Below are 72,089 nucleotides of genomic sequence, written 5' to 3'. Positions count from 1 at the left end.
CAGGCTAATCGTCTCTATTTCAGTGATGCTCCAAATGGGTCTCTATCTGCTAAAAACAGTCATTTTTCACTCTAAAATATAATACTGCTCTGCAATATTTTTCATTAAATTTTCTTTTTATATATAAGTATATATACAGGATGTCCCAAATTTCGCGACACAAAATACAACAAAGAAGCCCTAAAAAAATTAAGTGAAAACATTCTATATCCGCAAATTTCCATTTCAAGCAATACTTTCCGAGATACAAGAGTTTAAATACATATAACCAATTACAGATCACGATTAGATGGCCACCTGTAAGTTGTGATAACACTAAAGTGCGACATCAGCGTTTATTAATAGTATTGCATCCGGTGACTTGGACTTGTAGCCATCTAACCATAGTAACTGACTAAACCCTTATTATCTCAAACACTATTGCTTAAAATAAAAATTTACACACACATAACAAAATTTACTTAATTTTTCGGAAACTTTCTTGCTACAGTATTTTAAATCATGAATGTCGGGACACCTTGCATATACATATGTGTGTTTTTACATTTGTAAATATCTAGCACTTTTGTAAATTAATGATTTAGTTCGAGCAAATCTGAATCAGCGTATTCGGAGTTTGCCTTTTCAAAGTTTCACGCTTGTTAAAGTGCAACCTCTCTCACGGAATTATCGCCGCTTAACGGGTCACGATTGCTGATGCATTTATGTATGTGTACTCACGCGATTCCGTCCATTAGATCAACGAGGCAGCGCAAAGTTTACGAAAGAAATAAATAATTTAAACGCGATTAAAACGAGTACGATCAGTATTGACCTAACGTACGTTTTGTGTCACGCGTAAAAAGTTCTGAGAAGCAAACGCAATTTATCTCATATACGTTTATCGATTTGTTTGAAGCTTTCAAATTCACGTCCGTAGTAGTTTCACCCTCCCTCCTTCCCTCCGCACACTCTCTCGCTTGTCTCCGTTCTATCCATATAGTACACAGAGGTCGATACTTCGACTCCGTTTCCCCGTCTTTCGTCCATCCGCAGCTTTTTGTTTATGGAGAAGTAAGTCCACTAGAGAATTCGCAATGAGGCTCACGAATCCGGTTTAGCATTTAGTTACGCGACTAAATACTTACTTAAGAAAACACTTTCGACTGTTCGATGGAATCCTTAGAATCCAACGGACTACACGATGGCGCGAACTGTATAGCTGGATTAAATTGTGCCAAATGCTTGAAATCGATAAATCGCAACCGGAAAAACTTCGCGCCTCTCGCTCCGGATTTGCATACGTAAACGTAACTCTTACACATTAAATATTAATCTGAAATTACATTCCTATGGCAAATGGCTTGAATTACTGCAAGCAATTAACTCAGACGCAGCAAAATTTGCCAGGATCCATTATTACACAACGCCAAGCGCGAGATTACGTAATCTAATGATATACGATATGGCGCGCTAACTGCTGGTGGAATTTTGCGCAGCCACAATTGTTGTTTTATAATGTAACTCTGCGTGTTTTGTTGTTGTGTTTTATTTTCCTACTACAAACGCTTTCTAATTTTAAAGAATAAAATTAATTGCAAAATTGCGACTTTCATATTGCTAAGAGTAAACATATTTAAAGAAAAACAGAAAAAAATAGGAATTTTTATGAAAAAAAACTCTAAAAATTTAATATCTTTGCAGAAGTACTTTCTGTAATCATATCTTATCCATTAAATTCTACAATATTTCCCAAAAATCTAAATGAAATTAAGTTAATTGTATTATGTTGTATTATGATATACGGAAATTAAATAATCGTTATACACAATGTGTATCTATCTTAATATCGTAGATTTATATTTGTTATATAGTAAGAAAGAAAAATAATGTTCGACACGTTGAAAGAACCCAGAAGCTTTATCAGTATATTCAACATACCAACGCGCGCGTATTCGCGTGTATACTTCAAGAAATCTACGCGTTCAATTTCGCAGAGTGGTTTCGTCGGCAATCGTAAATTATGAAGAACGAAAAACAAATGCCGGTCGATGACGACCTTTGAGATATCCGAGAAATTGATAACCGATCCGACCGAGCCCGAGCGATGAGAAAAAGGTCTAGCACTTGAGAGAAATTAAAAATGCAAATGCAGCGCCAGCCCATTATCCGCTGGATATGAAATCACAATTTGCATCTCTTTGTCCGACCACGGGGCGCAACTTCGTCCGGTATTATTCGCGTGCACTTGATAACTGGGTTTTACGTTTCTGCACTAAAAACGAAGGAATAAAGTAGAACGTAGGGAACGTTAAAAATTATTAATAACTATTCTGTATTTGGTACATGAATTAAATTAATTTTTAATGCACATGGATTGGTACGAGTCGGGAGCCAACTGTATAAAATTAAGAGGCTTTAAAATTAAGAAGAGCTATATAATCTCTCTAAATCTGAATCAGTGGATAATCATTGATATCAGTCTTAAGTATGTCACTGGCAATCAATTAATGAAATATGAAATCCCTAACCTAACTACTAACCTTTATTATGAGATCAAAACTAACCTTGTTTTAGTATACAAATTCAGTAAACAAATTAGTTGAACTTCACTGATTATTCACACGTATATCATTGATGAGTAGTCAATTATTCATTAATTCAGATTTAAAGAGTAGTTTGTGCGAAAGATTTTGTAAGCATTATTTATATTACAATAGATATCAATTTTATATTGATGTAAATATCGCAAAAGAAAACATAATGGATATAAAAGTTGCTCCGAAAAAATTAGATTCGATAACTCAAGACAATTACTTATTTAAAAGAGAGGGAAAGACGGATTATAAAACTTTTGTCTTATTATAATAAGTCAGTAGATATTCATGTGATATAACTATTATACTTTTAGCACAAGTTTATTAGTCTTAGAATGATATCAATTATGATATAGGTGGAAGTACTTCGGTTATACAGAACGTAATTTACAAAAAAAACAGAGAAAAAAGTAATGAAATATAAATGGGGATATAGAATACTAACCAACTGATATAACTTTACACGTAGCATAAATGGACACACGCACATATTTTATTAAATTTAGTTTAATTGTATCATTTGACAATTACATTCAAGGCCTTCAAGCTAGACTGAATTTAGAAAATTCTATATCCTGAGAAAAAAAAATCGTTGTTTTAAAAAAATATTAGTTAATTCAATTCAATGTAGCGGTTACGGTTTGTCAAGCAAAAATTTGTTAATTCAACCAATTATTTGTTAATTTAAATTATTTGTTGTTTTAAATTTTTTACAAGATTTTGTTAAACCAAATATATAAATATTTGAACTAAATAATCACTACGAAAACTAAACGCATTTAGTCAAGTAAACCATTTCTTGTTTAGTGTATCAGCATACTTTTTAAAAATCTTAAAATTACGTAAAGAGTACACACCTATAAAATTATCTGCTACCTGCAAAAACTGAGATGCAGCTTTTATGACAATACAGTAAATACTAATGACCAGTGGTCATATTATAACATTTAAGCAGACTATAAAGAAGTAAATTCAACTTCCTCTAGAATACAGCGCAAACTACACAAAATACTGTGATATTTCACACTCTTGCCCCTATTCCGTAACCTTCTTTCCTCTACTTGCACTTGAATTTACAACTATCAAGATAAAATTAACGTTCACAAAAAGAAATATTATATCATAACTTATTAATGTATGTTATAATAATTAAAATAACACATATTTTACATACGTATATAAAATATATATGTTATTTTAGTTAAAGACGATAGGGGCCTATATTACTTCTTTTATTTAGTTTATTTAATAAAAATATTTAATAAAAATATAAAGGCGATCTTTCTGTAACACACATTAAACTGACAAAGAGATAAAGCAAAACTGCAACTGTTCTTTACGATGGCATAAAGCAGGTGACATGCGTCATACAAATGGCATGATTCTAAACTACACCAAAATTCAAGTATTTTCCGATGACGCGATCGTTTCCTCGTGAAAACACAAAAGAACTAATGTCGTACTTACGTAAGTTATCCCGCCATGGCAGCAGTAAATTAACTATGATTTGATTCCGAAAATTTTCAAATTCAGCTTCCCGTATTCCAAATGTATATAGGAGTTTAATATTCAGACATAGCGTATGATTTGATGCGCTCTTTCAGTATCAAATCCTATATGTCGCATACTGCCGATTTAAGTGGAGTGACACACTGATTTTTTTGATAAGTTCAGACGCAGTCAGGAAAATTAATTCATTTCGCTTCATTTCGCTCAGGTTTCATTTCAGCTCAGCTTGGAAATTTATTGAAAAAACAAGCGTCATGATAAATGAGAAAGAAAAAAGAAAGCATAGGGAGTGGAGACAGAGACAGGAAGCAATAAAACTGACGGTGATGACAGGACAAATCACGCAAACTGCCAATTGCAAATCAATCAACGATCTTTTTTCATTCGTATCATTTCGCAGATATTTATGTATGTATTTCGTTCACATTAATAGACATGCGTGCGGTGCAAAAATTGATGAATTGACGGAATTTTATCAGCTCCATTTCGTTAGAATCCGATATTTTTTGTATACAAGTCGAATCTCTTTAATCATTAAGACTCGTATTTTGTTTGATAGTTCTATTTAAAAGGGGTTATTTTATAAAAATCTATTGTTACACATTTAAGATTTTAGAATTTTTTAAGTGGGTAAATATTTTTCAAAATGAATTTTATCTATTACTATTTGAAGATAGATTTGCTGTAAAAAGTAGTTAATAGATCTTTTGATTTCTGTATGCAGCATTTCATCTGCAATCTAGATTCCGAATCTAGTTAATTATACAAATTTTTTATTAAAAAAATAACAAATCTATCTTCAAACAATAATAAAGGACAAAAAGTAATTTAAAAAAATATTTTCAAAAGAAGTTTCTAAAAATTTTCTTTAAAAAATCTTTCTTAATTGTATCAATATAAGATTTAAAAAGTTTGAATATTTGACTAATTAATCTCAATAAACGCATGAAAAAAATACATTTCTCGTATAATTATATATGACAATGAATGTATTATAAAAATACATTGTACAAATTTTTATATTATATAAATATTATATACACATATGCAACTAATGAACTTTACTACGCGTTGTTCTCACAATTTTTCGCCGGCTCTCTAGACTAATTAATACGTCCTGAAGTACGTAATTCTCGCGGCTTTTTAATAGACGACCCACGTTCAATAGCCGTACACTCGAACTGCCGGCAGAACAATGTCATAAAACCACACGAACGGAGTTTCACATTCTTCAGTTAAATGTCTATGCATCACGATTTACGTACTCCGTGCAAACGATGAAGTGTTTTTTTTACGAATTAACGTTAGAATTGAAAACTTTTGATGAATAAATGAGGTTTTTTTTCCATAAAAAAGGATTCCTAGGATATTTTGAGTATGTTATGCGAAGCGAAAAACAGAAAATATGCACGTTCCAGTGCAAATATAGGAAAACTCGTTTTTCCAAACGTTTACTGCAAACGAAGTATTCGCGGCTGCACCGTGTTACCAGTTAGAAATTTATTATTCGAACAAGATAGCGACATACGCGTGTCAAACCTGTTTGCGGGAGCTCCGCGAGTTGTCGAGAGATAAAAAAAAAAAGCAGCACTTTGTATGGGCAATTTGAAAAATATAAGTGTCCTGTCATCCGCAGCATACGTCACGAAATTGAAACGCTTCTCGAGCGTTACGTTATACGGTTACATAGAATTCTAAAAAATTCAGTTAATGAAAATATTTCTCGTCAACCCGTACGCCCGACGCGTCACGCCGTGTTTTAAGCATTCCATCAGTTCGCGGTGACAGACCGGAACAATAATTCGTATATTTTCGCGCCGCTTTGAAAGTCGCACCGTTCGCACGTTTACACGATTCGGCGCGATATCTCTGTTTTCTTTTTACTCCATGATCAAATTACTTGCGATATCTGGTATCGTCAGATATAAAAGAAAGAAGCGCATGTTGCACGCGATACGGGCGTAACGCGCAGCTTTGTGCTCGGACATTCGGTCCGTCGTCAAGCGCGGGCGAGAAAAGGAAAGAAAGGCGTTGTTACATGTTCCATCGAGTGTTCTGTACAGAAACGGATCAATAATGTAGGTTACAGGGGCGGCGTTTACAGGCTGAAAGTTACGAGCAGGTCGCGCACCTGGCGTGTTATGAATGGTCTTGAGTCTCGCCGCGCCGCCTTCGTAAATCCGACCGATGAAGACTGGACGCAAAGCGAAAAGAATTCAACACTTCCCATTATACCATGGAATGTTCGCCGTGGCGAGGCACCCCCCTCCCCCCCCCGAGATCGCCGGCGCAGCTAATTCGAACGTAAAATTAGACTTTCGAGTCGACTTCTCGGGTACTCACCGTAAAGCGTTACAAGCCTCGCCGCGGCTACAGTCGGGCCGAGATTAAAACTTTCTCGAGTTTCCACGCCGACCACCCTTCGCCCCGCTGCACTCGGGGCGCGCGCGCGCGAAACCCGTGCTGTCCGCGCTCGTTAAAAGTTTTCCCGGGAAAGCTACAGTATATCTTAACGCATATAAATGGATCCGCGTCTCACGAATGAGGCATCTTAATAACGAGTCGGTCATTTGTATCAGTCAGACCTTTTTTCTTCGCCTTCCAAGTTGTTTAGAGCGACATCGCCGGCTCTTAGTATTCCCATCGTGAAATCCCTTGTCGATACACGTCTTGAGATTAAAGCTCGGAAAATTATGCTTCGACAATGCGCCCCTGCGCTGTTTGAAATAGACGAGCTATAAACGTCGGAGATTTCTCATGCAAACTTGAACTAAATAATTATGATGAACTTATTAATTATAACACTTAATAGAGAAGAGAGCATTCAGGATGAATGCTCACGAGCAGTGGACTATGGAATTTCCATTGATAAGTCGAAAATTACTCAACGCGCACTGCACATCGGAGCAACTCACGTGAAGCTCATATTGCAGGCTTGTTCTACGCGATTACAAAGTTTATTTATGCTCTCGTGCGAAGTGAACCGAATGGGTAGCGTGCTCATGATAAAGCAGTCGGTGTGCATTTAATCAACGCTTTGCTCCGGTACCGCGGATTCAGCTTCAACAGCGTGAGCTGTCCGAGATATTGATAATCGACGCAGTCGCGAATCAATATTTGATCAAAATTCCCGTTGCAAAAAAGAAAGATGTAAAAATCGAAACTTTAAATGGGCGTCTGCGCTTTGTCGCGAGAGAACAATTATCGATTTCCAATTTCGGTGAATACGAGTAATTGCAGAAATAATCGCTCTAATAATAAGCAATTTTCGTTTCAACACTTTTTATCCTTCTTTTTTAAACTGTTAATCCTTTTAGCAAAAAGAGAAATGAAATTTATCTGGAGCAGTTCTTCCGCTATATTTTAATGTTTGAGAAAATTACTTGTGTGTCTAATATTAAAACTTATGTAATGGAAAAACTTATATAAAATAGCATAAAGAATTGAATTGTTAAAACGAAGCTAATATCTACACTCAGAAATATTGCACAAAAAGCAGGAAGAATTAAAACACACAGAATGTACCATTAGCGTAACGTATAGAAAATTACGATCTCATTGTTGAAAAAAAAAGTCACATCGTTAAAAGCAAATTTAGATCGAATAAATGAACACCCGTTTCGTAAGAAACATATACCTATATATATACACGGCAGTGTAAGTGTGCATGTATTTGCGGGTGTACGATATACCAGGTAATTACTTAAAGTATTACGCTTCGCCAACAATGCGACAGCGCCGACGAAATCTTGGAAAGAGAAATGGTTATTGGGGAAACGTTAGCTCTGGGGTTGTGTAATACACTCGGTGCTCTGCGAGAAGAGATGTTTACCAAACGGCAGTGAAATATTGCAACCTTGCGGGGAAAGGTGCACGAAGCCGACCCCGATGGGCTGGTGGACCTAAGCCACCGCTTCCTTGGTTTCGACAATATTGGTTTTCGGACTTTCTCGAATCCGGACTTTCCCGAGCAAACAAATCTCTGCTGGCTGCGACCGCACGCTATTTTTTTAAGCGAAGTGTCAATGCTTACTACTAACGAACACAAAATATTTCAAACTTACGGGTAACTTTCGAAACGTAATACAAGAATAAAAATATTTATAATATGTTAAATATATAAATTATAAAATATATATATTATTTTCTTACAAAAAATTGATATTGTATAATGTAGAATTTAGCCGTATTTGAATTATTAATGTAACCTGTTATGTGAACTATAGCGTATTGCATTAATAATTCAAATTTTAAATATGAACTTGTAATAAACACGTTGAAATATTGTGCAATCCTAGTAAATATCGTAATTAAATTTTGAAATTAAATCAATTTAAAATATTTATATATTTGTTTAATTTAAAATATTTTTAATTTAAAAATATCTCATTTTTGAGAACTTTTGGCAGAGTGCTGACGAATCTTTTTCAAAATTGCTTTCTTGAGTATAATTCATTTCGATCGAAGAAGGAAACAGTTATATAACCGAAAAGAGATATTGCGCCATTCGACAGGATTTTAAGGTCCATGTAAGAACTCACTTCGAAATCTATGTCCAATCTTTATCCCGGCCGTTACCATCAAAATGTCGCGGTCAACAATGAAGAGGATGAGTCAATAAAGTGGGAGAACAAAGAAATGGTAACAAAGGACCTTCTTCAAAGACAAATAACTCTAGTAATAAAATAGCGGCTCGTAACGCGAAGGGTCATCTCTACAAAGAATTCGCATGTACTTAAACGAAAAAAGAAAGAGGACAAAAGTGGTATCTGAGATATCAAACATAGTTGAAAGTAGAAATCACATAGAATCAAACATCATCATTTTTATGATGTGCTCTATGTCGATAGCGACATTTTCCATTAATTGAATTTTACACATATATACTACAATATATATAGAAACAGCAAAGTGCATCGCACGCACAATATATGATGTATAATAATTGGCAAAATGATATTAATGTTTTATGATAGAGTTTGTGTTTCGATTATTCAGCTTTTTTATAGAGATCCTGTTTCTTATATATCCGCCAACTGTATAAAATAAATAATATGGAATACACCGCGCGCTATTGAAAATTTTAAACCTGCTTTCGCGCGAGATTGTCAAGAGTCTATACCTCGATTAAAATAAATTGAATCGATTGAATCAACGAGTGGGCGGACAATTTGCGTAGACAATGCAATTGGTAGGACAAAAGCGCGTTCAGAAAGAAACGAAATCGCGATGCAGGCATGTTATTAAAAGTGAAACGATATGGTATACCTGAATTTCCATTGAATCAAACCCGTGTAATTTTTATTCTTTTTACGCAATCCACCAGCCGAGTGTCCACATTGTCGTTCGTTAAAACAAAACGAGGACGGAAATTATTCTATCAATGTGCTCTTCTTTCGCCTCCCTTCGAACTCTTCCTCTTTTACAATACCTCGATTTCCATATTTCCCTCGTCAAGCTCTCGATCCACATTCGATTGTAACAATACGAATAATAAATTTTAAGCTTCTTGCCTAAACTTGATACCCATTAATCAACTAGATTATTAATCTCTCTTCTTCGATAAATCAATGTCGTAAAAACATTTAGATGCAAACTCATACAACAAGATCGTTTACTTTTTATTAATGAAAACAATTATCATAAGAACTTGGTTAAAATAGATCAAATTTGCAACATATACAAGCTATAAATAAGTTTCTCTTATATAAAACTTCATTCTATGTATCGAAAGGGAACGATACTTTAAATAGTCCATACAATTCAGGACCAGTGGAAAAAAATAATAAAGTAGAAAATGTATCTATATAACACAACGTAGTGATACAGAGATGATGGCTCTACAATACATACTGGTGTGTGTGACACGTTTCTAGTCACAACAATTACCACTGTTATCGCAACGTAAACGCACGGGTTTACAGTCGAAGTGCGAGAACAATGCCATATTTGTGATTTAATGGGACGTATATCATCCATGTTGAGGCCCATTAGAGTCATCATGCGCTTCGAATCGCTGATATTTTTAACAATTGTTCAAATTGTCTAGATATTGACAATGTATCGTTACTTTCTGAAAAATTTCAGCCGGTGACTCGATAGGGAAAATGTTCAAGAGAAAAGGATCTTTCCAATGAAATGTAGTGGATGACCACTCTGTATTATTGCGCTTACATTCCGACGCGAGTAGCCTGAGTGCTGCCGACGTCGAAAGCCTCTTAGGCCGCCTTATTCCAAAGTTAAACTACACTCCTTCCGCCATTACGAGTCGAGTAAAGCTGTTTACAGCGTTTAGCAACAGATGCTGCGCTAGTAACAGCTTGTAAATGAAAACGATTTTGTTCCGCCTGCCCAGCTCACGCCGTGAAAATACCCTTTAACGAATCGCGTATAATCGCTTTTATTTACCATAGACGCCCTTCTCGCGATTATCTTGGTTCTCACACGCTTTTTGCCTCTCGTTTTCCTTTTCTATCCATATTCTCACTATCTCATTAGCCTCTTCTGCTTTACCTCCTTCCTCCGTATGTACAAATTTAAACCTTCGCCGATTAACTTCGCGTGTAAGGCTGAGGTCATTATCGTGTCGTGCTCTCCGCCGGGAAATTGTTTCACGATCGTCGCGCTAAAACGATATGGTGCTTCCGCACGACGCGCGACGCTCGATGAGATAAGAACTCAATTAAGTGAAATCACTCGACAGCAGGTGTTCATCAATTACGACTACTTTGAAATATATATTTATTTATTAGAGAGATATCGGCAATTCTTCTGATGTTATAACAAAGGAGCATTATTATTCCTAATTTAGACGCGTTCCAGAAGAAAATTCTCACGACAATCGCGCAATTAACGTCACCGGAAAATAAATCCTTTCTGCTATAAATGCAAAAGTACTGCATTTCATGTGTAAACATAACATATGTTTGATTTTTTAACGTTGAGATAATTTTAATTTTTTTTATTTTTATTAATTTTCAATAATATTAAGCGTATGGTATTCTTCTTAAGATACGCAATTAAGATAAGATAATATAGTAGATGTTAAAAGCATGTTTTAATAAGCTGTAAAAATATACGATATTACAACTAGCTTATCGATCGCAGACCATTGAAATTTATCGTAAGTTTATCTGTTAATTTATCGCGGCCGATTTTATATCATGCACGCACCATACCTAAAAATCGGTACTATTTTAATGCAAGTAGAATATTTCATTGGAATATAATTAGATACGTATCAGAGGTTGTACCAGCCGTGTTTTATGCAAATGCGCAAATAAATCGGCTATTTGTTTTCGTATTTTAGTAAAAGCGCCCACGAAACACGACGTAATTCGCGTTGTAATTGGACGGCGAATGCATTTCGAGAACGGTCCGCTTGCTTTCTCGCAGACAACTAACGAAAAACCGATGTTTTTATGCACAATCGCATTTTTATTTCATTCCACTTGGAAACCGAGAGAATGGGCCGCCGAGGCTGCGAACTAAATAATGAAGAAGTGCAAAACACATTTAAATCTTCTTAAACCGAGTTTAACTAGTTAGACTAACTTCCGTGGAATAAACTCTTAAAGGCGGCTTCTGTTTTTTTTCCGCTTCGCCAAGTAGGTGTATATATCTCATGGAACGCAGCATATTTCCGACGATAATATTTTACGGAGAATTCCTAAAATACACCAAAGTGACTCGCAAAGCAATCGCAAAATGTCGACTGGTACTTCGCGGTGCGGAACAAAAAAGTAATAAAAACTTCGAGGAATGTTTAATGACGCCTAGTACAGTCCGGTATTCGTTTAATTTGTTCGAAACTTCCGTTAAGTGTTTAATTAGTTAACTTTACATACTGTGCAAGCAGGTACGCAAACACTTAGTAGGTAAATTACAGGTCAAGCCCATTCCATAACTTTCCAGCATCTCTGAGAGTAGAGTATATATTGTATCTCCATGTACGCGGTAGTTAATAATATGCCGAGGCCTCGAGACTAGACGAGTCTCCTTTAATTTTTCACTTTTTTCTCTGACTGGCACATCTTCAAAATTTTATCTTTCAGCGAATAAGATTTTCTTAACGATTATTCTGTGAATATAATATAACATTATGGAAAATAATTTGCATCATTAATAACCAAGATTGCGACGACCGCGACATTTATAAATTTAATTTAGGACCAAAAAAGATTTTGTAATTAATCACAATTCAATTAATTAATGATTCAATTCTTCTAATGATATTTCGCGTATGCTCAAAAATTAATTAACTTATTTATTAATCGCATATGTCTTTTTTTATAAATCGGCTATTTAATTTTCTCATTTTATTTCTAAAGAATTTTACACGTTGGTGTAAAATTTGTTTGTTGTCTAATGAAACATTGTTACACTATAGCATTTACGTAAATCGCGTTGTTATCTTGAATAGTTATTTTCCGGATTTATTATAATCAAACACTAAAAAAAAATTAAATTAAAGATTCAGACTGTATCACCGTTTTCACACAAATTGCATTTTTAATTTAACGAGTATATATCTAAATAAATTACACATTTAAATATAATATCAACTATAGTTAAAATACTTAATGGGTATACAGCCTTGGCTAAAAAATATATATATAATATAACATAATAAAAAAATATATATATACATATATTAGACTTTTTTTTTTGAAGTTTTATTACCTGCATTGTTACCGGCATTATATATAGTACATAAATTAAAGTATTCTTAAAACGAAAGACAATTTACAACAAATTTTCTATAATTTAATGTTCTATAAATTAATTTTTGAGCTAAAACTTTAAATCATAGTTAATAAGGTGCCTAACATCTTTGGTCAAGAATGTAATTTAAAACTGTTCGTTTCCGAAATTGCATTACTTACGTGTGTATCTTACGACAATGAACTATATCACCGTAGCTCTAACTTTTCACAATCCCTAGACGCATTTTATTCAGTCACGTTCCGCATTCGTACCGCCAAGTATTGTCAGTCCTAAATGTCAACCCTATTGTCTCAAAACTCATTTATCTTGAAAAGCCATCGCAGATGACAATACCTGCTCGAGAACGAGACGGATAATAGAAAAGTGAGTAGGAGGTCGCAGTATTATGGAGATCCGTTATCTGGCCTCAATAAAACAGATCCGAACGCGTCCGTCAATACGGCATCCTCAACATTGGTTGTAAGCTACGTGCAGACTTTGTCTTACAATCTTGACAATATAAGACGTATGTCTGTTTTTTTTCTAGATTCGCAATTCTTTGTTTATACATATCGAAATATGTCTTAAATTCTTAAGGAAAATTATATTAGCGATTGAAAGAATATTTAAGTACGCACATCTCTCACGTAAAAAATATACATTATTAAAAATAAAAAGTTAATTTTAACATATAACAGGAAAAAACTATTTTATAAAAAATTCTATAAGAAAGAAAGCTGTTCCAAAGAAAATTTATCTTGTTTTATACTTATTGTTAGATGTCAATTTTTGTTGGAGAATTTTGTAACTTTATGATAATATTGACTTTCATATATGTATATCTTGATGTGAACTTTACAAAAATATTTCTTCAGGTTCTGCTTGTAAAGTTACACGACTATAGAGACTTATATTTTAATAATATATTCATGTGCGCAAACTTTAAAAAATTAATGAGATCATATTAAAATTTTCACTAGATGTACATAATTGACTTAACTGTTTAGAATGAAATATGCATGTGCCGATTAATCACGCGTGTGTATGTTTTCAAGATCGTTCTACGTGTGTATATTAGTGACAGTAGTGGATCTCAAGCACGAGCGCGCCTCGAGGGGAGTCGAGGAAGTCAAGAACATCACAAATTGCCAACGTGCAACTCTTGGAAACTGGATTCGCTCTCCCTCGAGGTGCAACGCATCCGCAGCTAAAATAACAAGCAGGGAGTTAATACGTTAAATAACTTCCGCGATTCCCTACTGTGACAGCGGCACGGTGTCGTCCAATTTTGTGATGGAATCGGGTGCTACGCTGTTACCCCGTCTGGATTAGATCGTGTCACATCCGCTCTACGAACTTGCTATAACATCTGCCGTTACTCGTTTGGCTCTTCGATCGAGCAGTATTAGATGATGGAAATATCATTTTTACACGACGAAGCAGGTTTCCAATCTTTTCTTGGCCTCGAAAGTCTTACAATACAAATTTATAAATAATGTTGCAAACTTTTCGAAACCAAATAGTTAACTAAATTTTTCAGCATATATCATTGATTCATTAATCAATTTTAATCGTAAAATTTTCATAGAAGTAAATAATGTTATTAAGTAAATTATATATTTTTACTTATATCTTCAGTTAATAAAAAAAATATTAATTTTATTAGTCGTACGCGTTAAAAAAAGCATTTTATTATATATAAATCGTATAATTATTATTATGCTAGAAATAATTTTAATAACAAGATTATGTTTGTATATTTGTAACTGTGTTTGTGCATGTTTGTCTAAGCGCGCTGTGCTTGTTGAGAACTGATAACCAAGTCTTAATTAAATTCGGATATTCTTACGTAAGAGAAAAAAGAAAGAGGGATAATGTTTTTCCTGATCAGTACGATACTATCCTGGAAACCCTTTGAAATAGAACTGCTACTTCTACTGGAACGGAAGATTCGATTATATGAAGTTTGCGTAACTCGCTTTACCGCTCTTCTTACTTTAATTACAAGTGATAATCAAATTCTTTCTTCAGTTTCATTCCACGACAAAAAAAGGATTATCGAAGAGACAAGAATCGAGTCCACATTAAAGTGAGCATTAAAGTCAACAACAACCAATGTTAGACTAAAATTTCACGGTTTAATCTTCAACGAATCTACTTTGATCAAAAATTCCTTGTAAAACGCGAGCCCGGACAACTAGTGTAAAAGATCATAATCGATTATCTCGGCCGTTTGTGTAAGGGCCGTAGAAGATTCTCGTCCGGTGAGGAAGCTCGCTACCAAATAGGATAGCATTAATCAAGCGGTACTTCCGCGAGGAAGTTACCGTCTCCACATACAATAAACACCTACACCAAATTTGCATATTGCATACCATCTCCTAATTGATAGTACTAACCGTATCGTCTGTAGGTCTGTACAAATTCGTGAACATGATTTGGTTGAGAAATTATCTTGACATTCTAAGTAATTTAATATAGATATATTAATAGATATAACAATGAAAATTAAAATTTATTAAAATGATAAATTTAAACAAGTTAAAATTATTTTTTTTCTACGTTTGTAATAACTTACTGTCGTTTATGCGTTACAAATAATATTAATTAGAATCTTTTTCATACAAAACTATATTCCTTCCATTTAAATCAAGTTGGAGAAATTAGGAAAAGATGACTTATGAAAAATTGCATCGATTTAGATAAATATATTATAAATAAATTTTTCATAATATATACGCTTCTTCCATTATAAAAAAAACCAATTTATTTTAGAGTCTTATAGACTAGCTTAATTTATTTATATACTTTAAAACAAAGTTAGGAATATCGCTTCATAAAGAGTAACACGTTACCATTACATAAATAGTAACAGTTTATTATTACTTTTTTGTAAAGAATTGAAATAATATATTAGATTTAAAAGTTACATTATTTGACAATCAATATTAATTATGTAAATCAATATTAAAACTTAAAATTCTCTATACATTGTAAAAACTTTTATTTATTATTATATTAAGCTTATATTTAATAAATCTTCAATATTATTATTGATATTAATATATCCTTCTCTTTAGGAAATTGGATTGTAATTCACGTAATGCAAATTTCATTAAAATTTCTTATTAAACATTGTCTAAACTAATATCGTTATTAAGAGTTCCAATATTCACTGTCAATACTGAAAATTTATAGTACATATTTACATATATACTGTACAGATATTCAATATTGGTAGTAACTATCAGTAAAATGCAGCCTAAGATATGAGGTACAAAACATTTTTTAATATTTAAATTTTTATTATATAATATTTGTAATCAATTAAAAATAATTCGGTTTTTTGAACAGTTATAAAGATAATAAGGGATTAAAAACAGTATTACTTCTTAACTACGTTTTAAAGATAGTATAATGTAACAAAAGTTATTTTTCTCGTATACATTTTCCGTCGATCAATGTAGTCAATAATATCGAGCATCGACAAATCCAATGATTAATTACCTTAACCGATGTCGATGGCGTATAACCGATGCAAAGATCGGCTCCAGTATCGTTTATATCATTAGATCGGAATATGCATGGCTACATTGCACCTAAGCCGCGCCATCTAAGCCGTTGACAGCGATTAATTACGCAAATGCAATGTTAATTAAAACGGAAATTAGTACCAACCGTGATACGCGTTCCGTTCGGCTTAGCTTCCGCGCGCAAGTGAGCATGCGTGTTAACAGTCGTCCGATAATGATCTGACCCCTATTTTTTGACGCTCAAATGAGAAATGTTTGCTACCGATTTGTACGTGAGCGACAAATGTGATGAAATGAAGCAAAAAGAGCTAAAAAAAATGTAACTGTAAATACAAGAGGATGAAAGCTACAGTTGAAAATCGACACGACCCGGTTTCCAATACAGAATTTTGTGCAAATGCTTTTCAGGTGTCTCTGAAAATTTACTGATACGTTATGCCAAATGCAATCAATAAATAAATAGGATATATGTATATAAATATCCTGCTATCAATGATTTATCCAAAAATACGAAATAACAAAAAATTTTAAAAATTAATTCAATGAAAAAAATGTCAAAATGTTAGAAACAATAAATAAGATATTATGTAGTTATATTACAAATACTATTAATGCTGCTTGTTTCTTTCAATTAATCGCCAACGAAATACATGTTTCATGTTCTCCCTTAGGAAAAATATATTATCAATATTTACATATGCATAATAATCACATGTATTGATTTGTTTTGAATATTCCATGAATTAGGATATTATCAAAGAATAATTAATTATATATACCATAAATTTCATAATTTACATGGCATTTACACATATAGTATATTTCATAAACCCCAATAGACACACCACATTTGCATGTATCAGTTATTTCCAAAGCTGTAAGAGTTACTCTAATTAGTTTACAATTTCACATATAATGAATAATTACACTTAATACCAATATTGACCATAAGAAAATTACAAAAAAAATAATTACATAAGAGAAGCACCAATTACGGTTAAAATTAAAAATTCATAAATTAAATTTGATCATTAATTTAATTCTACTCATCTTAAACTAGTAAAAAACTTATTGGAGATTTTTTTACATAGGTAACATCTAACTTTGACATGTATATTTTATATATATATATATATATATATATATGTGTATATATAATTGACGCTTCTCTTGCTTCGTTGATTCAAGATATATATAATTTGGGAGAAGACTTTCTGCCTTTATTATATCTTATACTATCAAACTGTCTTAAGACGTTATAGTGCCATTTGATATTGTGAAGAATGTTTAACGTATGACGACCATCGGTGTATGCGGTTACTACATCATCAAAAGATATTTCCTGAACCTCTGCATTGAAACTGACTGTTAGAAACGAGTCACAGAATGCGACGTAGTATTAACCGACCGTTAAAAGTTAACGGCATCCTTCCTGCATGGGAATGAAATAAGGCTGAATACGGAAACGCGCGCGCTGTGATGGTCTCTGAGCATCGCGCGAACCCACGCGATCGATCGTCATAAAATGTGGAAACGTCGCGTCGGTTCCAGACACGAAGCGTGATTCACAGTCCTACGAAAATCCATGGCTCTCGCACAGTCTGTTATTTTTTTAACCGGCAAAAATACCCTATGTGCGAGGATTAAATTGCGGAGAATTAAATCACGGAAATGCGGTTTATTTCCGCTTGATCTCATAATTGCGAACGCGCTTTGGATCAAGTTTCACATTGAAACAGAATTCAAAAAATATCAGATAGCTATAAATATCGTTATACAAATTTTATCACTCATTGGATAAAGGAACTAAACTTAAATTAAATGCGCGCAGATTGCATTATTTCGATATTTGTTACCATTTTCTCTATATTTTGACGATACATACATATGCAGTAGTAAAAAAGAGAAATTTACGTATCTTTGCACACTTGCAAAATCATTCTAGACTTGCGATATGACGCCAGAAATACAATCCTTCACATTTCATCGAAATGGAAGTCATCCAGCAGACCGACCTTTCAAGCTATCACGTGACATTATTTGTGATTCGGTGTTTTTTTTTTGTTTTCGATGAGATTTCAAAGCAAAAAGTAAATAGAAAGATAAAGTGAAAAAAAATAAATATATATAAATTATCACGTTACAATCACGTTACAAAAAATTAAATTTAATTGACTGTTTCACTGCATAAAAACTTAAGCTCCTACATAAAATTAAAATATATTGTTTGTTGCATATAAAATATTTTTTATATTTTAATTATGTATATTTAATTCATACATTGTCGCATTAAAAAAATTACTCGACGTGAAGAACTATTTCACGTTTAGTTTGCATATATTACCTACGTGTAAAAACAGGTAATTATATTTGTCAAGTCTGACAACGATGATCAACGGGAGTTATATAGTGTTTAACGGGAAACGACAATCTCTTTCCTGCGATTACTCCGCTTTACGATTTTTGAAATAACCTCGTGGTAATAAAGACTATAAGTACTGCAAAAATAAAAGGATTTCGCCAGCTTTTATTGGCGCGGACCAGCCGATTGATGGCTTTCCAGCCGTCTCGTATATGTTCCACCGTTACAAGCACAACAGCATCCAACGAGAGCGCAACAAATCGCAACGCGCTCGACATTGAATCTCGATATGCAGTCCTTAAGGTGCAAAAAATGACGTAATTCGATATAAAGGCGATGTCAGCAAAGCGAAAGACTCGCGAATCGTGAGAACATAAATCATGTATCGACATGACCTAATAAACTAAGACAAATGTCCATCTGAAGTTAGTTTTTACACAAAAAGACTAATTTACTGAAGTATCTAAAAATTTAGCTAGATACAGATCCAAAAATAATTTTGTCTGGCCATCAAAATAATTATATAGAACGCTTAAACTGGCTACTAGAATATTAAAACTTTTTGCAGCATTGTCATAAACATTTAAGCGTTCTACGTAATTATTTTGATGGTTCAATAAAATTATTTTCAGATTTGTATTTAAATTTTTAAATATTTTTTAGTAAAATTGTTCTTTCCGTGTACCTGCCTTGTATCATCAAAATGAAGAAAATTAAAAAAGAAAGAGCTATGACATCCGATAATTTTTATGTGAGTGCAAATGCTGTAACAACATTTGTAAAATAATTTAAAAGTGTAATATTGATTTTGTAAATACAGAATAATAATATATTATTTTTAATAATCACCATAAAATAATAAATGATACTAAGTAAAAATTAATGCTATTCATATTTCATCATTAATTTAATGATTGATGTGTAATTCTTACCATGTTGTTATCATAATCCGTTTTTATATTACATAAACGACAAAATAATAATAACAACTTTTATTAAAATGCAAAGCAATAAAAGAAATATGAGTAAATATACGATACAAAATAAAATAAAAAACATGCATTTGAGAAATTGAGGCATTAGCATAATGTTGTCTTCAAGTCTAAACCTATAAATAATTATACAATTGAAAAACTCAAAAAATTAAAGTAGTAACATTTAAAAATAATTTACGTGTAAAGAAAATCGAGTTAACAAAATAATATAATACGTAACAAGGCTGATCATTTTGACGCTCAAAGAATATTGTACGTTATAACTTAAATTGCAATATAGACACATTAATGCTCAAATTAAGTGTAAAAAAGACAATCTAAGATTCTTGTGAAACGTTATCTATTATCGATTTTGAAACGGTTAAACGCCAAACCAAAGAAGAGATCCAAAGGAATGCGTTATATCGCAGCACCACTCTATAGTCGCAAAATGAAATCCGAAGTTTGCCCATGATATTCACGATCAAGCCTCTCTGCCGTTTAAAGAGTCGCTTTGACTTTTATAGAATGTTTATGCTAATCGCTCTGGTTTAATCTCGCGAGAAGTATACAGACTAGATCTGGGGCAATAGCGCCGAGAAGTCGTGAGCGAATCGCTCGAGCAATGAATAAAAGACCGTATGCAATTGAGGTGCAAATTTCTCTCGAATATGGCTGAGGGGATGAAGTGGCCGCTGGTCGCGCTTGACCCACGTTAAAATGACTAAACGGAGTGGATATCCGAACTGCGCTATACCAACTTTTTAAGTATTGAAAGCAATTTACGTACTTTACACGGCTGTTAATCGCATTTTCCGAGTCGGATTGAGTTTCGTGAAACTCATTACACGTATAATCGTTTACTTGCCGATCTTTCTTATGCACGGAACTGTGCTTAACAGCGCGATGATAAGTCTTCTGCCAAGATCGACAAACTGTTTAAATATTTTTACGGAAGAAACAAAGAAAGATATAGTTTTAAGTATTATATTTGTAATAAGTTACAAGTATTAATTAAAAAACTTAAAAGAGTATGTAAAGCATTGTTAAAGAAAAGGCGTTATTCCGTTTTTATTCGTTATATGCAGTAATAATACTACACGAGCGGTACAAATGTAAATGGCCACATAAATCTTTTAATCTTATAACTCATATGTATAAAATGAGATAAGCTGCAGTTGAAACAGACTTTGATAAAACCGTCATGAATGAAGTGAAAAGAAAATTATTCTTAGAACTTAATGATGAAAAGTGTTTGTAACGAGAATTATTATAAGAAAGTTATCCAAGTAGGTAAAGTAAGGTAAGACGTTAATGGCAAAAGTTAGATGCATATAATAAGACGTTCAGGAAAACAAATGGTAATAGTAAAAGGGAAGAATCTAAATAATTGCTATATATACCTAACAAGAGATATATATTTTAATATAAATTTTGAGGAAACAAGATTCGCGGCAGCTTATTTAAATATTAATCTATCATAAGCTGAATAAGTTTCGCCAAATCGTGAAACCGATAATTAAATATTTTCATTTTTTACTGATACGATTGATTATGCTACGCTATTAAATTTATAATGTCGAATTATATTCAATTTGAGTTATTTTTAATCATTTCCATAAGTCGACAGTGCTCGTACTCAATATATATCGTTAATTTGATAAACAATGGAGTCAAACAATTTAACTCAAGAAAATGTATTAAATTCAGTTTAAGTGTATATGTAATATGAATGTTTACTTTCAAACTAACCACAAAAGTGGACTGATTGACACGCATGTAAATTAAAAATAACAAAATATTATAACGGTCTTGTTTCTAATCTTATTATTGTAATAAAATGTGATTTAATTCAAATTGGATTGTGTGCTATTGCTCCTTTGATATCTAATAGTGTAAATCGTCCTTTAGATATACTCAATTGCAATTATATCTTCACAATGATTCTCGTCCTCCAGAGGAAAAATCAACTTTATTATTATCTGGCGTAAGCGTGCGCGCGTTCTCATTTAGCGATAAATTCCTGTCCGTGAGTTTAGTTCGCGTCAGCTTTGAAAACTGGAATTAACCGGTGAACAAAAAAGGCAAGCATAATTGCAGTACGAGTTGCTCTCTGTTTCGCGCTTTTTCACAGCATCTCGAAGTTCTGCATGGCTTGCAGTTTTCTCCGTTTTCCCGATATATCTACACCTCGTAAGCATTTACGCTGGACGTTTGGAATGTCGCGCAATCGCATTTTGTGCTGACAATTATCACTAAATGTGAAATAAATTCTATGTTACGGAAAATAGTGGTAATTTGCGTAATCTCTGCACGTAATGGAATATTCTAATGAAAGAATATTCATATCTTTTTCACACTTTTTTTAAACTTATAGCTGCAGAGAATGCGTTATATGAAATACGAGGTCTTTTGAAATTATAAACAGAAAGATAGAAATATTTAAAGTAATTTATCTAATTTTGAAAAATAATACAAGATAAATGCATCCAATATAGCCTAGTATCCAATATAACCTATTATTATCCAGTAAGGCCTAATTCGTGTTTGTAGATAGTTACAAAGTTAAATTTTCTGTACTCATTTAAATATTCAAAATGTTTCGTATTTTCAATTAATGTTTAAAAATATTTTTTATTTTGAATTTGAATAATTTTTGATATTAAATTCAGAAAAAAACGTAACACTTAGACAAGCCATTTTGGGTGAAATCTTACAATTGAAACTATCTTTTGTCGCATATTTTTTACTACATTTTGAAATCAAATAAAATTCTTCAAATCAATCAATGATAAAAAAAAGCGTATAAGGAGAGAATAAAGAAGATCCAAATATGAATAATAGTCTAAATATGGGCAAGCAAAGTTGAAGTGAAAATACATTGTGTTTCTTAATTATTATAATTTAATTTCATGCATGATACAATGTTGCAAATATAGGTTACAATAAATGGTCAAAAACTTGTACATTTGATCGTAAACTTGTATGGTCACAACTTGTATATTTTATGTTCTCAAGTGAAAGGAGAATTGTGCAATGTGCATTTTTGGACCACCTTTTCAAAAATAACGATTTTCTCTCTTTTTAGAAAACTTTTAATAAACTCAAATTCTAATCAAGGTTATCCTCTTTATAAAAACTAAAATAGATCACTCCAATTTCATTATACATATTTTTGTCTACAATAATTTTGAACAATTTAATATTTAATGATATAAAAACATAAAAGTGATAGTCTATATTTAAATCTTCTTTTCTAAACTACTAAACGTAAAGAACAATTTGCGTGACGACCTGGATCATTCGTTTCAGAAAGATAAAACTGAGCGGAAGCTTTCATGAATACCAAAAATGATGTGGCAATTACCATGCAACTTGTATATATCGAGGTCGAAAAGATCACCAACAGAATGCGAAAGAGCGGACAATCAAGACGCGCTGTTTACTTGAAGAACTGCCAATGCTTTCTTTTCTCTTTTCCTTTCTCTCTCTTTCTCTTCCTTTCGCATCATTTGGATGAAATCTGCGGCATACATCGAGCATTGCACTGTCGACGGGTCACGTAAATCCGAGAGACGATTCTCCCAGGCGGAAAGACTACTATTTGCTCCGGAAAAATAGAGGCGCATTAAAGGCCAATTTGACCGCAGTTTACTTATTACGATCGAAATGAAACTTAAGGGATCAACAACCGTACCGAGTGGTTGAGAAAGATTATACGAGAACATTTATTCGTCTAACGTCATCATTCCGAATCTGACTATTGTGTGAAAATGTATAAAGCTAAAGTTAAAGTTGCAGGATGAAAAGCACACGAAAATGAAGAGAGAGAGAGAGAGAGAGAGAGATAGAGAGAGAGAGAGAGAGAGAGAGAGAGAGAGAGAGAGAGAGAGAGGGCTGGAGAAGAGCGCAAGGCCGAGAGCATGAGAGATGCAGGGGGTGAATTGTCAAGCCGACGAGGCGGTGCTTTGGAAGGTATAGAACAAGAGAGCTGGGTGGTATGCCGACGAGAAGCCGAGGGACTCCGTCGTGGCTGAAGTAGCATTAAGTTGACACACAAAGAGGAACGGACTTTAACATCTGATAAGCTGACGAGCAAACACGTTTTTTGTCCTCGTGATACAAAGCCCAATATAATATGTTAATGTGCCGTGAAATATGTCGCGCAAAATAAGTGTATGTATGTGCGTGCTACTTACGTATCAACACGCACGTGCAAGCTGAAAACCGAGTAGGAAAACCGGTGTGCCCGTAGGGGTGAAAGTTAAAAAGGAAATCCGTCGGCCGTGAACGGTTTCACTCGACGGCTTGGGACACCCGTTAGATCAAACGGGCGCAATCTCGTAATAGAATTCCATCGCGGCTTTGGTTCTGGAAAGCCCTAACGCTTTCGAGTTTCAAGCGAGCTCAGCGGATGAAGCGCGGATATTTCTTGCTCGAAAATGATTTTATGGTTTAGATTATTCCTGTCTTTAGAGCTAGAAATATGACTGTGAGAGTAAAGACGGCTTTGAATTAATATAAAATATGTTAAACGCGAAGATCCTGCGAAATTTATTAACGGTCGGCATTAAAAGGTGAAAGGAGGGTACAACTTTTTTCGCGGCCGTTTGGGAGTCGTTTTATTTCTACCTTTTCTTGTGTATTTTTCTTCATGGAAACCGAAAATTATCACAATAATGATGTTACATTCAAAGAAAAATTATTTTATGTTGAAATAAAGTTAACTGAATTCTTATTCACAGTTGTTGATCAAACTCTCTGAATTAGTTTAAATGATTGAAGTATAACTGACAGCGATTTTGCATCAATTTTTTCTTAATTGTAGCATTATTATTATTATTATTATTATTTTCGGTTTCCACGAAGAAAAATACATAAGAAAATGTAGAAATAAAACGATCCCTGAACAGTTGTGAAAAAATTGAAGTTGTACCGAACTTTCAAAACTGTTTGTAGTTACATTTAAGAAATGAGTCAGCAGGGAGGTGCTTTGAATTCGGCTGTGAATGTAATCACTTTGAAATTATGGCAATGATTATGAACGCTCAACCACGCGAGTTTAACAAGAAACGAGCATCAGGAGACATCGCTAATCCGTTTAGAAAAGCTAGAGCGTGTGCCAGCAATTCCCGCGACGACGCACGCTAATGCGTTCAAGCGTGCCACTCGCAATTTCAGATTTCTCCACGTACTACACGCTAATTGGCATGATAGTCTCGCGTCTTACGCCAAGACTGGCTAAGACTGGCTAAGAGGATCTTATGGTGTGATAAACTGCGCTCGAATTCAACTTCAGACTGATTGGAATTCCGGAAATACGATTTAATTATTTCTATTAAATATAGAGAAAATGCAAATCAAGAAATGATAGCTATTTATGTGTGAATGATAATAGAGATTTAAGATAAATAAGTAACAGAAAACTATTAAAAATTTACAATTATAAAATTATATTAATAAATATTAAGGTAATCTTTTAAATATATTTTAATTTATAAATATTAAAAAAAAATTATAGAAGTTCTTTTAATTAAATATTAAAAAATTAATGTAATTTTACAAAGTATTAGAATATAATTTACTAATAAAGTGTCATAATATAATTTATTTTCTACAATAATCACAACGATTTGATTAATTTATAACTGTAAATATACTCCTTTACTTTTCAAAAATGACAAGTAAAAAAATTAAGTTTCTTAGAAAAGGGGAAAAATTATTTTTCAACTTAATAAAATTATTATTGGCTAATCAAATAATATCAGCAAACAGAATATTCTTAACACGTTCAAATGTCATTTTTGTCATTTTCGTTTCACAATCCTTAATAATGATTTGATAATATTTTTTAAACACCTATCATCCTTCTTGTGACGTTGATGATGTTAAGTTAATTCATTTTTGACGACTTACAGAGTAATGTTTGTCCAAATCAATAAAACTTATGTTAAAATGAAAATCATGTTCTTTTTTTTAGTTAAAAGGCAATATGAATTTTAGATATTTAATTTATACGTTACTAAAACATACATTTATCGATATATTTATTATTTCCATGACAACGGATTTCAATACGATTCGCTATTCTCATTTCGCGCGTATTATAAAAAAAAATATAGAATTTTTTCTCTCTCTCTCTCTCTCTCTCTCTCTCTCTCTCTCTCTCTCTCTCTTTCTCTTTCCAAATTATTGAAAACATTAAATTCCTTTCGTATCGAAAACAGACCAGGGAAATTGTAATTTGCGTCTCCGCCTTCACATCCGCGATGTTATAACATCAGGATCGATACATCGATGCCTGATCGTTGTAGAAAAAACTTAACCGCGATTCCTCCATTGTCCACGAATGTTGTACTCGATCAAACAGTCGTCGTCAACAATTTTATTACTTGGGTTTTACGTTCTAAACGAATCACCGTAGCGTGCATTCATCTCTGTACCCGATGAGAATATACGTGCATCGCATGGGCCGCCCCGCGGCATATTACTTGGACAGGATGATAAATACGCGACGCAAGGAAGGAGGAATGTTTATGGGTTATTGTAGCAAAAGACACCTAATTCACTGTCATCCGCACAAATTCCGGGCAAGGGCGCATTTCTCAAGAGTCATAACCTTCTATCTTTTTTGCTTAGTTAAACAAATAAGAAAAAAATAATTGCAATGTACATTGTACAATTTAAGTTTATCTGTCTTTCTTGCAATACTATCAGTGATGAAATAGATGTATTGCAAATTATGTTAATAACAGGTTTGCAATATTTGCACAAAAATTTAGATACACAGATAATAGGATTTAATACTTTTAAGATTAATTAGTGTTACAATGTTCTATACATAATAAGATTTGTAATAACATTTAGAATAGAAAAAACTTGAAAACTTTCAAATATATATTAATAATTTTGATATTATTTTGATATTATTTACGTTGACTTTTATTGAAAAAATTTATATAAACTGTTAGGTATGAGTTATTACAAATAAGTTTAATTGACATAAAGAGAAAGTATCTCATTTATCTCCAACGTTTTTCTCCAGACATTATCTCAGATTACTACGTTATAGTTTATATAATTTATGCACGATTTAGACCTTCAATTTTTATATAAATACAAACATCGCGATATTGTAATAACGATATCATAAACAAAAAACCGATTTTTTCAAAAGGAAAGTGTTGCACCTTCTAAAAGTACGATTAGGATCTTATAAAAAAAATATGTATTCCTATTTTTGTCTACAAAACAACATATTCAAAACGATCATCAAAATCGAAGTAAGACTACGGATTTCCTTGTAAAAAGGGATTGCTATTTCTCCAGGAATAGCTAATTCGAAAGTAGAACTGACCATCTCAGATTGCCGCGCCTTAAAGGTCATAAATTCACGGTGTGGCCGCAGGAAAGAGTCCGCCATTTGATACGGAAATCGGGAACTCGGCCCGGAAGCCTCACGCCAAGCGGCTTCCAGGTTGCGTTACCATAACGATAAATTCCATGAGGAAGATAGCGCACGCGACCTCGGATTTGCGATGCTGATATTTTCGATTTCACGAATTGCATCGCACTGCCGTGGGATATCGCAGATGGCGAACAACCGGTTTGAATCCTGCAAAAGCAAATGCTAATAACTTACCTCCCGGCACAAATGAAAATATAACTTTCAAGGCACGGGATAAACTTACCGGTGACTTTGATATATCTAGAAAAGATTGCATTGCGCAAGTTTATTAACTGAAGATTTCCTTATCTTGTTATATATGCTTGATTTTATCAGATTAATAAAATTTATTTAGACATTCGCTTATAAGTATTTTCACTCAATTCTTTGTGTATTTTTTTATATGGAGACTACAATCCACTTGATGTGTTACAAACACTTCGAAACTTAGATTGTTCATGATTGATTAATGATTAGTCGAATGCTTTGAAGCATTCATAACACTAAATGGATCTACAGCCCTAAACCGATCTGTTACGAAACAGAATCGATGTTACTTTATGTAAGTTAGCTGAAGAATGCAATATAGAGAGAGAGATAGTCATATCCACGAGATTCCCGTCCGTCTCATCTTGAAACTCGAAATTGTTATTAACAAATAAGTTTAACTGGTTGTAAGTTTAGCCTTGATTCTACAACTTGGGGTTTCGTGCTGTAATACTCGTAGCCGCAATCCCGAAAGTTAAAATCTCCAAGGTGCAGAAACTCAAAAGGCATTATCTTCAAACCACAAATCTCAAGAGAAGGGTTTCAGAATTCACGATGTTGATAGGAAATTCATGGCGCTACACAGCAGTGCTATATTTCAAGTACGCTGCTGTCACAAAAACTTCATCGAGTGATATCTTTTCTTGGCGCTTACTTGAGATATTCTTTCGAACAAAAACTAATTCTATTGATCGTCTTCCCTCTCCCGCGCAGCGGGAAAAATTGTAAAATATTTCCAATATTATCAAAAGTTAAAGTGTGCGATATTTATTGCAAAATTAGATCTCAAAAATTGTCTTATGTTTCTCAAGAAAATTCTTCAAGAAAGAATATTACAACTTTCGCATATATAGGTAGACAATACCAGAATGCGACTTTCTCGTAAAAGGTCGCGATACTATTACAGACACATGAGAACGTTGGCAATGTTGGCATCATCTCTCATGGAGAATTGCTGCAACGATTTGTCTGTGTGTGATAGCGTGTCCACTATCCATTCCAATAGCTATACACGTAAAATTATTTCGTCCGCCAATAAGGTGGAAACAGAGATGATAATAAAATTGCGATCCGCATACGACTCGAATGCATATTCACGATCTAAAAGGAGGAAAAAAATATCCGGTCGATCGGAGCGATTTCAATTCTCATTCCGCGCGCGAACGGCGGGCGCCGCTTCGTCGACCATTGCGAAGAAACGGACCACGGCGTCGCGTCGCCCTGTTCCTCTCTCTCGATATCCTTTCATTTCCGTCCACGCTTACGTAACAAGCGCCGTAACGCCGCGTTATATTATCGCACAGACCGTCATGGAAATTGCACGTTTTGTCACAACAACCGCAGGCACGAAGGACAGTTTACAGGACGCGCGCGCGCGCGCGTGCGACGATCAACGATCATTTCCAGCGGCTCTCCTCGTCGGTGACGAATGCTATCCGCAGATGCACGGGCGAAGTAAGCGAGAAAGAGAATGAAAGCTGCAACGCGGAAAGAGAGTGAGAGAGGGTGAAAGGAGGGGGGGGGGAGAGAGGAGAGTTGGAAGGAAAGCGTAACCTGCACGCGTGACGTTATATAGTGGGGCCCCACTCCCCTCCCCTCCCCTGTGTGGCACCGAGCAAAATTCCAAAACAAACTCCTTTATTCCGCGAGTATAGGCGGCGGTGCGCATCGCGCGAAACCACAATCCCCGCACATGTATCAAGCTGTCCGCGACCCGCGCTCTAATTTGCATTTCAACGCTTGCCTCTCGTCCATTATTACCAGCGGAACAGCTTGGTTGAATTTCACAGACGCATACCGCGCCCTTGCCTCACGCCGTCCCTCGTCCTCTCGCACGACATCGCCGTCTCGGCTTTATGCCCTTATACCACTGCCTCTTCTCTCTCTCTCTCTCTCTCTCTCTCTCTCTCTCTCTGTCTCTCTCTTTCTGTCTTTCTCACGTATCCAGGTTATTTGTCTCTCGCTCGTGTCCGAAGACCGCGTTTTGTCCCCGCTCGAAGTCCTGTTCAAAAAATCCCGGACGCATATATGCGGGCGTGGATTTAATTACATTACGTATACAAAAGGGTCTACGTATTTTGTATAACCTCCGAGAATTGTATAACTTAAATTTAAATAGAGTAAACTGAATAATGATTGGCGCCGCGGACAACTTTATTTTAGCTTCTAATTAGAGCTTCTTGTCAGGCTGAGCCTTTCTTCACGATCGCTCTTATCAGCAACATGGCATACGTCCTTACTATTTTTTAATAAAATGATACAACAAATTTTCAAAAGAAGTCAATAATCATATCTCTGTATCTCTTTTTATTGATTTTCTGGATATTATTGATATATTCGAGTTTTTATCACATTTTTATCGAAAGCGAGAATACGATATGAAAGGAAGCTTATTCAGCATTTACTCGTTTATTCTAGTGAAGAATAAATGTGATGTGATGTGATATTTTGAGGCTTGTATGTAAGAGATACCCTTATCAAGCCTGAGCGCTTCGCTAAATTCAAAGTGTCGTGACAATATCACACACTGAAATTTAATTCTCGTCATCTATGTTCCGTCTTTGGGGCACGAGGAGTCTTGCGTCTTTCACGCGCTGTTATCGTAATATCCTCTATTAAATTTCTTTCGATCCTGAGGTGTCGGCTTTGTCATCGTGCTGAGGCAATTTAATGGAGGCTAACAACGTGGCGAAGGGCTAACGATATTTTGCCGCGTTAAAGCGGTACTATTATCGCAACCTTCCTCGAGTGATTTGCGAGACCACGATGGCATGCTGCAAAAGCACTTAAACCGTCTGCCATCACTATCGTTTTTCTCGGCAATGTCCCGACGTGTAAAATTATTTAAACGGTAGAAATAACGTATCATGTATTTTAATATGCAAAATGACTACAATTGTATTAAAAGAAAACATAATATATATCTCCCTCGAAGAATTTATAAAATTTACTTGTCCCACAACACTTATAGAGACATATAATTAATGATTTATCTTAGTCGATTGCTCTGGTTCTATTCATACGTAAGTAATTTTAATTCACTAAATTTAATCCACTAAAACATGAAATTTTAACAGATAGTTAATCATTCATAACGTCTTCTCATTCATCGTAATTTTGGTTCTGATGCAACATATATCCTCCGTAAAATGAAAATTGTGACATTATCGCGCAAATTAATGTCAAACTATTCGCTAATGGAAAAAATTTATTTTTTCACAAAGATAAGTTCTTTCCGCAGCCCTTATGACAATTCTTTTTATCCCGAAGAAACTTCCCTTCGTTCCCCAAAGGGCTTCGAGAAATTATTGTTCTGTCCAGTTTCAAGGATGCAATTTCAATCTTACTCTTACCGATCTCGCGGTCAATGAGCGCCTAGTGGAGTGAAATAATTCGAACAAGGAAAAACAATCACGATGTCTAAAAATCCGGAAAAATGAACCAATCTTAGAAGAGAAAATATTGCGTCATATATGAACATATACGACAAATGTGACACACAATCTCTGTAAGATGTGTTGCGTATTTATTGTTTGAAACACGAATAAATTCTATAAAATAAATCACGATGAGTTTGCGCCGCAACATTCGTAACAACAAACGGTCGAAATTATTCGAACGCGAAACTGACTGTCGGTATGCAACAAAAAGCGGCGCGGCCGATCGAGCGCAAAAATGTCCCGATAAAGCGTTCTCGTAAAAAATATCTCCGTTTGTAATCCCCCCCGTTTTAAATTTCATGAAAACGGCCGTTCGTACGAGCGCGCCACGCTATGTCGCAGGATTTATGACTGATTCGTCGCTGCTCGTAATCCGCGCTCGTAATTTCAAGCATCGCGAAGCGCTTTATTGATTAATCAAGAACGAGTGCCGCCGCCGCCGGCGCGCGGCGGCGGCGACGAGTTATTTACTTGCGCAATACGATGTACGAGCCGCGAACTTTATCGAAAGGTAGCAGCTTTTACCACGTGGTGGTCCCCGCACCTGTTTCCATTACGATTATTAAACCGAGAGCTATGGCAAAGTAAACGAAAGTTCGTGCGCGCGACGGCGAGCGAACATCACGCGGCGCCTATACTGCTATCACGTCGCGTCGTGGCGAACAATAGCAAAATGCACTACATCCGCGCCGCGTGTAACGGTAACGCTCGCTACTTCCGATCGATGCGAAACCGAAATTCCGACGAAAATGCCGATGCGCCGCATATCGAGCGTGTATGTATTGTGCGGCCACACGCACAAAGGGATCGCGTCCCCGTACCTGGTCGCAGATCAAAGGGAGATCTGACTTCGTGCCCGGGATATGTCGATGTCACGTAAAGTGTGTGCGCTTGTAAATTAATTGGCCACCTGTGGATGTAGGTGTCATGGCGTACCTGCCGTTTTCATTATCCATCGTCCAAATCGGATATTAATCAGATTAGTTAGTGCCCGCGCGAACGGCAGAAGAGTGTACGAGATGGTAGTGGCAATGAGTCCTGACGCAATTTTCGCGCCTATCTTTCCGGCCAACGGTCGATAAAGTAATAGAATTCGAAGCACAGTCGAGTCGTATTATGCTCCGAAATCCATCTAAAATAGAAGAGATTTAAATAGAAGTCGAAATAGAAGAAATTGTTATATCAACTGCGATATAACTGAAAACATTAACGTCACGATAAAATTTATATATAAAGCAGTATATATATCTGATTCTACAAGAATCCAAACAGAACAACCCAAAACTAGAATAAAGTTCTAGATGCGCACTGTTAGATATCAAAGGACCAATCTAATGATAGCCTAATCTCTTGAGTAAGTAATACTCGTTTTTTAACTTTTATATATGTCAAAATGTAAATAGAGAAGAATTTTTGGACCCACTACCGACTAGAGAACTTTGTGTCTTCGCAATCTTTCCTTGAGGTTATATGACATAAATTAGTCCATTTTTGCAGTTAGTTTCAAAGTTTATATTAATGTATGCATTCGTTAATAAATAATAAACTAAATTCAAGTTAAATTTAGTACATTTTCTTGAATTAAATTGTTTTAGTTAAATTAATGACATATGCAGCATGAGTGCACGCGCGCACACACACACAGTGTCAACCTATAGAAATGATTAAAAATATTTATAATTTAAATAGGATAAAATTCGACATTATTAAAATTTACCAATACATCTTCTATATTCATGCCTGATACGAAAATGGTCTTAGTATCGAAGTTAAAAGCGACAGAAAAAAATTCTCTTGCAAGTTATGGCGTTAATAAACTGATAACAATAGGAACAGTTTTTAAAAAATGTGACAACCATATACTACATATAGCTTCACTGAATATTCGTAAAAGGCTTTTCGCGATGTGACGAGTCTGCATGGCATACGAAGTACCGATTCCATAGAACGGCTTTAAAATCTGTATTAACGCTTACAATAACAGGGTGCGATGTGGTATTCTGGGAAAACGTTTACTATTCGCACATGTATTTCTACCGTGTGGCAGACTGTTCATTTACCGTATGCCGGAGGGGTTGCAAATATATTCTGCTAATGGCGTACATCACAGACAATATGCATTTTGTCGCGTACCTTTTCGCGTCGGAGACGCATTCGTTTTCCCTCCTATTCGCGAGTTTTTCTTGTAATGTGAACCCTGGCGACAACGACAAAGTCGGGCATTGACGCTCTGCTCGTCCTTTCAACGTCATCCTGCAGCTTGTAAAAATAATCCGTCGGTGGTGTGCCCATTAATTTTTTGAAACGAAAAAAGTATGGATTTTGTACGAGATCCGTCACTTGCACGTGTAGCGAAAAGTAACAAGAAAACAAGATTGCTATTAAAAACACCGAGCTATGTAGGAAAATAAAATTCACTTTTATAAAAATGTCTGTTTGATTAAATTTACTAAGAATAGAAAGAGAGAGGATTAGTTTGATTATACCTATATAGGAAAGAAAAAAACACTGCTAATCATGTGATTAAGATGTAAAGAAGCAATTTTGAAAATGCATACTTATAACAAAATCGAGATAGCATTTTTCAGATGGAACACGCTACCAGTAATCTATCTGAAAGGTTACTTGCTCACAAAGATATAAGATGTAGTATTTATTTAAAAATGTTGATTTTATTATTTTCTATTTCTAATACGTTAACCAAACTTGTAACGGAAATTACATTTATAATATATAGCGCACACACGCATTTCTCCTTCAAAGAGCGATTTCCAGTATAATACATATAGGTATAGCACGTGCATAATCCTTCTTCGGATGCAAGAGACAGATTTCTTTATATCGCGATATAAATATCTCGGCAACGAGAATGTCGGAAATATTTTTCAGTGCTCTCTCTGTCGAAGTTGCGCGCTGTCGGAAGAGTTGGGTTCCTCTCCTCGCAACGCAACAAGGAAAAATTTCGATAAGTCACGCGCCGTGCCGATGCGGCGTTATCGAGAAAGAGTTTTAGGTCGGTCTACATTTCCGCAGGTCTACATCGCGCCTCGTGCGACGAGTGAATCGATAGGGGAAATTTGTTTGTTTCGGTGACGCACGCGGAGTCGGGCGAATTCGACGTCGGGGAATGCCGCAGAAAATAAATTGGACCATACTGATATCTGCGGAAAGTGGATGCTAACATCTAAATCGTGGCGCCGCGGCTAATTTTAAGCGCTTCGTATGCGCCTGGCGAGTACGCCCTTTCTCCGCGCGCCACTGCCCAATTAGAGTTGTCTGCAGAGGAAAAAAGAACAAGTTACAACCGCATCCTTTACCCGCGGTCCTTCTTGCAAATTTTCGCAATCCAGCCAGCCAGCCAAGCCAGCCAGCCATCCGGCGGGTGCGCTGCGGTAGGATAAAGGCGCGCGGGTACATTCGTTAGCATAATAATTGCTGCGGAAACTCCGCGCTACGTAAAGCCAGCGAGTAAACGGCCTCGGTTAAGAGAAACGATGATACCGAAGTACTAAATACTGTTCGAGAAATTATAACTCCCTTTCTCCTTTGATCTTTCCTTCGATTACCTATTATGCAAACCTCGTCAATTTTCATTCAATTTTCATCAGTTCGAAGAATTATATCTCATCGCGATAAGCAAATCGATGATAACAGTCTTTTCCTTTACCTCTGCCGTTTCTGAAAATCCCGTTTTGGGTTGAAAATATTGCAATCAACTCGCATGCGGATTTATATTTCACGAAATCGTGACGCAACATGCTGAATGTTCAGCAACGTCGCTGGCAGGAAGGGAGCTACGCGATGAAAAGAATCGCATACCGAAGTCAGAAAATGTCCATATATGAGAGAAGAGGACACGATGTTCTGCCGGTAACTATATAGACCGGCATATCCCGGAATACGTTGCAAACGGTGGCAAGCACACAACCGTGAAGGAGAATGTAAGCACGGTAAGCACAGAGGAAGAATGAAGAACAGAGTGAGAAGGAGAGAGAGAGAGAGAGAGAGAGAGAGAGAGAGAGAGAAAAGAGAGCAAGACACGTGACGATTTCTGTGCAAAGGACGCTCACGTCGGCCACCAACGGACGTTGTCATGCGGTGCATATATGCACAATGTTTGCGCATCCTCGACGGTACGATTATTGTCCCCAGCATACCGACGGGACCGCTGCGAAACGCGTTCGCCGTTCTGAGACATGCATACGCGGCTAACGTGTTTGGTGACCGCACATACCACGAAAACTGAAAGCCCCCCCCCCTCTCTCTTTCTCTCTCTCTCTCGCCCTTCCCCATCTCTCTGCCTCTCTCCGAGGCACAACAGAATCTCGAGTTGGCCCGGAGACCAAACTAGAGATGGTGGTCACCGTCAGAATGGAGAGCTAGCCTCAAGGGTGACGCGGCGGACTCGAAACAAGGGGGTTGTTGCACGACCAAACTCGTCCCGCATACGTAACACTGCCCGACCGCCTCTCTTCCACCGAGATTTATGGCACGCGCGGCTAGACCGACCACGAAGAAGATAAGATTCGCCCGCGATCGGGATAACGAGCGCTACGAGAACTCTCCCTTTTCGAACAAAGAGGATCTATCCGAGCGATCTATTGTGGCCGGGTGTGCGAGGCAATTAGGGCGCAATTGATACGGTACGACCAATACCTCTGATGGGTGCACGATGTATGACGCTAGGCGTCTAAATAAAGGAACAGAGATATTCGCTATTATAATCATTTATTTTTGACAAACCCACAACTTCTCAAACTTGTTTTCTTCAACTATAAATTCATTATGAATATATTTTGTTTAGTCGATGTATGTAGCTTATCTTTTCCTCAACAACATAACTTTGAAAAACTGACTTTTTTATTTTTCCTCGAGAAGCGCGTCAGTTTTGGAAGAATTATAGTTAACATCAAAATTTGATGTAACACTTTACGTTATATAATTTTTAATATATCAATATATTAATATATTAATTTGTATCTTATATGTATATTTTGCAGTTTTTCATTTTCTATCAAAAATATCAAAACATAAGACACGTTAGAGTGAAACGTATAGATAACATTTTTAAATATCCCAGTTACATCATCTGGCACCAAGTAACTAAGATTCGAAGGCACTCTTGAAGAATCTTATCGAGCATCATACAGAACATTTTTCGAAGGAATCTTCGAGTAAGCAATCGTGACGGTTACGTAAGACATCATCTCGGTAAACTGATCTAATCAGTGAGCAGGTCTCGGAACTGCTACGGCTTCTTCATCTTCGCGGCACCAACTTTCGCGAGAACATTCTCTCAACGGCCTTCACACCAGTCATTTAGTTATATTAAGGAAAAGTTGCTGCGATCTTCGCTGGAAGTAAATGCGACGAGTTGGGCGACGGAGAAAAGAAACTTCCGAGCCTGTGAGCCGACCGACGATTAAGAGGAGTAGAAAACTTCTCCCAGACGCTCATGTGTCCTGCGCGAGATAACAAATGTCATCTCGGCTATACTACGCTTCGCGTCGACAGAATTATGGCCACCGCCATGTTCGCGGTGTCGCTGTGGGCCTTCATGCGACGATACCTTTGCGTAAAAATACGAGATGCAAAAATACTAAATATTATTACCATGAATATTTTTGCATTACACGTTATATTAAAGCTAACGCTAAGTGTTTCGTCAAATTTTAATGTTAATACTGATTCCTTTAATGTGTTATAATATAATTCTTAGGAATATTAATTTATAAAATGCATATAATTCTCTTATTGTATGCAATGTTTGTTTTTAGTATAGAGCTTATTTATTATACATTATATTGCTGAAGAAACAGCGTAACTGTATAAAAATAAAATATAATCGAAAGAAACAAATGATTAAATACATTTTGGTTAAACTAACAGATTTTCTGATTATCATAACAGGACTCAAGATTTTATATAATTAAAATATTTGGTAAATTATACTATAAGAATTTGTTTAATATTTTCCAGTTGAACTTACAAAACTTTTAGTTATATTGATTAGATAAACGCAACATTACCAGAATTTATATTATTGTAGCGCGAGTTGGACAAATACATATTGTTTTGGATCTTACATCTTACATCACGTAATCGCACATTGTGTGTCCTGTACTAAAGTGAAGTCCTGTGGTAGAACAATTACTGCAAGTTCAACTGGACGAACTAATTGTAAGTCGTTATACTGTGACTTGTTTGAACAGGTCAGAAATTCGAAAGTGGTTAAAAAGAAAAGGAAATGGAACGAAGTTAGATGTGACATGGCTGATGAAAACGTCTTTTTTTTCTCCAACAAAATTTTGAGAAATAAAACTAGAAATTTTTAAAGATTTATGTACAGTTAATTTGAATTTCTTGTCTAATTATATTGCTCCTTGTACTGCTTAACACATATTCGATCAACAAAAAATTCTGGTAGATTTAATTAGCAAAATTAATCAAATTTATCTGATAATTCTTATAAGAATTCCAATTTGTCCATTTTTTAAGACATACTGGTTGAATCTATCAAATTTTCAATTAATCCAATCAGACTCTGTTTTCAGTAAAGAAATAAAGAAATAACTCATAAAAGAAACTTAAATATAAAAAAAATAATTATTGCTCCCCCCCAGAAAAAGGACAGATAATGCCCGGTCCACAACCTTGTTTTAAATAGACGTAAGCGTTAAACGCTAGGTGACGTCATATCCGTCCTTAAACTTACTTTAATCCGTAAAACATAAGTTGTAACAAAATCGGCAAATCTCATTTCTTAACGGTAAACAAGTCCTGGATATGTACATCAATCAATGAGAGATAAGAAATAACGGTTACGACACGTAATGAGATTTTTAATATCAGTGTATCGCGAGTAATGAGATCTACAGTATTTGACAACATGGAAAGCAAAATTGACAGAATTGATGCCGAGGTTCTCGTCAAATATATCAAAGCAAACCTAATATTATAATATATTATATTATTGATCTCATATTTATATGTTTTAATGCTGGTATGTTGCATGTAACCTCGCTGCCTGATAGGTACTGATCAAGGATAGGAAAGTTACTTTGCAAAAGTAATTACAGTTACAGTTTTTCTCTTTCAAAAAGTAATTAATTACCATTACAAGTTATTGAGAAGTAATTCGTTACAGTTGCAGTTACTGAAAAAGTAACTATAAATTATTTTTGAGTTACACTTTTGTAGTTACAGTTTCTGAAAAAAGAAACTTTAAATTACTTTTAAGTTTCTTTTGAGTTACTTTTTTGAAAGATGTAATTTTTTAAAAAGATGTAACTAAATTAAGTTTTAATTACAGATGGATAGCAAGTAACGAAGTTACGTTACAGTTACTGAAAAAAAAAACTCTAACTGTAACTTCGTTACAAGTAACGAGTTACTTCCCATCTCTGTTACTGATGTCTTAAAGATTATGTCCATATTGTGGACTACTTGATTTAACAGGTTGAGTTTTGTAGCTTACTTCTTAGTGCTTATAGCTTAAAGCCTAATGATTAAAGCAAGGTTGTTGACCATAAGTGAATTATTAAGTAGTAAGAAATATCAATGGGTCTATATTCAGAGAACAAGATTAGATCTCTTGCTTAATGATAGAAACGGTCCTGAGGGAAAAGTACCTAATTTAGAGATCCTTACATTGGCGAGTATTCTATTATCCTTTAATGTTGCGGGGAGCAAAAAATCTCTTGGGTATGCCAGTTTCACACGCTATTTGCTATCTATACGACTATTGTACGATTCGATTGTATCTACCGAATTCAATCACTGAAGTTATTTGACCAGTAAGATTTACAAGAAACATCTTTAACACGAAGAAATTATTAAAAATAAAAAGACACTTTGAAAATCTCTAAGGAGTAATTGCATCACATGTACTTTTAAAAGAACACGTGTTTATGAAATAGGTAGATAATTAAGAATGTCTAAATCTCGTGTCAAATTATCACTTAAATTCATTTATAGCAAAACTTTGTTGAGATATATGAAAACAATAGAACGATAGAAATATAAAAGTTCTAGTCACGTTTTCCTTTTATTTGTGTCAGGTTTGATTTATATCTCTACAGAAAAATACCAGAAATGCAAGAAAACTTTCATATACATATATAAACTTTAGCTATGATAAATTTTTTATTATAAATTTTATTATACAATCACAAAATTTTTTTTATCATTAATGTAAGCTCTTAATTAATCACATTGCTATTTATCTTACATATAGTGATGCTTTGTGATAATAAAAAGTAAGTAAATATGTCTTATACCATATAATAATCATCAATAAATTAATTCAAAAATGTAAATATTAAAAAAAAAACAGTAATTCAATACAACACAGATCGTTTAAAAACTTAAATTAGAAGGATTGACAGCGATCCGTGCCACGAAATTTAAATCATACTATGAATAATATTTCATAATGCGAGATTTAAATTCCGGGTTGGTTTCCCGACTTTTAAATCCATTTCAATTCTTTCTTGCAAGACAGAATTCATTTTAATTCTCCTATTGGAATAATCCAACCTTAAAAAAATTAACTTTTTTACAAAATAAAATGTGTTAAAATTTCTTCCGTTTTCTACATCTGAGATTCAGAGATTGCAGCTTTCATTAATAAAAATTAAAATGAAATTATTTATTTCATGAGAAAGTACAAAGTAACATTAGTGTTTTAGACGAAAAAAAGCAGGAAAGTACCGAACAATTTTTTAATTTGAAAAATTAAGAATTAAGCTTTTTTAAAAGTAAATCAAATCAAAAGCTTTAATTAATAATAATAATACATTTAATGTAATGAATTTTTATACGTTCAAATATTTAAGATTAAACATTTTCGAGATAGAGAACGTCTAAAAGATTCTTTTTCTATTTAAATGATTAAAAAAATCTAAATATTTTTAATGTATGTGTACATTCTTCACACATACCAAGAAAATCAAATTTCTACATGAGTTTAAGTACAATGCAACTTCTAGTGCAACCGCAGGAATCGAACTGCTTTCGTATAGAACAAGTAGACAAAGACAACTAGCGCAGTTGAAGTCATGGACGACAATTACCACGAGGGTGATTCGGTACTATCGAAAATTAACTGCGCTGACTCGGACCAATGTGATCCCCTGGCAATAGTACATTATTGTGCTAGGCTTTAGCACACGTAGTTAGTACCAATACATTAAACTGAAGCCTGCGTCGTAGATCTCTATTATTATATCATAATGATTCTCAATCAATAGAATAAATCAATAGATGTTACTCTTACAATTTTATTAAAATTTCATCAATGACGAATATACTCGATAACAACAGATATATTGCGCATTTATATTGTACAAATCTAAAATTTTTGTAAAATAACAAATATTACAAACGCGACAGAGATACGTGCTGAAATCGTGTTGTAAAAATTTGTCGCAGGCTATCCCACGTAAAATATTTATTGCTGCTTCTCTGTTTCGGCATTATCGCGTGAATTACATTAAAATAAGGTGAAGAGTATACAAAAGCAAATATTTTAATTACACGTAGCATTATTTGTTGCAAATTTACGAATATTTTGTAAATTAATATATTTGTTTGCACAAAGTGAAGCATGTTATTATGAAAACAGAGAATGTATTTTACCGAAAGTATGGTGTTGTATTGTGAGATATATCACCGTTCACACATTGTGTTTCGTAATTCGCGCGACGGTATATGTTTTGCATATTTCAGGCAGAGTGTCAATTTCCTGAATCAATATAGGCATTGCCACATACCAAGATATTCCAGGTAACAAAAGCAATTTGGACTATTCCCCGTGGCAAATGAGGCGCCTCTGATTAACACACATTGGCTCAATTACACGGGTTAGCCGAGGGAACACGAAATTGCCTGCTATTAACGGTGGCGCAAGGGTGGATAGACATACGAGATATATCAACCGGATAACACGACGATACGTTGAAAGCCATAGAACGTAATGGGAAACTGCGGAACAAAATGTTTCACTATTTTCTTCCTTTGCGCTAATTTAAGCCCACCAATACGGATTCACACGCGCATTCCGTTCGCTGAGGCAAACCGTCGAATTAATAACGAAAGTGGCATCCCCTGTAATGAGTTCAGCGAGGTACTTCAAATTATAAACGTCGATTGTAAAAGCGAAAAAACTAACATAATAACGGTTAATCTCCAAAAAGAATTTTTCAACGATAAAAAAAAATACTTCGCTCGTTACAACTTGAGCAGTTTACTCGTATTATAAATGAGATATCGTACTTTCGGAACATCAAAATAATAATCTTATATTTTTTATAGTCTGTGGATTTTAGAAAAAAGAATTATATTTTCTATAAGAAGTTGTTTCATGAATTGTTTCTTGAGAAAATGTTAAGAACTTTTTAAGTAGATTATGCCGTCATAATAAGATACAGAACGATTGGAATAAGTATTCACAATCAGTAGTACTTAATTTTTCAAAACAGTTGCGTACAATAAATAAATAGAACAGGTATAACAAAAGTATTATAACGAAGAAATTGATATATTATTGCAAGCATGTGCACCTTAAAGAGAAGATTCTTTCTCAGAAATGTGTAAAAATTATTATATGACTTACCCTTGCTGCAACAGGCCTCGTTCTTCCTCTCATTTCTCTCAAGCACTAAAACAACAATAAAAAATTTGTATTACAAAAAAGCAATCTAATCAAGCTACAACTAATAAGTCTCAAACTCGTATTTACAATATTTTTTTTGTTTGAAAACAACTGAAGACTCAGTCTTCAGATATAACACCTACATCATTTAACAGATAGATATTTAAAGTTAATTTGACTTTCGTTATACTATATTTGCATTTCGATTGAGATAGAGTGAACATTTTATTTTTCACAGTTCAATATAAATAATTGCTTGGAATAAAATCATATGTACATATATGTTCATAACTATAATCGTCTTTTGAATAATAACAGTAAATTAAATTAATTTAATTTTTTTTTTCAAATAAAAAGGAATAAAATATTCGTTATATGTATAGTTATTTCATTCGTGATAGTTGCAAAGCTACCGCGTATTGTTATTCACACAACAAGATTTGAGTCGACGGAAAGAGCCACTCTGTTACCCTATCGTTACGTTATTTTTTCAATTTTATGCGATTATTTTCTGCAAGCAATTAACTATATATACTATCAACTCCCATTTAATTAATTCTCGCGATTAATGACGGTAAATATATCGAAAATTTATCGAAGTATTTTACGTGATTTATTTATTTCAAGTAACGATAAAAGATGAGAATTATAAATTTTATACAATATCTATATATTATTATTTTTATTTTATATATACATATATATATTATTATTATTTTATGAATAACAATTATTTCTTTGATATTGAAATTCTAACGTATCTCGCGTTTCAAATTTTTCGTCGATTTAAACGTAATTTATTCAACCCTTTCAGATAGAGAGTGCAGAGTAATATGCGGATCGAATAATTAAAGTAATGGAAAACTGTGATATATCGTTGATACCTACATTTTATTGGACTTTTGCATTTAAAATATATTGCGTACGCAAATGCTAAATTTCGATTTCATTAATTTATTTTTTTTATGATTAACCATTAACTTAATTTTATTACTCGATTTGTTCGCAGTTTTAATTATTAATCGTTATGTAAGAATACCAGCATCACTTTCAAATTTTTTTAGTCATAAATAGTATACATAAAACGTAAATAACGTCACATTTAATTAATAAGTATATAATCACATAATTAAATCCGTATTTTTATATTTGTCAATTATATAGAATGAAAATTTTTTTTCATTATTTAAAATTCCGTTTTAACTTGTATGATTCGTGGATATGAATTATAATTTTATTTCGTACCTTTTTCGAAAATTTTCCGTCACCATATGCAGTAAGAATAAATAAAAATATACATCATGTCTGATTAAGGTAGAGAGTATACCGTGCAAAGTGCAATTATGGTTAGCCGCGTTTTCGTGAGTATTGTAAGCGTAATTATTATTATTGTTATTATTAGTTTATTATTATTAGTTAATGTATATTAAATTATATTGACTAAAATTTTCCTCGGAGAAAACGTTTTGAAAAGTAGCTCTAATATTTCTCAAAAAGATCCCATAATGGCGCAACGAACGAGAGATCGAAAATTACTTGATTCGATAAAACAAGATTATCTATAATATGTGACACAATACAATTAATTACTTACGTTGCGGACAAAGTTGGAACGATGCCGATTGCGCACTTCCATATGATTAATTTCACACGATCGCGAATACAACGGCACGAATTTTACGAAGCACTCCGCGTCACGTATCGTATTACGTTTGATTCTAGATTTGAATTTTATATCGTCGTAGTTCGCTTTCTGCGGAACAGAGCGCGCCACTTTCTGCTTACCGACTGCTGTCGGTAACTTAGATTTTCTTGAGAGATAAAATACCGTCTTCCATTAACCAATCCTGAAGTTAAAACTTTCAGGAAATGAGAAAATCGTAAACATAAAACACTATACATTAAATAACAATTTTTATTATTTTATCAATAATATTAAGCCATTTCCATCAGCTGCTAACATTCATCAATACTTCATTTAATTCTCTAATACAAAATTTGAGATTTATTTTGTCAATATATAAATTTATTTTAGAAATTTCTGTACAGTATGTACCTTCACATCTCTTTGTTCATAATAAATTATTTATTATCACATAACAAAGCGACGCCCCGCAATATCCAATAATCGGGATTTTTTAGAGTTTGCAGCAAGATCGAAGTTACTAACAACATATAAGTTCTCTGAGGTTTCTTATATACGGGACACTGTGCAAAGAATTTGAATGATAAATTTTATATATGTATGCATATAAATATGTATGCGTACGCACGCACGCACACACATATATATTGCACTATATATTTTATACTCTATTTTAAATTATAATAATTATTCTAATTATAATCATATAATGATATAATAATTATAATTATTTTAAACTAAATTAATTATTATAACTAATTAAAATTTGTATTGTAATTACTTGATATAATTTGAGGCCCTTATTTGGGAGAGAAATCTTGTCTGCATTATGTAAAGCAAAGATATGTATTACCGGCATTAATACGTAAAGCACTTTATTTGCCGATTCACACAAACGGACATTTCTTCGGTCCCAACCAGCACCCTCGAGAAATAGGCCATAGACGTAAACACCTTCCTATATTTCGTGAACATAATTAATATAATTATCGTAAAGTAATTTTGTATATAATGTTGTGTAATTATTGTAACATTGCATACTGGTGGCGGTGCCTTGATCTCTTCTGCTATTTTACTTAAGACTTCGTTATGAAGCATAACATTATCTAAAGCCCATTTATGCGCCCGCGTTATTTCTTGCTTCATTGCCGTCAAAAATCCTATAAATATCGTTTTTAAACTATAGTCAAGTTTCATTATTATATCATTATTATATTTGATTAATACTAGAACCGCTTATGATGCCACTTTAGTTTTGTTAAATATTTCAATTTTTATCTTTTTTATAATAAATATATAAAATATATAATATAATTGAAAGTATACGAATATAACATATAAATAATTTTAATATATATATAATATAAATAATATTAAAATAACTCTTTACTAGCTAAAAACAGGAATAAGAAATTATCAAATTTCAAGGTATCTTTAGTAGTTTTAAAAGGATATCATCAACGGTTCTAATATTAAAAATTTGTTTAACACAAAAATATGTATTAAATACATATTTTGTATTAAATACCTTGCGGATTGAAGAAACCAGTCATCCAGAACTTTGACGGTCTCCCGCTTTGCAACCAAGTCGAAAACTGTTGGTTCCTCTCCAACAGTTCCGTAAACCAAAATCCTAAAGAAGCAGACTCCCACGATCGAGCTTTCCAGATCTTCGGTATCCTAGCGTCGTATATATTGTCGAGGGCGTCTCGCAATTCCTGAAAATATATTCATATTTATTCACCTTACTGTACTTTATGTAATGATTGTAATTATAAGGGGGAGCTTAAGGAAATTACCTCACTCATTATAATTACGCCTTCAATAGCCAACAAAAGATCTTTGAGCATAACGCGTACTAATTTTATAACCATCTGTATCCTGTCGATCTCTTGTTTTAAAAAAATATTCATTGGGGCGGTATGATCCATTGCATGCAATCTATAATAGTCAAAATACTTGTTATTTTCTTATTAATAATTTTTATTTAAAAAAACTATTAAAAATTATTAGTATTTAAATGAATAATGTAATAAATTAATTTAAACTGTTAAATTAAATGGTTAAATCGAGTAAGTAAGGAAAGAACCTACGGTCAAAGCTAAATCTTGGTCTAATATGTATAACAATACTTACATTTAGCCTAATAATATATATATATATATATACTTTTACATGTAAATTCTATATATCTCTTAAATCAGAAGACAAGGTAGTGGCTTGGTACTAAGAGCACATACATTGCGTATAAATTATTGTATAATTACCGCTTATTATCCAAATTGAATCGCAATCATAAATAAAAGCTAAAATAATATCATAATTAAATTAATCATCAATTTAATAATGATGTTACTATCTTAAAACACTAAAGAACCAAGATTTAGCCTCTGCCGTATTGGTTATTCTTTAATTATTTAAAATAATTAATAATTAAAATAATTAAAAGATAACAGAGATAATTGATAAACCTTTCTTTAACTTCAAACATATCATACAATCCCGGAACTTTTTCTAGCATTTCCTTCGCTTGCCTTGCAACAACTACTTCTCGGGATTCTACACCAACGACACCCGTCATTATGTAAAGCAAAGATATGTATTACCGGCATTAATACGTAAAGCACTTTATTTGCCGATTCACACAAACGGACATTTCTTCGGTCCCAACCAGCACCCTCGAGAAATAGGCCATAGACGTAAACACCTTCCTATATTTCGTGAACATAATTAATATAATTATCGTAAAGTAATTTTGTATATAATGTTGTGTAATTATTGTAACATTGCATACTGGTGGCGGTGCCTTGATCTCTTCTGCTATTTTACTTAAGACTTCGTTATGAAGCATAACATTATCTAAAGCCCATTTATGCGCCCGCGTTATTTCTTGCTTCATTGCCGTCAAAAATCCTATAAATATCGTTTTTAAACTATAGTCAAGTTTCATTATTATATCATTATTATATTTGATTAATACTAGAACCGCTTATGATGCCACTTTAGTTTTGTTAAATATTTCAATTTTTATCTTTTTTATAATAAATATATAAAATATATAATATAATTGAAAGTATACGAATATAACATATAAATAATTTTAATATATATATAATATAAATAATATTAAAATAACTCTTTACTAGCTAAAAACAGGAATAAGAAATTATCAAATTTCAAGGTATCTTTAGTAGTTTTAAAAGGATATCATCAACGGTTCTAATATTAAAAATTTGTTTAACACAAAAATATGTATTAAATACATATTTTGTATTAAATACCTTGCGGATTGAAGAAACCAGTCATCCAGAACTTTGACGGTCTCCCGCTTTGCAACCAAGTCGAAAACTGTTGGTTCCTCTCCAACAGTTCCGTAAACCAAAATCCTAAAGAAGCAGACTCCCACGATCGAGCTTTCCAGATCTTCGGTATCCTAGCGTCGTATATATTGTCGAGGGCGTCTCGCAATTCCTGAAAATATATTCATATTTATTCACCTTACTGTACTTTATGTAATGATTGTAATTATAAGGGGGAGCTTAAGGAAATTACCTCACTCATTATAATTACGCCTTCAATAGCCAACAAAAGATCTTTGAGCATAACGCGTACTAATTTTATAACCATCTGTATCCTGTCGATCTCTTGTTTTAAAAAAATATTCATTGGGGCGGTATGATCCATTGCATGCAATCTATAATAGTCAAAATACTTGTTATTTTCTTATTAATAATTTTTATTTAAAAAAACTATTAAAAATTATTAGTATTTAAATGAATAATGTAATAAATTAATTTAAACTGTTAAATTAAATGGTTAAATCGAGTAAGTAAGGAAAGAACCTACGGTCAAAGCTAAATCTTGGTCTAATATGTATAACAATACTTACATTTAGCCTAATAATATATATATATATATATACTTTTACATGTAAATTCTATATATCTCTTAAATCAGAAGACAAGGTAGTGGCTTGGTACTAAGAGCACATACATTGCGTATAAATTATTGTATAATTACCGCTTATTATCCAAATTGAATCGCAATCATAAATAAAAGCTAAAATAATATCATAATTAAATTAATCATCAATTTAATAATGATGTTACTATCTTAAAACACTAAAGAACCAAGATTTAGCCTCTGCCGTATTGGTTATTCTTTAATTATTTAAAATAATTAATAATTAAAATAATTAAAAGATAACAGAGATAATTGATAAACCTTTCTTTAACTTCAAACATATCATACAATCCCGGAACTTTTTCTAGCATTTCCTTCGCTTGCCTTGCAACAACTACTTCTCGGGATTCTACACCAACGACACCCGCTTCTTTCGGTTGCACGGATATTATTGTATCTAACACAGTCTGCGTGGTATTACTTTGGTATCTATGATAAGCATAATTTTTCAATTACTTTACATAAATATTCTTATATATGTATTTATACCTCTCACGATAATATCTTACGTAATGTCTGCATTTGGATGCAAGCCATACACTTGTGGTGGATCTACGGGACTCATGGCATCTATCGCCTTCAGATAGTCGCTTACTTGTTTTAATACTAAAAGCGGATAACCCTTGTAGAAAACAAAACCTTCCGCAAAGAGCGCTTCCGTAAACCACACTTTCGCGAAGGTATTTAATAATCTCTTATCGTAGTCGTCTGTAATGCGTCCACCATATTGCACTTCGCCTATCATGTAACTGAAAATGCAATATAAAGCGAGTTAGTTTCTAAGAGAAAGAAAAAAAAGTCGTGATGATCAAATGGCATTAAAAGGAAGTATTGATTATTAAAGATAATTTTTTTCAATCAATTACGATCCACATCAGCCACATCAATCTAATCACATCATTCTAACATTACTTTGACGTTTCGTAACCTGTTGTTTTGCTTGAGAACTGACATAATATTTAAACTTTTTCATTTACCGTACGCTTTGCCAATTTATACCACGCTTCGGATCGTAGTCATTCAGATGATTATTCATGAACATGCAAGATGCCAGCCAGTCCGCTGAATTAAATTCGTAAGGTATGTTCCATCCCAAGGGACCGAACTTCCGTCTTTCCTGAACAACGGTATGCAGGAATGACACAGTGTATATCAGTGGTATATATTGCGTAGCGTCACACTGGTCCAATATTTCCTGATTCATACCACTGTACGTCGCCAATAAACTCGCGCGTATTCCTAACGCGGAAATCACATCTTGATTATGCTACTTTTACTCTTCCTTATATATAAATATATCCCCGGTAGCAAGTAGATGTTATTGTCATCATTTTAATGTCAAAATATCGTCATAAATGTCATTTTGATATCAAAATAGTGACAAATGACGTTAACTTGCTGTCTGGGATCTTTATTTAAGTAAATAAAAATAGATGCCATGCGGTGGTTCGTATGTATATTTTAGAGACATCTGCAGTAAGGAAACAGGAAAATCTTTGTGCGGTTCCGTTGTGATCCATACGCGAAAGTCTGGATGCGGCGCTTCCATTTCTGAAAGAAAGTTTACCAATTCCGCCATATAGTCCAAGCCTAAATGACAATTTTGACATAATGCCCAGAACCCCTGCAAATGGCTTAAATTAATAACGCTTTGCAACACAAAGAGGAAGCGTTTCCTCTCTATAATTCTTACTTCAGTTTTCGCGCTACTAAGCAGTCGACGAGCATGAACTTCTTGACCCTGTCCCATCGATATACTTCTACAAACAATTTCCATTTTCTTTGCGAGCTGCTCGATGTTAGGCGTGGGATCCGATCCCATGCTTAAGAAACAAATCATTGGTGTGTTTGGCCTTGATTCACCATGCATTACATCGAGAAGCGTAATTACAGGCTCTGCGTATTTTGCTCCTAAAGAAGATGCTATATATTTCCTTGATTGCGAAAGTGTTCTATCCATACACCAAGCTCTGAAAACATATTATTTTATTGTATGCAAAGACCTTTCTTTCTAATAAACCTGAATCTATAACTTATCTAAAGGTAGAAGAAATATTAAAAAATAATAGAAATTACTTTCATAATTGAACTATGTCGCTATATTTTAATAATAAATATTAAATTTTATAAAAAATGCATTGTTTATTTCTGTATCTAATAAATAGCATAAATCTTAAGATTTTGTATTTTGTATAATCTTCAACTATAGCAACGTTATTTAGATACGAAGCTAAAGATTTATGAATATTGTACAATTTATTGATACTACAATATGATTGATAATATAAGATTCTAAATTGTAGATAAAAAACTTTGAATCCTACTATATTAATCGTCGTAAGGCAGAAATTTACTTGTACCTCAAATAGGATGCTATAAAACTTTGATGTAGTTTTCATATTCTAAGAAAAACAATTATTTATTTGACTAAATCAATTTATTTCGTCTTCATTTCTTTTAATGAAGAATGTATGTATTTAAGTCAAATATATTTGATTTAAATACATTATACATTGTCCAACGCGAGAAAGAGATAGAGACAACTAAATTGATTAAGTTAAGTAAATTATTTAATTAAATCAGATAAAATTCTTTTGTCTCACTACTTCAATGTAATTATAGTTCAGAGTTAATCAAATTTTTTAAATTATCTGTCTTGTATTTTTTATTAGAGATGCTTGAAAACTTCCTAGAATATATTTTGTAATTTGTATAATATTTTATATTTTATATATAAAATATATTAAATTTTTTGTGTTTAATTCTGAATTTTTAATATCATGAAGATTACTTTACTAGAAGATTACCTTATCAAGAGCAATCGCCGGAATGTATCCAACGTGTTATAACCATCTGGTATAATTTCCTCCTCTGGTGCATCTTTATCGAACCAATGTTTCCAAACTTTCTCAGAAGCGGATACTTGAGCCGCAATATATTGAAATTGTCTTAATGACGACAGCGCAACTAGATTAAGCCACGTTACATCTGTAATCCACCTGCAAGGTTTTGGCTCGATTGCTTTTAAATCCAGCGCTGCGCCGCCTTTAATAAGATACTGAAACTCCTCGTGCGTGATGTTGTTGCGCTGCAGATCAATTTTCAATGTCATCAACAAAATAAACATATATTTATGAATTTCATAAAGTCCGCGTGATTTATATTTAAAAATATCGTAAGTCAAATATTCGATGATGTGATTTATTCTTCTCTGATTGACTGGGCTCTTCTCGGATCTGAATAAAAATCACGATTTAATATACATTACTCAATAGGATATGGTATTTATGACATTAGAAACATCTGTCGTAGCATAATGCAAGCCGTTAGCGATATACCCAGAAACTATCTGTATATATTTACCTAGCCATTGAGATATCAAATCGTTCTAAGAATTGAACGAGGGACGTTTGGTACATGCAATTGACATGCGGCATATCACATATCAGGAAATACAAAACGCTACCGCGCGTTGCAACCGGTCGAAATTCTTCACGTGCTGCATCGATTTTTAGTTCGGTATCTTTTGCAATGCTCAGTTTTTTGTTTATCTCCGCCGCTGTTTGTTTTGTGGTATTCAAAACCGACATTAATTCAACATCTTCGATTAAAGGATCCTTTGAAAAAATCAAAAATTATATAGAAATTATATTATTAATTGTATTTATTTTAGAGAGAGTTATTTAATTAGTGCTACAAAAAGAATATATACATACTTGTACAGTTCCCAATTTGTGTAGAAGATTCGTTTCTAATTCTTTAATTTTTCTAATATTCGCAGCTACGTCAGCAATCAATTGCGTTTTTTCTGTCTCCAACTCTTTTTTCTCCGTTAAAATGACTCTTCCTAATAATTGATCTTCTAGACCTGCCAAAATAAAACACAATGTTAATTAAATGAAATTATAATAAAAAAGATGTATTCATAAATATACATAAATAATAGAATATATTTTTACCTTTTATTGTAACAGTGAAATCGATTATAGATGTGTGAGCAAATATTTCTGGAGTGTAAAAAGGATTTGACAATTTCGTCGTGATATACAGTCTAAAATCTTTACTAATATCCACTTCTTTGTCGCCTAATTTGACCTTTTATAACAATAAATTATGTTAAATATAAAATTGTGCTAAAATTACAATCTAAGGTATCGTTTTACCTTAAAAGAGGTCCCTATTTTTATAAAATTTTTTTCCAGTAAATTATCCAGCACTGGATCTATTTCTTCTCCAACATCTTGAATTAATAGTGGTCGTCCTATCGATATAGAATCTTCCAGATGATTTCTAAAGTATTTGTGTGTAAACCATGTTACCTGAAAAGTATATTAAGGCATATTAAATTAAGCTTATTGTATTCCACAATTTGGTTCTATTTATGGGATCTGTGAAGATAGCATGATATTCATGATCAATATAAAAAAATTACAACAGTTTCAGTAGCACTTTTTATAGTCCTATAGTTCCTTATAAAAATAAACAATAATTCAGCATTTGTAATGCTAAAAAATTAAAAATGAAAATATGTCGTGCTAACTTCGAGAATCTAGCACGACACTTTCTCCTCTAAAGTACCAAAAGACGACAAATATTATCAATTTTGGTAACAGTTCCAATTAATACTACTCGAATTCTACTAAAATATATAATATGAAAACAAAATTCCAGCAATTATTAATAATTATAAAATTTAAATATAAGTACAACACGATATTTGGAGAAAAAGTATTTGACACGAAGATTAAAAATATGTAGTGGCCGGAACTCTGTTTAAAAATATGTAGAACTATGAAAAGTGCTACTGGAACTGTTTTTTGATATCGACGGAATATCGTGCTAGCTTCACAGATCTCTATTTATTTACCTGTAAATCAAACTCTTTTTCTTTATTTTTAATCCATGTTTTGCCTTGCATTTGTGGATCGATCAATAAAGGATATCTTGAAGCTTTCGTTACAATTATTCCATTTTGAACTGATAATTCATCGGTTGGCAAACCTTGCAAATTCCATTCACCAATCTATGGTAAATAGAGTATTTGCTCATTACGAGTTTCAATTACATTTTTTATATAGTATAATAATTTATATAATTTTACCGTAGCTGTATCTGTCAATGCATTAACAATGTTTACGGTAAGAGAAATTGGAATCTTTCTATCTTGTATGAAGTCGAACCATTTTCTTTGCAAAAGAAGTCGGAATTCTTGATTAAATGGCCCGCAATAAGAAAGAAATCCAGTGAACACCAACACATCTCCAACGAGACGTTCTATTTCTGACTTAAATATAGTCACTTGCTCCGTCCATCTTATTTTTTCTCCAGATAATCCTTCAATCATAGCGGTTGCAGTATCCATTTTTGCTTGACAAATAGCAGCTTGATCAATAATTATCTGATAAGACATATTAAGTATATATGAAATAATTGTTTAATTTCAATTTTATTAATTTCACACAGAGAGAACGGTTTGCTAAAGTATTTAAAATACTAAAAATTTAGTTACATATGGATCTAAAAATAATTTTATTAAACTATTAAGATAAATATGTCAAACGGTTAAACTGATTGCTAATGTAAAAAATGTTTGCATTATTGATCATCATGTTTGAGTTTCCTCAACATACATAATTTAGTTATTTTGATGATCTAACCAAATTATATTTGAATAAGCAAAATTATTTTTTCTGTGCAAATATATTTTTTGTAAGTATAGTCTTGTGATTGTACTTGTCGTTCCTGCATCACGGCATCGAATTCATTTTGTACTATCTTTAAAGCGTCGTCCTTTTCTTTCAATAATTCTTCCGCCTCGAGTAAATTTTTGTTAGCTTTCTCGTAATAATTTTCTTGTACAAGAAGATTTGCCTACAAAATGATTCTTTCTTATTACACATTTTTTAACGCTATATATTTTAGTATTGAAACTGAAGAACGACCAACGTTATTACGCAACTTAGAAAATAAGAGATAAAAATGAATGTATTATATAGTTGTATGTAGTATATAAAACATTCTCTCCTACTATAAACCATGAAATGACATCGGCTGTTCTCTTTTCGCAACAATGTTTATTAATAGGGAATACCTTCAAAGGTAGCACATCTTTATTTATTTCATAAAAAGCAACCATGGAGATAGTCCACTGTATGAGACCCGCAACATTTCCACAGGCTTGCTTTGCGGCTTCATAAGTATACATGTGAAAATTTAAATATGGCATCATTAAGTCGATAGTTTCAGCATTAATATTATCTTTCGGAAAATTTTGTAAATTATATAAAAATCTGGTATCAGCTAAAACCTGCAAAATATAATATGTTCAGATATCCTATTAATTTAAAATATAAGACGTGACTTTTTTTATTTTTTATTAATATAAATATTAATATATACATATATAGAACTTACCTTTAACGATTCTGACCACGAAGGTGTTAGAAATTGGTGTTCGTAATCCGGTTTGACTGGTTCCAGCTTTCGTCCGAATAGAATCAGAACACAATCCATTATGAGCGTAATTAAATACGGTGGTTTAGCCAGTTTACGAACGGTAGCGATATCTGCTGCTTTTATGGTCTGAAACATGTGTGTTGCTGTCAATGAACATTTGCATCAATGCTTGACATAAATAATATCAATTATTAGTTACAACACCTGCAACGCAGCTTCGGCTTCCAATAAAGCAGGTTCCGCAACTTTCAACTTCTGTTCTGCCACTGTTTTATCTTTTGCTATCACTTTCAGAATCGCTTCCGCTTCGTCTTTCGATACTTGCACTTTTTCTTTCACACTTTCAGCCTCTCTTTTTTTCTCATTTACAGTAACAAGAATCTATAAAATACATTATTACACGTGCAATGTAGAGGGTCGGAATTTCTAATATTGATATTTGACAAAAATATATTGCTTACCGCCTCCACTTGGATATTTTTTGTCGCAATCTCCTCTTGGGTTTTTTCCAATTCATGTCGCAATACATCGACCTGAGCCGCAGCGTCAGTTAATTTATTTAAACCGCTACTCATACGAGAAGCAAGCATATTAATATTATCCAAACGTTGCTTGTAAAACATTTTGTAACCGTCGAGAAACGTTAAAAATGATCTCGGAGTCACGTGTACTTGACGTCGAAACCTACGTCCGTTGAAATTACATTAGCTTGATTGTATTTACACATAGACAGTAAAGTACTGATGATAAGAAAATAGAAAAATGAACCTGTCGAAGTAGTCTGCACAGGTATCGCTTACGTTATCTTGAATATCGCCCACAACTTGAATTAACTGCTGTTTTACTTCCGGACTACATATAACTTTATATGTAGCTAGGAAATGATCACCGACTGCGTATAGCGCGTCCCTTGGCCATCTCCAAAACCAATTTATCGTGCAACCAGATATAAGAGCAGGAAATTTTAACGCTCGAGATCTAAACTTTCCACTAATCTGCGTAAATAATTATATTATTACTATACATATACTTGACTCAGTAGAAGAATAAAAAGAATAAATACAAATGTCTTTAACAATAACAAAGCTCACTGGTGAAAAGCATAAGACTACATGCAAATTGTTTCTCGCTTTCGATATAAAATAATCGTAAAGATTATCTTGCGTAGGAGGTCGTCGGGGATCAGCCTTTTTCATTAGCGGCGTGATAGTTGTCAAAATTTCATCTAACTCATCCTTTGGAAAAAGATTGGCCACTTCGCCAACGCTTAATATATTGTTTATATATTCTAAAAATGCTTCATCTTTTACTTCGTTGTCGGTGAAAATAAAAGTGAGACCTTTGCTGTCAATACCAGCGGTTCGATACAATTTTCGCAAATCATCCATCAAGCTGGCTACATTATAAATTCTGAAAATATAATTATACACATATTATTTCTTCAACTTCAAGCACATCTAGTACAACCGAAAACATTTACATGATATTTCCGCAAAACTGCACAAAATAAAGGTTTCAACGCATAGCAAAAAAAAAATTAAAAGTTAAATTAAATTTTGTAATTATTTTTTACAATGTTCCGTATTTGGCAATTCCAGATTACGCTAAAACATTTAAATGCTTTACAAGGAATTTGAGAAATGTCAAATTCTCTGATTTTACAAATAAAAATTTACAAATGTTTTATACTAACAAAAATTTTTATAATAAAATTACTTCTATTTATCTGCGTAAAAATATAAAATATTAAAAAAAAATTTTTCAAAATTTATACTTTTTAAAAATATGATCGACATAAATAGAAATAATCTTATTATGAAACTTTGGTATAAATTATTTGTTGATATTTTGAATAGTTTTTCAGATATAATATACTTTGCATAGAAAAAGTGATTTTATCTCTCAAAATCATTTATTAGCTATAACATTTCTCAATTTATTTATTTATATAACACATGTGTACATACAGTTTTAATACTCGCCTGGATAATGTTATTTGAAAGAAGTTAAATCCTGCAATAAAGGATGCTAGTCGCGTTAGGCTCTGTTTTCCGGATCCTCCTATACCGACCAACAACGCATTGCCCCTGGGAACTCCAAGTATTCGTGATATTCGTATCAAATGCACCAACGCGTCATGGAAGAATACCAGATCAAGACGCATACCGCGTATATATTCGTTAAATTGCTCCACATTTTGTTGAACTTTCGCGATAACAATATCGTAACTACGAGTGACATAAAAATATATATGTGTCTATCAGATTTTAGATCCATCGCATCGGATAAAAAAGTTCGACTTGATGTACCTCGGTATCTTCTCATAAATCTTTGGTGCTTCTAATACAAAATCTTCTGGCTCTTCGCCTGTCGGTTCTGGTGGTTCGCGCAAAAAGTCAACGAAATATGTCTCAACTGGGGAATAATATTGAAAATCTGGACCTAACATCTTCTCGACGGTTCGCCGCAACGTATTTTGAAACCATTCTTTATCAGTAGCAGTAATGAAGCTAAGAATGATTTATTACACATTTAAGCAAATTAGTATGTAAAAATATATTTGTTTTATAATTTTTTTTAACAACGAACCGATCTGCTATTACACGCATGCATTCATGTTCCCATAATTTCAGCAGTGTTGTAATAGATTCACATTCGGCTCTCTCTATTCTCAGTATTCCCTCCCAAATACGAGAGAGATCACGTAAGTTAAAAATGTAATGGAATTTAGCTGGAGTTGGTAACATTTTCGCTTTAGTTTGCTGCCACAATATTCGAGTCAATGGTATAAGCTTCGGCAAGAAGTTAACGATGGTTTCAGAAAATCTTGTAATGCAAAAGTAACCTTGACCAATAACACCTGTAATTTTTAATTTATATTGTATAAACTATATTTTGCGCGCGTGTTTTACTAAATGAGTAATTGTTGCACATACCGAAAATTGTATCCATGGACTTATTGGACGGTAATGTGCAATTAAAAATATTGAACTGTCGTTTCAATCGCGATGGAATATCATTTCGTCCTCCACCCGGATGATGCATCGCAGCAAGTAACATAATATCTTGTATAGTGCAAAAGTCGCCTGGTTTATCCAGGGAGTAGAACCCTTTGTACTCCATTAACTGACGTACGATCTCGTTTGTAATTTGATCGCCCCATTCGTTTATAGCCGGCATATTTATATCATCAATAAAGATGGTCATTTTGCGTCCACCGGGTGGCCCATAAGTGCTACCCACTCGCTTTTCAACGTAACTCTCGAATACACGCTGAAGAAAGCGATAGATAAATTTACGCGATAAAATAATTCATAACATAGTCATATCATTGCAATTAAAAGTTTATATAATAGATTTATTTACAATACTTCTCATTATATAATGCTGCTATATAAGGCTATTCTTTTTAACTTACACCGTCCATTTTTTCTTCTTTTCTCCTTAACATAGAGAAAAAAAGAGGAAAGATGAATAGTGCAAGAAGTTCAGCTGAAAAGAACAAACTAATTACCTGAACCATGTTGGGCGTGGATGCTGAAGAAAAATTGAAAAACTTATTTAAATGGTATTCTGGATCGTGCTTAGACATGTAACTTTTTATCATTACGCTTTTTGCGGTTCCAGCTTCTCCTATTACATAATTAATTTATATTATGTAATTAATGTTAAAAAAAAAATAACATTATATATTTAATTTATTAAACATTGACTAAACAAAGCTGATTATTGAAATTGTGCTACGCGTTCGCCTACCTATTAAAAGTACTGCCTTTCCCTGCTTTGCTATAATATCAATTAAATATAATGTCCTAGTATTATCAACGTTAGGAACAAGAATGGTATAATATTCTAAGATATGATCTGAAGGATATTCAAATTCTGGTACTCTTTTATTCCAATGTATCCATTTTCCATCGTCTGATACTAGATACTCAAAAATAGTTTCATCTTCCTATAATTTAAATATTTGTAAGGTAAAAAATATTAATAATGGTGTATATATACATTGTACTTTTTAACTAATTAAATAACGTCAAATCATATACGAACTGTATACTTCGGCCAGTTACAATTTGATTCATGATTCACAAGATATTCCTGTAATGCAAATCGTCCGTCTAATTCTAACATTGCACCCAAACTCCACATAAGAGAGAATAGAAAAAGTTTCTCGATATGTTGCTCAGGTAATATCTCTAAAAATTATAATTTAGAGATAGATACAATATTTGGTAAGTACTTTAAGAAAATCTATAATTATAAAGCAAAATTATTTAATTTATTCTGTTATGTAAAAATTATTGAAAATTTTGCAAATACAAATTATTTTCTAACAATATATAAAAAAATAGAAAAGATACGATTAATAAATATTATAAGAATTTTAAAAAGGATATACGCAAATATAAAGCGATAAAAACAAATATGTTCTAACAAAGTGCTTGCTATTTGACGTTAATATTACATAGCCATATTGAGTGAATAAATATTTGAATGTAAAAGAGAAATTCTCGTATTTACTAGTTGGGTCGGAATTCCCAACATTTAAACCTTCCAATAAGTCAATACACTGCCGTATGTAAACTGCTTCCAAAAGCATCATTTTAGTTTGAAGCTTTGTTTGAATGAATATGTGAGCATCTCCGTATAATTTATGAAATAACACTCGTAGCACTCGAGCCTCGTTGTTGGAACATTTTCTAAGCCAACCCTATATTAAAAGTATTGTAACATTACAATCGTGCGCGACTGCTGCAGAGGAAATATATCATTATTACAAAATCCCAGATCCATATTACCTCTAAAATTGAATTCCATTTTAGCACAGAGGCACTAACAAATACCATTCCCATACGTGATATAGTCGCCGGGGACGCATTATCCACATTGTCAGGTTCGAACACTAATTTAGTATTTGATGCCATTATAATGCGATCGCCATTCGCCAATGTTAACGTTTTATTGTCATCCAGAACAGAATTTAAATTTTCAATCCATACTGCGTCAACAGGACCGTCTAATACTATCCACAAATTTTCCGTTTTCTTCGTTTGTGTGGATCTTCGCCATATAATAGAAAATATACCGTCTGTCCAATCATTCGTCGCAACATCGAGTTTTCCAAACATTTGAGATGCAGTTATCGCCTATTTATATTTTTTCGAAAAGAATTATTTCTATCGATATGTTTAATATAATAAAGAACTATTATTCGTTAATAGATACTGACTTTTGGATTCATCCTAATTTCCTTATGTGGTATACCCATCTCTGTCAAAGCCCTCATTAGTGCCCACATGCATCGTGTTTTACCAGATCCTGTTGGTCCAAGAACCATCAAACCATGGCGAACGAGCGACGTCTCATATAACTGCAAATCATCACATCATTCTTATTTTTTTCTCAATAATTATATAACTCATATTTTTTTGTTCTATTTAAGCCATTAAAAAGAAATTTTTTGAATTATTTGCGTAAAACAATTTTGTTTAAAAAAATAACAGATATTTGGTTAGAAAATTTTCAAATAAAAGCAAACAAAAAGGATGAAATAAAAGAAGAGATATAAGTAAATGTAAACATATTAAAAATAAGTACCTGAACAGTTTTCAAATTCCATTCACTGTGATTCATTATTCCAAGAGCGACAGTGGCGTTAGCTATTGCTTTTTGTAATTCTTTATACGTTTGGGTTGTTAACTTTATATCCGGGAACATATCTTCAATAAGTGACATAAAAAGAGATTCGTCTTCGTCTACTAATTTTGATAAATTCATATCGCTAAGAAAATTAATGCACATTTAGATTATCTTTCCTTTCTGTATTCCAGTAATTTTTTCTAACAATAAAAAATACAACATTTACCGTAGTACTCTCATAAGCGTAGTTTCCTCGGAATCGGTAGGATGCGCGCGTTTCTGAGCGCCAAGTGTGCGCAAGCACGACAAGATGTTCCTTAATCCAAAATCGTAATGTACCTGCTTGCTGAGCTGTTCCTCGCACAATTTGTACAATATGAAAAATTTTCGCGCTAATATCACATTCTCTTTAAAACCACACGCTGCGAGTTTTACTCGCATTATGATCTAAGCAAGGGGAATTAAATTTATATATATTAAAATTCATGTATGTTTAATTAAATTTTATAATAAAGAAAATTTTATAAATCCAATTTTTTACAGGTTCATATAGGTACATACAGGCACTTTACATTTTAAAAACAGAATAATAATATTTTCACGTACTTGTCTGTCAGGAACCATCATTGCCACACTTCTAAATTGTATTTTTAAATTTTCCGGTAGTTCTTGTCGACCAGCATACCCGGGATTCATTGTAATAAATATTCCGAATTCATAATTGAGTTTATATGTTTCGCCGTCACTACAAATATAGCGTACATATCAGTTTGCTAAAGATAATAAAATTTAGAATTGGAAGCTATTTAATAAATTTTAATATTTGTTAAAAATTGTATAAATAGTAAAAAAAATTGAAAAAATTATAAAACTTTATTTACTGAAATTATCAACTTTTAAATTTAAAACTAAAACTTAATTTTATATAATAAATAATTATTAAATTCGTATAATTGATTTTTTTTATACATTCTTTCGTTACTGCAAATAAAGAGCGCATATTAATTTGCTAAAGTGATTTTATTTACTATAAAAATATATATAAAGGCTATTTAATAAGTTAGTTGTTAAAAATTATGTAATTAATAAAACTATAAGAAATTAAAAAAGAATAACACTTTAGTTTACAAAGACATTTTTTATTTTAAATTCCTAAAATTAAAACAAAAAATTTTATATAATAAATAATTATTAATTTTTTATACCTGAACAAAAAAATTGTCTTTCGCTCTTTTCGTGCATTGAAGACAATTGCTATTTGCTGTGCAGCGACGGATAACACCGGTAAATCAATTCGATTAAATTCATCAAAGCATCCCCAGCTACCGGATTGCGCTAGTCCTTTAAATATTCTACCTAAACCTCGGAAATCCATTTGATCGGAACAATTAAAAACAACAACGTATTTTCCTAGTGCTTTCCCCATATCTTTCGTCGTTTCTGTTTTACCCGTGCCAGCAGGACCTGCGGGAGCTCCGCCAAAATTCATTCCTAGAAAAAATATTTGTAAGAGATGGAAGTAAGTGACATGACGTAAAAATAGTGTAAATTCTATTTTACACGCTATTTTCCTTTTAGTACAAGCATCATACCCACGGCCTGTGCCAGTGTTATGTAACATCTATCTGTGAGCGGTGTAATTGCAAGTCGATCTGTGCAGCCTAAAAATTCATTTTGATAAACAAAATCCACGTCGGTTATTTTAATCGGAACGTCCTCTGTATCAGTATCGTAATAGAACCGACATTGTTTCAACCACTCAAAATCATATGTACTTCGAATTCTGAGGCGACATAACTCATCAAATATATCTCTGAAAAAAAATTATAAATGCAATTTATTATATTTTTCATATTCTTCATCCAGTAATTAATAATTACAAAGTAAATATTCAAATAAAATACCTTTGATGCACGTGTATGGTTATTAAACATTCGTATTTTATTCTAGCATACTTTGTAAGATCCTTAACGGTTACTTCTATGAGACTATTTAACAAATCTAAAAACCATTGATTGGTCCTTTTCATTATCGTTCTATCACGTTTGGCTGTAGTGATTGCTATTTCGGAATCTCGTGTCCATAAAACTTGTAATGCTAATAGGCCCACCTGTGATAAATGAATATATCTAGAATTGATGTACAATTTCCGTTTGTTGAATATACGAGTTTCGTATATGCACATCATCTTACTTGCAAAACAGAATTCTCTATCAATAACAAGATGTCGAATTCAGGTGTACGAAGTGATTGCAGCCCTAGTGAAATCACAGCACCAACAGATTGCTGATGGACTGTTAACAGAACGTTTAACCAGTTCTCCACGCCTCCTGTACACCCGACTTCTTTTTCCAGTGTTATTTGTTCGCCTTCTCGTGAATACATTGCTACAATTTTATCATATTCCTTTTCGGAAAACTTTAGCTACATATAGAAGATAAGTTCATAAATATTAAAAAAATATAAGATAGAAACTCTTCTCTCTTAATATATAAGACTTAACATAGAAACAATAATAATTATCTCTGTAACGTGACAAAATCGTTATATTCTGTAATAATTTTATCTTACTAATACATAATATCTCATTACTTTTGCTATATTATCAAAAAAGCCATCAAGATAATTTTGAATCGTATGACAATCCGCTGCTTGTCCAAGAATTTCCAACAAAGTAGGATCTGATATGAAGCAGAATCTTGGGAAAATAACTCGCTTGGTTTCCAAATAGCTGTATTAATAGAATTTTTCTGATTAAACTTGACAATCTGTGCAAACAGTTATTTCATTTTATTTCAATAATATGCATACCCGCTAAGAGATTTCTGGCACGATTCTAACTGTTCCAGTAAATGAGGTAAAAACTGACTCATTGTTTCATCTTCAGTACACGTTTCCACTGCATTTAATTTTTCATGAGCGCGAAGCATAAGTTTAACCCAAGCCTTATCGATCATCTAAAACATAAAAATACATGTTATATTATTTTATTGATAATACCATCGCGAGTATTTTTAATAGTACGTTAAAGCGTTTTGCTTCAGTAGGCAATTGCTTCGATATGTCGCCGCCAATAAATACTGCTTCCAGATAAGCCCACAGATTCTGTACAGTTAACCATTTCGCCAATATTTCCGATGTATTGCTAAGCTTGGTCTGCCACAACTGAATCTCTTTCTTAAACGGTACATTGTAACTGTATAATGTTGAACATGAATGTAGTATGTACTATAAAGAGCATAATAATTTTCGATTTAAAGTTGTATCTACTATACCGATTTGCCAGCAAAGAGCTTATGATCATTAAACTGTCTTCCAGTAACGCTATTATTTCAGCCGTTTCGATACCTTTCAGCAGTAGTTCGCCTCTTTGCTTGAAGTGAGAAAATTGCAGATTTATAATAGCCCAATCAGCAATTACCTGCTTCAATTTAAATTCGATATCTTGTTCCTTAACTGCGCTAATACATATGTCCTATAACATATAATTTTTAGTATAAATTTTGTATTATATTGTAATGTGTATTATAATACATTTTTATACTTTATAAAAAATATATATATGTTAAGTACTTACTAATTGAAAACTTATAATTTTGCAATCTAATTAAACATACCTCTACATCATCTTTATATTTCAACAAAGATGCCTGCATAACATTTGCTAACGTAAACGTTTCAGATTCCACGTCAAAAAAATATTGACAACGTTTAGATAGTTTTTCCCAGTGCCTATCTTTCATGGCTTTATTAGCCATCATCTCTAACAATGGACACATTTCATTAAAATCGTCAATTTTCTTTTTTAGATCGATATACGCGGGCCATTTTCTCATAGCTTTAGGTAACTTTCGACATCTAAAATGATATATACAGCACAGTATTATTTTATAAGAATTTAATAATATCATATTAAAACATTTTCATATAATTAAATCTGATTAAACGTATATAAATCAATCAGACTTACTTATTTTGGAAGTCGGCCAATTCAGTTATAATTGACTCAATATCAATTTCAAACCATGGAATATCATAATAGCTATCGATAGTGCGCATAACTTGCAAATACAATGAATATAACTTCTGCAATAAATAGATTTCTTTTTTTCTCTGTTGTAGAGCTGGATATTCTGTTATTTCTATGCCAAATAAGCTTTCGCCACTGCTGTAAGTCTCATAACGTTCCCACAGTTCTTCAAAACGCACTTGAAATAGGATAACTCTTGAAACAAGAGAACAGAAAAATTATATTATTATTAATATATATATTGTTTTATATAAATTTAAAAATATAAGTTTTACTGAAATTAAACATTTTTAATCAGTATACACAATTTTGCAGAAAATACGAGATACTAGATGAAACATTATACCGTTCACTGGCTTCTTTTGCGGGTATTCCTTCAACCATTGGGCCATTGATTTCAAAATCAACGTCAAATTGAGCTACCTTCTTTTTAAGAACTGCAACTCCATCAATAAGTTCCTTTTTCAATGGCTCTTGCATTTCACATATAACCGCTTGAACTTGTTTCGCCTACAAAAATATAGACATTACTTATCGCGGAGAAAAATGAAAGAGATTGCTTTGAAATATGATTATTATTAATATATATCTATACTATATATGTTGAGCAGAAATTCTTTAAAAAAATAATTATTGAAATATATCAATAAATATTAAACAGAATTAAATTATAAAAACAAATTAATACCATATTGAGCATGTTATTAAAATTATATCTCAATCCATCTACTACATCTTGATCTTCTTTTAATATATCGATATTAAATTTTCCCATTAATGTATAAGTCTCTTCAATCAGGATTAGTTCAATGTCTATTGATACGAAATCATCTCGTATTTCTGCCAAACATTTCATTGCGACTCTAACATCTTCTAAATCCTTAATATGCCTCGATAGAACTTTATTCTTTTCAAAAATATAATCTGTTATTGTTTGTAATTTTTTCTTGAAATTATTTGATAACATGACGCCCAATGATTTTTTCCATGCATTTGCTTCGACGAGAAACGCTAATTTTAATTTATCTATAAAACAAAGGAATTTAAATAATTTTCAAAACAAAACTTTCTTTCATCTAAATTAAGTAATATAATTACTATTATGCTATAATATAATAAATCAAATATAAAATGTTTGTTAAAAATAGTAATTGAGGTGTTAAAGCAAATATTAAGTGCTATTTTTTTTCATTTTTTAAATGAATAATCAGTCTCCGCAAAACTGTTTAATTAAATCATTTAAAAATTATGTTAAAAATCATGTTAAAACTTTTAAAATTTCAACGCATAAATTCAAATTTTTACGCCAAATTAATATATGTGACAAAATGCAATATTTTTACAACTGATTCATGCATTAAAACGCGTTTTTATAATTTTAGTACTTACGTGTTGCCATGGTATGCCTCAATCATAAAATTATTTTTGCGTACCTGTATTAATTTGAAGAGGACCAAGTACATGCTGGTCAGGTAAGTTTTTTATTTCTGTCATTAAGTCTTCATATTCTATAAACTTCTCTTTGATTTCTTGTATAAGAGGTTTGGTATCAATAAACGCTTGTATAATGTCATTTCTATTTTCTGCCCATATATAGGAATATCGCAAATATGACTACCATAAAAATAAATGATTATGATTAATAAAAAAACATTAATATAAATTACAACATAAGTATGACAATGCTGTACAAACAAAATTAAATTAAATATAATAATTTACACGTATGTATATATGAACATATGTATATATGAAATAATATATATTATATACGTTGCCAACTTTGGAGACATCATCTCTCAACATTAATATTAAACCTTGCAGACTCATTGAACTGCGGATTATGTCTTTGTGCTCGGACACGTTTTGAAAATAAGTATTAGGCAAATCTTTGTCTGGATAACACAAGCAAATAATAAATAATTTTAATAAATAAAAAATTTAATACATCTCCTATCTTATGATAATACAATATAATAGTAATAAAGACAGTAATCTGAAAAATTATTTAATAATAAAATAATGACGAAATATGTAAATTTTATTACATGTATTTGTCGTTATCAATTCGAGTATTTTATAATATTATAGCCTACTGTTTACCAAGCAGTGTAACTCGTGCATTTGTAGAATATCGTTGTCCCCATGCAAACACTTTCTTGTGTGTTTCTATAATATTTGTTATAATTTTACCAAAATGATTTTGCAACTCTTCTATTGATGGAATAATTATGATATTTGGTATTTGTAAAACGAAATATGTCATCATGATTGGAATTTCTTGTTCTATTGCAACATCTTTAACTAATACGCTAAAGCATAATTTATATATTAATTTATTGAAATAAAATAACTTATATGAGAAATACAATATACAGATAAAATACAAATATGTTAAATACACATATTAAATTAAATACCTCATAATGGTTGCTTTCTTCTTTAATAAATCTAAAGAATTTTTAGTAGACTTTACTAAAGCTTCTATTAATTTATTATTGTAATACGCAAAAAGTTCCATACAATCATTGTGCACTTGATTTATTTTAACTTTGTTTGTTCTTTCAATGTGACCAAAGCCTGTATTGAACAAGTCACTTATTAATCATAACAAAATAACATCAGGAGACGCGGTAGTGTCTCCGGCCATGTTCAAAGAATTACTAGTTAATAAAGTTAATATAATATAAATTTAAAAGATTAATAAAATAAAATTATGTGAGTACTCTTTAAAGAATAAAATACCCGGTTCGAATGGTCCCTGTATTAATCTAGTTTCGGATCCGACTTGTTTATGTATTTTTTCGGGATCCATCCAATTGTATTTAACGTCTTGCACAGTAGGATCAATTATGAGATCTATAAATTTGTTAATAATCATGATAACAGCTTTTTCTGCCGCTGAAGATTTTATTTCCAAATCAATTGCTATTTTATCTATAAAAGCTATATTATCGGTTAAAAGTTGTTCTGAACTTTTCGGATATTCATCTAATTTTAATAACATCGTTTCTGCAATGGATTCTAGTACTTCAGTCACTCTCGCTTCTTTCATGTCTGCCACTTCCTTAATGAATATCTGTGCATTTTTTATCTCTTCTTCTATTTTAGAGCACGCGTTAGAAATTTTTAATGAAGACCATGTAATTACCGATACACACGGTTGAAAAGCAATCTCAAGATTGACGAGTGCAATTTTCATTAGATTTAAAAATAAAATTGGGATAGATTTTCTGCACACATAAATACAATAAACACATAAATACATACATGCACAAAAATTTTAATTGGTAATTGTTAATTGTTAAGTAAAATTTGTATACCTAAGAGCATCGTTTTTCTTAAGCAATTTCTTTACTCTTTCATATGATGAAAATATCTTGTCTTTGCAAAAGATTAACATTTGTATAAAATCTGGCACTTCCAATCCAAACTTAGACATATGTTCGGATTCTCGTATTATTTCGTAAATGTAAGAATCGAAATTTAAACAGTACTTATTTGTCTTTGGATGACGCACAAGCATAGGGGATGATAACGCTAGGCGAACCTAGTGTAATTGAAAACTATATCTTTAAACTAATCATTTTAGGATACAATGTACATGCATGCACCATTTCTGTGAAATTTCCGAAAAATTCTTTTTCCTAAAAAAAAATCTACAAATTGAACGTTTTTATTTTTTATATTTACGTCACACATTTTAAATTTTGTAAAAAAAATTCTTTTAAAAAAATACTAGATTGTTAAATCTATTTTATTTTACATGTACGAAAAAATATACTTATTTAATTCCAAAAATTAAAATGTTTAGAAAATACTATATAAAAATCAATTTAAATAATAATTATAATACTTACAATGTTAACCGAATCGTACCACGCTTTGTAATATATTAATTCGTAATGAATAAACACACCGACGAGTGTATTATATATCTTAATGCACTTCTGCATGGAATCATGCATAATCACTCTGTGGTGTGATCTGAACATATTCATAGGAACTTCAATGCGTTTATATAACTGCCGGATCCATAGGATTCGACCAGCTACTGGTGGAATATTCCTTGGTACAGGGGGATCGGATCTATTTTCATTATAGCTATCGCGAATATCTTCGATTTCTTGTTCAAACATTGAAACAAGTTCTATGCACTTTCTATCAATTCTCAATTGCTTGAGATTCAATTTTTGAAACCTGTGAAACAATGTAAAATAAATTAAACATCTGTTCTTTTTCTATTAACTATAGTGCAAAAGAACGATTTTGCTGAAGTATCTAAAAATTTAGCTCTAGATACAAATTTGAAAATAATTTTGATAGTCCTACAAAATTATTTGCATATCTGCATCTAACTAAATTTTTAGATATTTTATTAAAATTTTCATTTGTGTGCTCATTCACATTTTTTCGAAACATAAAAAGAAACAACTGTAGGTATGTAATTGGGACTTGAGTAAGAAAAAAAATTATAGCTGATATTTATATTTAAATCCATTTCTTATTAAGTACATTCTTAAAATGTTATAAACTAATCACAGAACTGCACTAGTATCTTAAGACAGTCTTGTATAGATATATAAGATATTTTGAAATAAAAACTGATGAATGCCGACTTGATAAAAAAAAAAGGAAGAAAGAGAACTAAATGCAAACTAGTACAGGGAGTGAAGTGAAAAAAACTAGTCCATATAATATATTCTTACACAGTTATTTAAAAAAAACTGGTTAAGAAATTTATACTACCTAGCTATTAAATATAAACTCTGCGTTATATTTGGTGTGAGAGAAATGCAGTTATAAAGAAACGTTCGTAGTTCTAGGTCAATTTCCGCTACGCTTTTTTTGAATTCATCATAATCAGTATCAAAATACGGTTTTCTGTGATCTAAAGGATCATATATCTGCGAAGAAATCTTCTTAAAATGATCCGTATACTTTTGTGCGTACATATTAATTCCTTCTATAGTTGAACTATGCAGAATAGAATACATCCGTGCTGCTTCAAGGATATCCATGATCTATATTATATATAATATATATTGCGAATAAAATAATAATATAATTCTTAAGATGTTGTGACTTATTTTTGCATTAATTATTACTTACTTTTATTATTCTAGTCTTAAAAGTGGCAAATTTTCCAAAAACATACATTTCAGATACCTCGAAGGGCTTCTCATCTGGAGATTCTTCGACTTTCTTACACATATCATCGTAACAGTTATGATATGTCTCACAGAGCTTAATACAATCCTGTGAAATAATCGCTGATGCTAAGGTTTAATTTGTAAAAGGCAATAATAGTATGTGATAAGAGAAAACATCTCTCTTATTTGTCTTTGTCTTATCTTTACCTTTATTTTGGATATCATAGTACATTTTGATTCATTCCAAATGCTTAATTTTCCATTCTCCGTTAAGTATGCTTTACATGCTAGTATCATTTGATTTGTTATCTAAATAAAAATTAGGGAAAGTGATGTCAAAACTAAATAACTCATACAAGAACATAATAATTATTAAGGTTGGTGATTTGCTTCAAAAATTCCAATATTCGAACTTTAAAACTTCAAAGATTAGTAGCTTTGGTATTAAAATCTTCGAAGATCAGAGATTCAAAACATCGAAACTTTAATATTTTAATCTTCAAACTTCGAAGAATCAAAATTATATAGTATTAATTTACTAATAATACTAATAGTAATAAATACATTTTCTTAAAAAGATATGCAAATATATCTATGAATATATATTATAAATATATATTTCATTTTTTTTATTCATAAATATATGAAGCTTTTTCGAAGCTTCGAAGGAACTTTAAACTTTATAAAAGTTCTTTAACATCGAAGATTAAAATTCTTTTAAAATTCCGAATTTTTTAAGTTGTCAAAAGTAACAGTCCTGATAATTCTATATTTTAATAAATATAACAATTTTTTAAACTAGTTTTTTATATTATTAATATTTATATTTTTATTTTTACATTAAAACGTACCTTTACATATACAGCGGTTACCATCCTCCTAGTATTGAAAAATCGCGATGTAGCGTAAATCATCCTTATAGCATACATAAGCGCGGGTAAATAATCTCCTATTTTTGTTGGATCTAATCTGTACAACGGTTGTGTAAATTTTTCTAAGCCGTACAGATACTTTACGTTATCTTGAGATAAAATATGCACCATTGTGACATGATCCTCTAATTCTTTCCATTTCTATATATATATATATATACAAAATACATCAATATTCAATTCAATGCATATTATAAATAATAATTTGATATAAATTATACCTTTATAAGTTTTGATTTTGCTTCCATCAGCAATTGTATAAATACTTGTGTATAATTAGACTTTATGTGATTCATTATCGAATAAAACTGATTAAACAGTCGCCGCCAATACGCAAGTTCTGCATTTGGTCCTACAGTTTCGGTTTCTCTGCGCAATTGTTGACTTTCAACAATAGCCTAGAAAATCGCTTTGTAAAATCGTGAAATTTTATTAAGGGATATGTAATTGATAAAAGTTGTACCCGTTCCATCAACTTCATCCATATTCGGACATCAGCTTCCACTGCTACAATAACGTCCGGTTTACGAATGCTCTCCCTAAAATTTTCCGGTAGCGCCAAACATTTCTGGTACAAATCCCAATTAATTTGAAAGGATATAACATTTTTTAAATCTATCTTTGTCACTATGAGAAAAAAATAAAATATTTTTTATCAGAGAAGGATTTATATGATAATTAGTATAAATTAGGGAGGCTATTACTTTTGATAATTTTGAAGATTTGGAGCTTTAAAAAAATTCAAATTTTTCGAATCTTCTAAGTTTAAGATGCTTCAAAGCACTTCATACTTCGAAAGCTCGGTTAACTTCGAAGATACGAATTTTTTCGAAGTTTCGAATCTTCGAAATTGTCATAAGTAATAGTCCTAGAATAATACAGGTCATAAAGTTATTTACTACTAAGAAATTCGCAGAAATCTTTAAAATCGCCTATAAAATCATCCTTTATCTTTTCTCCAGCTTCGCTCTTCGACAATTCTCCCCATTGCGTATTAACAGTTAACGTTCGTGCATGCAAACGTGAAATTAAATCAGATATTCCTGCCAGCGCACTTTGCGATGTAGGATCCACCTCTGCATATGCATAATATGTTTCCTACGTGAAACATAAAGCCAAAAGCAATAGAAAAAGTTTGGAAAAAAAAGAACAAAGAAAATATATATAAACTTTTTATAAACTTTAAAACTAAATATATTTTATAATATTGCAAAAATAAATTAAAATTTTTGTAATGTTCTGAGTATGTATTCCAGAAAGTATGATATAAACTCAAAATGATTTACAGTAAATCACAATAAAAAGTCATAATGCAAATGTTTGTTTCATCACATTTGTGATAATGCTATGATATATCATTATATAATTGTGATAAAAAGCTTCATTGTTACACTATTATGAAAAATACAGATCAAGATAATAATGTAACATCGTTGTTAATTTTTTATAACTGGTAGTGACATCAGAATTTATGATTTGACAATTGCGAGTCTATTATGATGCAAATGTGTTATTCTTTTGCTATGAGGAAATGCTTTGTATTAATTTTTACTTACATCGAATAACTGTTTGATTCCAAATTCCATATTTGACTTTAATCGATAAACTATAACGCATTTGCCTGAGAATTCTTCAGTAGTACCATCTGTTATGCAACAGCGTATAACTTGCTGTTCTTTACTAAGTTGCGGCGTCCATCGCCCAGATTCTGAGATTATGTAAATTCTACGTATAGTATTACGATGTAGTATGAAAATGTATTGTTGACGTAATCGCCATCGTTAAGATTATATTAAAATTGCGCGTAGCAAAAAAAAGAGCAGGAAAATATCCATAGTTATACCAAATGTCGGAGGACTCATAGGTTGAAGATATATAACAATAGCTTGTTTTCCACCTTCTGCGAAGAAATTGCTAAATACATTCACATATTCGTCTTTGTCGAGAATTCCTTCTTCCAAAACCTCGGGATCTGTGTTCAAAATGTATGCTACAGTCTCCAAAATATGTCGATGAGTAATTTTTAGTAATCCTTGCCTGGCATTGCGAATTTCCTTGAATTTTATCTAAAAAGAAATTTGAAAAACACAAAGACCCACTTGAACAAATTATTTTTAATTATATAACATTATCACAAAAAGTACAGATTATTTTTATTTAAATATTATAATTATGTAAATATTATATTTATGTAAATATCTTCTATTCTCTTAATTTTTTTATTTTTTAAATAAGTTAATGCTTTTTTGTAAATTCTGAAGTAAACTCTTGAAGTAGCAAAAATAATTTTGAGATGTTTCTAATTATTTCTTTTTATTCGATTACATTAAAATTCTCTTGTGAAAAGTAATAATGTTCCAAATGAGATATATTATATATCAGAATTGTCTGCAAAAGTATTATAGATTCGCAAAGGTATTTACAAGTCGCTCTTTTGTACTCTCCGTGGGTAAATCTTCCCGTGTACCAATCCTCCTCTTCACTAATTCAGCGATTCGTTGGTCAATAGCCGGTTTGGTGTAATCTCGCGATGTGGGATACGCGTTTGCCATTATTGCAAAAAGAAGTCGTGAATGTCAACGTATTAATAAAAGATCTTAATAATATATATGTATAATTACACAACTATACGGATATGATTTGCTTAATTCTGACAATCATCTTGCTTAATTCCTCTTCAATCGGAAATTATGCGTACAAAGCGAGACGAACATAAATAAACGAATATCGTAGAGTATTTTTTCAGACAAAATTATTAAAATAGTAAACATATTTTATCCATAGACATAGAATAGAATA

At 32.5% G+C, this 72,089-nt stretch overlaps 1 protein-coding gene across 1 annotated transcript; it reads right to left on the bottom strand.

The window, feature by feature from the left end:
* Positions 1–43,550: 43,550 nt before the first annotated feature.
* Positions 43,551–71,842, bottom strand: kl-3 (dynein heavy chain 8, axonemal kl-3). The gene is made up of 65 exons (XM_018544512.1): positions 71,714–71,842; positions 71,134–71,356; positions 70,847–70,998; positions 70,190–70,388; positions 69,754–69,917; positions 69,512–69,688; positions 69,210–69,431; positions 68,566–68,667; positions 68,318–68,464; positions 67,955–68,112; positions 67,221–67,405; positions 65,951–66,355; positions 65,626–65,785; positions 65,309–65,517; positions 64,979–65,100; positions 64,639–64,819; positions 63,894–64,231; positions 63,552–63,715; positions 63,146–63,400; positions 62,793–63,033; positions 62,451–62,650; positions 62,200–62,371; positions 61,987–62,132; positions 61,768–61,906; positions 61,369–61,599; positions 61,116–61,285; positions 60,768–60,988; positions 60,381–60,666; positions 59,782–59,920; positions 59,402–59,622; positions 59,134–59,317; positions 58,766–58,906; positions 58,335–58,682; positions 58,057–58,246; positions 57,586–57,731; positions 57,289–57,487; positions 57,047–57,165; positions 56,469–56,805; positions 56,122–56,392; positions 55,842–56,042; positions 55,576–55,760; positions 54,624–54,928; positions 54,301–54,527; positions 53,994–54,216; positions 53,737–53,913; positions 53,491–53,658; positions 53,168–53,383; positions 52,810–52,947; positions 52,178–52,474; positions 51,944–52,099; positions 51,240–51,395; positions 51,036–51,171; positions 50,793–50,944; positions 50,440–50,693; positions 49,884–50,312; positions 48,770–49,046; positions 48,514–48,700; positions 48,054–48,315; positions 47,586–47,825; positions 47,338–47,505; positions 46,666–46,807; positions 46,395–46,584; positions 45,908–46,026; positions 43,895–44,071; positions 43,551–43,676 (listed from the first exon to the last, which is right to left on the bottom strand). Exons 1-65 carry the CDS (start codon positions 71,840–71,842, stop codon positions 43,551–43,553), a joined length of 13,101 nt encoding a protein of 4,366 aa, XP_018400014.1.
* Positions 71,843–72,089: the final 247 nt, after the last annotated feature.

The sequence above is a fragment of the Cyphomyrmex costatus genome, unplaced genomic scaffold (genome assembly GCF_001594065.2).
Source record: "Cyphomyrmex costatus isolate MS0001 unplaced genomic scaffold, Ccosl1.0 scaffold449, whole genome shotgun sequence".
NCBI classification, from domain to species: Eukaryota; Metazoa; Arthropoda; class Insecta; order Hymenoptera; family Formicidae; genus Cyphomyrmex; species Cyphomyrmex costatus.
Note: the sequence above shows the minus strand (reverse complement) of the source record. Positions and strands in the feature narration are given on the sequence as shown.

Coding starts and splice junctions, on each gene's coding strand:
- kl-3 (XM_018544512.1), bottom strand. CDS start 71,842: ATGGCAAACGCGTATCCCACATCGCGAGATTACACCAAACCGGCTATT. Junction 61,600..61,767: donor TTTTTGATAATATAGCAAAA/GTAATGAGATAT, acceptor TTCTATATGTAG/CTAAAGTTTTCCGAAAAGGA. Junction 58,907..59,133: donor GGAATTTGAAAACTGTTCAG/GTACTTATTTTT, acceptor GATGATTTGCAG/TTATATGAGACGTCGCTCGT.